Raw genomic sequence first — 72,089 nt, 5'->3', positions numbered from 1 at the left:
TCTAAATTCCTCTTTGTCTTGTTATATTGAGGAAAGCTATTGTTTGGATCTTCCAAACAAACTCTGTCTCTGGGCTTTGTTTACCCCACCGTCACCCTCCTTCGGTTGAGACAATGACACCTCAGCACTCATTCATCTGGAGAGAAACCTGGACCTATTCATAAACAAAGGTGTAAGCCCTCTTCATAGAATCTCAAAGCTTAGTGTAACTAAGGCTATTGTCTTCAGTCTGTGGGAAAGAAGTGACTGAATTCCATTCACCCACCCTGCATTTATGTGTAATTTATTCGGAATGCAATTGATCTTATTTTCTATTTCTGTGCATAACCATGAGCAGGAACTATGCGAGTCCCTCCCAATTATCATAGGCACAACATCCCTTCAATACCCCACAGCTGGACACCATACACTACCCTCCAACCTTTGTCTGAGCCCTCCCAGCATGCAAAGAGGAATCTCTCAGGTCCAAGAGCCGTTTTAAACTTACCATACTTGCTGACATTATGAAGGGGAATATTAACTATAAAACGCATTATATTGGTTAAATATGTAGCGATCGAGTCGCTCGCTAGTCGCACACAAACACCGCCCTAAATACCCATCCCCATGCGCAGGCGACGTCAGAGCATCCCCTACGCAACCTGAGGGGATGCGTACGCACGGGGGAGTCGGTGCGCGAGCAGCGGGCACATGCATTGGGGTTAGTACAAGGCATCATAGGTCGCTATATTTTTCGACTTTGACACACTTGAGATCTCAGTTGAAACTAATTGGGTATCATATAATATTTTCCTGAATAGGGCATTTCAAGTTTCAAATTGTAATGGATGATACTGGTCCCATCAAAGCACTATAAGGATTTTATTATGGGGCTACAGCAATTTCTCATACTCTAGTTATAGTGAGCACCTATGCCACATACTGTAAACTGTTCTGTATATGTTTCCCAAAGGTGTTTGTTTAATTATTTTTATTATACAGATCACAATGTACCCAGAAGTGCACTTTTCAGCACAAGTTCAATTGGTAGATGCAAAAGGCTTCCCATTGCAGTATAACTAAAGGAATAGTACTAGGTGACTTACAATTTCTTGGAAATCAGCAGAAAGTAAGGCACAATTAAAAAAACACTGACACTGCAAAGGGGGTTGGTTGTATTTTGCGGATATTCATTGATAGAATGTTGACATGATTGGAATCTTGACAAACTGTTCCTGGTAGTCCAGTGATGACTTACCTTGTTTGGTGGGCAGGCATGGTGACAGGGGGGGGGGGTCAAAGGAGACAGCTAAACCAGGCCCTGTGGTTCAGAGGGGCCCCTGAGGCAGAGAGGCACAAAAAAGGATGCCAGTGTCCACTCTGCCTGCCAGTTGAGTAAAAAGACATAACAATTAACTGGCCCCACCTTCCATTTGCACTCCCCGGATGTCCAGTCACTTGGTCAGGTCCTGTGCTGCCGACGTCGCAACGCATGATGCTGCGCTAGCCCTAGTGTACGGCAGTACTGGTAGTCATCACTGAGTGACACACTAATAGAAATATATTTTTTCTATTGGTGTGCCACTCAGTGACGACTACTAGTACAGCCATACACTGCTGCTATATATCTGTGTGTGATACAAAGCAAAACATATATTTCTATTGGTGCGTCACTCTGACTACTAGTACTGCGGCTGCTGTACATTACTGCTATATATCCTTTGTGTGTGATACAGAGCAAAAAATATATTTCTATTGCGCCCCTTTTTACTGTGTATCTCCCTTGTTTTCTTCACCTTTTTCTCTTTCTGCCCATTTTTGCCTTTTTATTCTCCTGATCTTTTTTCTATGGCCACTCATACTCTGTCTTGATTGTCATGCCCCATCCCTGCCATTCACTCCCTGCCATCTGGCTGACTTCTCCCAGCCCCTGTCAGCACACCAACCTGTGTAGCTGGATGGTGGTTGTCTGCTCCCTGCCTGGCTATTGCTCCCCCAGCTGCTCTGTGGCAGTCTGCAGGGACTCCATCCTGCCCCTATCCCCTGGCCAGTACTCCAGCTGTATCCTTTGCTCTGGCAGGGCTGCCCACAGCTCTGACAGGCTCCCTCTCATGCCCGGTGCCTGTTCTTCTGGATGACTCATGCGCAGTGGCCTGTTAATCTGGGGTCTTCTGTTGATCCTGGGTTGGGCACACTGGTGGCCATTTTGGGGGTGACAGAAATGTTAGGATTGGACCCTATGACGGTGCCTAGCCCTTTGGTTTAGTCCACAGACACCTCTTTCTCTTATTTCTCCAAACTCTCCTCCCTTCCCTCTACTGTGGGGGTTTTGCTGGGAGTTTACTTTTAGCACTCCCCTTCCTGGAGATTACCTTGCCTGCATTAGTTTTCCTTTGGCCTTTCCACCACACCCTTCCACTGTACATGCTCCCACTTTTGCCGCTTGGCACCAGACATCCTGAAGCTTGGGGTTTATCCCACTGTCTCGGCCACCCCTCCTCCTCCCTGAGTGCATCCTTTGCCACCCCCCTTCAGCCGGCTTACCCATATCTGTATTGGCCCTCTACTTTTTCTGGCCCCAACCGATGGTATTACACCCTCCTTTCCCACCCTTGGGGTTGGTGGGTTCAAGTATGTTGGACTTGTAGATCAAGTTCTTTATCCACTGTACCAGGACCTAAGGGTTGTCAACATCTTGAAATCATATCACTTCCTTTTGGTGACCATACTTAATCCTAGGTTTAAGTCATACAAAAAGTCTTTCTTTACTGCTGACACAGATCTTAAGAGATGCAAAGAGCTCCTTGTGAGCAAGTTAGCAGCTCAAGTGGCACATGACACAATTACGTCACCTCCTTTAGTTTCTCCTCCAACTGCCAGGAAAAAAATAACTTTTTTTAAGAGACCCACTGGTGATAAGGATGTCAGCGCACCATAGGGACACAGCAATTTGACATCTAGTTAGGTCTGAAAGAATTGACCCCCATTAGTGACACCTCTATTCAGCCTGATACGGTAACCATCCATAGAATGGTGGAGGATTATTTTAATGACAGTGTACAAAATAAGTGTACCAGACTGTACCTTTAACTACTGGGAGAAAAAAAGGCAATTTGGAAATTAATGTTATTGAGGTTAATAATACTGTAGGAACAAGTGTCAAAGTCGAAAAATATTGCAGTACACACATCACGTACAAACCACACACACATGTCCGCCATGCGTGCACATATCCGCAAATTGCGTATGGTCGCACCTGCGGTCCTGCGCGGTTTGAGCGTGGTATGAGTAATTACAGTGGAGTTTGTATTCTCATGGAAAAGCCACAAAGACATATCATAAATCTAATATATATATATATTGTATAAATCCCACACTGTCTGCTTTAACCTTTAAATAGCAGGAAAATCAGTCACACATAAATTAAAACTCCCAGAGACTAAAATACAATGGCCTTATTTACACTAAGCTTTGAAATTCTATGAAGAAGGCAAACACCTTTGTTTACTAAAATAGCCAAGTTTCTATTTAAAACAATGAGTACTGAATTGTCATTGTCTCACCTGAAAGCAAAAACAAACGAAGTGACAATACCCAGGAACCGATTCTGTTCAGAAAATCAGAAACAATAGCTAACCACAACACAAGACCAGACAGATAGAAATTTAAGATATTAACATTCCTAGTCTAAAACCCATGGAGATAAAGGTGTTCATATATAGCAATATTTCCACTGGGTGGAAGGTGCACTCTCGCTGAAATGAATGAAGTCCGTTCTTAAAAAAAAGAGACTTTTATTGGGAAAGTCCAAAAGCCTTACATGTCGACGTTTCGGTCCGTATGACGAACCTTTCTCAAGACTAATGACTCTTTAGGTTAACATCGTTCATCAAATCTTAATCATGTGTCTAAGATCAGGTCATAGTCATCAAAAAACTTTCTAGCACAAAAGGAATAGCATATCCGGACACAGCCATAAAAGTCGTAGATGTAAATGATATTGAATATATATCTGATCAAACAGATCCTGCTACCATGATGCAGCTACAGGGTCACGATATACACGACGTGAGAGGTCGGGAAAGGAGCAGAGCGTCCCTTCATGCAGCACAGGGACGCTCTGCTCCTTTCCCGACCTCTCACGTCGTGTATATCGTGACCCTGTAGCTGCATCATGGTAGCAGGATCTGTTTGATCAGATGTATATTCAATATCATTTACATCTACGACTTTTATGGCTGTGTCCGGATATGCTATTCCTTTTGTGCTAGAAAGTTTTTTGATGACTATGACCTGATCTTAGACACATGATTAAGATTTGATGAACGATGTTAACCTAAAGAGTCATTAGTCTTGAGAAAGGTTCGTCATACGGACCGAAACGTCGACATGTAAGGCTTTTGGACTTTCCCAATAAAAGTCTCTTTTTTTAAGAACGGACTTCATTCATTTCAGCGAGAGTGCACCTTCCACCCAGTGGAAATATTGCTGTTCGAGTGGACCTGATTGGGTTCATTGGGAGCACCCGCAACGTTGGAATTTATGGGATGAGAGTGCAGGATCAACGTGGATATATATATATATATATACTAGGTGCTTCATCGCGCCCTACGGGCGCTCTTCACACCGTCGCAAGGGGCTACGCCCCCTTAACCCTTGCATGCCTTTCTGGGGTTTAATATTTGTATTATATGGAGTATTACCTGCATTCCTTTGTTAGTGGTTAAATATTGCACAATGAAAGGGCGTGCGATGGTGAAGGAGGCGCGGCCCCTTGCGACGGCGTGAACAGCACCTGCAGGGCACGATGTACAGAATGTAGCGGGTGCGGGGGGGACTGCGGATGGTGTCTGTAGATGCTGCGGGTGGAGGGGAGGCAGAAGTGGGGGTGGGGCCCAGATGGGGAAGGTTCGGGAGGTGCTGCGCGTGGGGGAGGGGCAGAGGAGTGGGGGATGCAGATGGGGGAGGGGTCCGGAGGCACCGCAGGTGGGGGAGGGGCAGGGGTGCCACGGGTGGGAGAGGCAGGTGTGGGGATGTTGTGGATGGGTGAAGGGTTCCGGAGGTGCTGTGGGATGGGAAGGGACGGGTGTGCCGGGGGTTGGGTAGGGGACCGCAGGCACCATGGGTAGGGTAGGGGCAGGTACGGGTGTTGCGGCGGATGGGAAAGGAGGTCCGGAGGTGCTGCAGGTGGTGGAGGGGCAGGTGCAGGGGTGCCATTGGTGGGGGAGGGGTGGGTGAGGGGGGGACCGCTGATGGAGGAGGGTGTCTGCAGATGCTGCGGGTGGAGGGGGGCAGGTGTGGGGGGAGACGTATAAGGGGGGTGAATGGTGGAAGGGGCCTGGAGGTCCTGTGGGTGGTGAAGGGGTGGAGGAGTGGGAGCCACGGGTGGTGTAGGGGGTCTGGAGGCACAGCATGTGGGGGAGGGGTGGAGTGCCGCATGTGGTGGAGGGGAAGGTGCGGAGGTGTGGTGCATTGGGGAGAGGTCTGGAGGAGCTGCGGGTACTGTACATGCCATAAAAGGTAGTTGGAGGGTATGCAGTAACAGGGCCAGGACAGGGGTGACAGGGTCAGTACAGGGTTGACGGGGCCAGGACAGGGGTGACGGTGCCAGGATAGGGGTGACGGGGCCAGGACAGGGGTGACGGGGCCAGGACCGGGGTGACGGGGCCAGGACAGGGGTGACGGGGCCAGGACAGAAATGATAGGGACAGGATAGGGGTGACAGGGCCAGGGTAGGGGCGGCAGGACCAGGACAGGGGTGACGGGGCCAGTATAGGGTTCACAGGGCAATCACAGGGGTGACAGGGCCAGGATAGGGGTAACAGGGCCAGCATAAGGGTGACAGGGCCAGGATAAGGTGAAAGGGCCAGAATAAGGGTGGCAGGGCAAGGCCAGGGACATGACAGAACACAGGGCACGGGAGAGATTGGTATTAGGGACAAAACAGTGGTGACAGACAGATGTGTCTTACCGGAGTCACTGCTGCTGGCTGCTGCTGTTCCATTCCAACCTGTTGGGATCTGCTGCTGCTGGAGACTTGGCATGGCTGACTCTCTCAGGCTGGAGTCCTGCTTTCTCTGCCAGTCCGCATCCCTCCCCCCCCTCCTCAGTCACACACCGCAGACCTCGCGCAGCTGCCGGGCACTGTGGTAAGGTGAGACTGGAAATGACTGGTTAGCCCCCAGGAGATGCTGCGGCTGGAGGGAGGAGGGGGTCATAGCATGCACGTGGCGCGGACCTCGCGGCTTTCGGGCACTGTGGTAAGGGGAGACTGGGAGTGACTGGTTAGCTCCCAGGAGACGCTGCGGCTGGAGGGAGGAGTGGGTCAGAGCCTGCAAGCAGCTCGGATTTCTGCAGCGCTACCCGCCAGCTAAAGTGTGTGAATGAGCTGGGCGCACTCCACTGCGGGTGGCAGCGCTGCAGCTAGCGGTGGGGTTGCCGGGGCTGGAGATAACAGAGGTAGTATGGAACCTGCACAGCGGCAGGTGCCTCACTAAACTGCAGCTAAGAAGCGTGGAGTGTGTCAGAAAGTGACGCTCCTCCGCACCAGAGAGACCCTGCTGAGTATGCCGATGTGGGGGGTCAAGCACACAGTGAGCCGGTGCCCGTCTGTCTGTATGACATACCCCTCACACACCCCCATACCTCCCAAATGTCCCGATTTTTGTGGGACAGTCCCATTTTTTGGGGTCTGTCCCGCTGTCCCACCCGCGGGTCGCAGTGTCCTGCGGTGGGGGGGGGGGGGGCAGTTGGAAAGCTCCTGTACTCGCTGTTCTGCTTAGCAGAGCAGCGGTGAATAGTGGAGACAGAGGGAGAGGGGGCATCAGGGGGTACGGATTAATGGGGGGGTTCCAGCAGCAGAGCCGGATTAAGGGGGGGGGGGGCGGGGGATACGTACCGTTGGCTCCACAGTTTTAGAGGCCCCCCCGGCTGGAGTAGCTCTGTCCCAGCTCAGAAGCTCCCCCCCCCGTCCTGCCAGCAACAGTGGCAGCATTGTGCTACAGTCAGCACACGCTGCTGCATATTGGCAGGTCTGTGGTGTTGCAGGGAGGCAGCAGTCTCCCTGCTTTCTTCTCCCTGTGCGGGTGTGTAGGGGGGAGCGACCACCTCCTCTGGATTTAGCCCTAGCTGAGGGGCCAAAATCCCATAAAAAAAATAAAAACAAAAATCGGAATTTGCATAAGGGGGCGTGGCCGCGCGGTCCGCGATTAGGCCACGCCCCCAACCCCCAGCAGGCACAGCAATGAGATAGGGCTCCCCTGTCTCAAGTGCCCTGGGCCCCCCGGACTCATAATCAGCCGCTGGGGGCATGCCAGCAGCTCACAGAGCGCTGGGCATGCCCCCTCACTGACGAAAACGGGGACCCTCCCGTGAAGCCATGCCCCCTTTTCGCCGAGTGTGTTTCCCTCCTTCTGCCTGGAGAAAGCTCCTGCAGAAAGCTGGGAGGTATGCAGCCCTGTCTGTGACATGCCCAATGTCCATGCTATCTGCTTCTGCTCCTAGTCTCCTGTAGATTTGGCCAGATCTCTGTGACTCATTTGAATAACTCCGCCCACTGTTGTGACTCCGCCCAGCGTTAGCAAATGAATCACAAGGTCACAGAATAGGGCTATTATATAGGAGATATATAGCAAAAAGACGAGGCGGCACTCAGAGGCTTGTAATTGCAATCATATATTTGTGCAAATGGTGCAAGTCATATCAACGTTTCGGGGACCTAGTCCCCTTCTTCAGGATAACACAATTGCCAAACAGTGAAAGTTTAAATAGACAAGACAAACACTTACCCCCTGACCCCATTCTCTCCACAGCTGCAGCATGTCCATGTGGCCGCCCCTTCATGGCTTCCGCCCGGCTGTGCATCTCAGCGGGACCGGAAGTGACGTCATGAGTGCAAGCCGCGTTACCATGGCTACCACTCCAAGCATACTCACCGCCCGGGTGTCGCTCCCTGGCCGCGTCATTCAAGCTACCTCCAGTGCGTCTCCAGATCCCGCGAGATCACAAGCCTTGGCTGAGAAGACCTTGGCGTTACCATGGTGAGGCTGTAAGCTGTGACAATGCAAAAAAAACCAAAACAGTGGCTGGAGTGATATTTTAAGATGACATATAACAGTCAATATTACATCAATATAAAGTGCTGGTGCTAATAAAATACTCTAAACAATTAAAAACATCAGAATGTGCACACGGAAAAATCTGTAGAAAAAAAGGCCCCCTTTGTTATACCAAGGACCTGCTAAATGTGATAAAAAGTTCTAAAAGGCAACTCATGTATGACAGCTAGCTCTGGACCCGATACCTACTGTTGGAAAGACTTTTTCAGTTAATTACACTAACAAGAAGCTCCCCAAAAGTGCATCTCGCTTTATACGGCATCACTATACTAGGGCTAAACAAAACTCACAAAAAGTTAATCAATCCCAAATTATCATTCAACCCCCCAGGTTTCAGAGTGTTGAGCCTGTGGATCCACATGGACTCCAGCTGTAATAGCTTGCGACCTCGATCGCCCCCCCGTATAGATTCGGGGACGTGGTCGATTATGCGGTGTTTGAACGTGGCCATAGAGTGTCTAAAGGTCACGAAATGCTTGGCCACAGGCTGATCACCACTACCCGATGCCAAAGCATTTCGGATGGCCAATCTATGCTGTGCCATTCTGATTTTGAACTGGCATTCTGTTTTGCCGATGTAATATCGCCCACATTGGCAAATAATGGCGTAAATGACGAACTTCGTGCTACATGTGAGGGGCCACTTTATCTTATACAGCTTTCCTGAAAAGGGATGCGCTATGGTGGTCCCTGGTGACATGTGAGAACAAGTGGTGCAACCGGTGCACTTAAAGCAACCGTTGCGCCTGGTGAGAAAATGTGTGGGATTCACTCTCAATTTTGCCATATCGGTTTTCACCAATATGTCCCTAATGCTTTTTCCTTTTTTGTAGCTAGGCATATATAATTCCTAACAAATTGTAATAGCAGGAGTATGTGTGTACGTGTGTATATATATATATATATATATATATATATATATATATATCAATATGTGGATATATGTATATCTTGAAGATTGAAATAGATAATCATATCATGTGTGGGATCATATTGTTCAGAGTCATGTAAACATTAATCTGGTGGGAATAAGAACATTATTAAATATTACCTAATTAAGTTATTAATAATACCAGATTTATGATTAATGTGATGGGTTTAACTGATCATGGGGCGGGAACTCAGAGGTAAACAACAGAAACCACATCTCAAGTCCTAGCCATCGCCCACTTCTTGAACTGACCAATGGTCCCCGGTGCACAGGATATGTCCCACCCCCGAACCAATGGAAGAAGAGCACACAGTGTCTATTGTATTATGTTTTGATCTACTGAATAAAGAGAGAGTATCTAGAGGTATAGCTTTATGGTTTAAGATAATATCGACATTATCAATTGGGAGCATCGTCCGGTTTTTCCTCATACCCGCAGCCTAGCAGGTTACAACAGACTTTATCTATCAGCAATAGGGCGGACAGGTACCCTGCGTGAACCCTTTCCTGCTCGCAGGATACACTGGAAACCCTATTTGTATGCTGATTAGATGGCGTCTGCTCTGCATGGTTTGTAGGGATGCTGGTGGGACCCGTAAAGTGAATAAGCAAAGCTATTTAAAAAGTCTGTGAATTTCTGTTTGGCCCCAAATGCGCACACAATACAAGCATACACCTGTACTCTGCATATCTGATCATATTGTTGCAAAACAAGGTTCAAATGAGTCATATTGTGTTTGATTCAGATTGGATTGCTTATCTGTTAAGTAGGGTAAAAGTACATTTAAACGTTGCTGCAAAAGCCTTGATATAGTGTTTTTTTTTAACTCAGGCCTAAAATAACTTCAGGGGCTTTCATGGTATGTGATTTCTTTGTGACAAAGGAAGCTGCATGGTCTGTCCTCCATTTTGGACTAACCACATGGCTTGTCCACCATTTTGTGTAACCCTCATGGATGTGGAAGGGGGAGGAGCAGCGGCCATGTTGGGAAGGTCATTTTTCTAAATGGCTGATTTTCACTGCCTGGAATAATCAGCCCTCCTTGGTCAAAAACAAATCACCATTTATGAGTTACCAATGCATTTATTTAACCCATGCCATAGTCAATTACAAATAGTATCAGATGGGGCTTAATGAAAGTTAATAGTAAGATGAATACTTGATGTAAGAAGTACACACAGATATAAAAAAAAAGTTTATTTTTCTCTAAGATTCAGTTAACTCTGCTTGCTATAAGATAGCCATTGAAATGCAAATTAACCTGTGTAACTGCTTTTTCCTAGCAGTGAAAAAAACCACCTTTACAGGCAGCCAATAGCACAAATTGTTCAGTGTCCAAGATTTAGTTTAAATAAAACCTTCCCTACTGTATTACCTCTGGGGAAAGCTATCAGTTAACAGGAAAAGATATTTTTCTGATCAGAAAACTATAGAGTGTTAGTGTGGGCTGAATAAGGTGTGAATGTATTGAACCCCGCTTGGTGAACTTGGTGAACTCGGTGAACTTGGTGAAACTTGGTGAAACTTGGTGAACACGGTCTAGGTGAATACGTGGTGAGCATGGTCTAGGTGAATACGTGCAACGGAGTGTGATAAAGTTTTCGTGGTATTACATTTCGGCTGTTTTGGAGCACAGTGTGAAGACTCCAGTGATCCTACCACTTATAGATAGCAAGTGTCTATGAGCGGTACGATAGGACCGAACGGTTGTGTGGGCAATAAGTGGCGCAACGTGATACAAAGTTTTGCATATTTGTGTGTAAATCTCGTCATCATACGCGTTGTGTAAAGCACATGCAAGTGTGATTTGTGTAAAGTAAAGGTTTAGGGAGTTTTCGCTGGTCCCTCCAGAGGCAGATATTCACTGGGTAACTAAAGGCCCAGGGGATATAGGCCGAAGTTGGGCCTGCAACGGCTACACGTGTCTGCTAAAAAAAAAGGCGGATCCGTGATACTCGGAGCAGAAGAAGTTAGTGGAAGAACTTTAAGGACTTCCACCGGTAGACTACTGTGTTTGGTGCATTTTAGGAAGTTTTCCCGTGTTAAAAAGGTCCACAATGGGAGCCAAGTGCACAACACAGGGATGTTCCTCAGTCAGGGTTCAGACAGCAGAATTGAGACCCAGGGGGTCAGCTCGGTTAGTAATGTGGGGGAAGTATGGTCCCCACACTGAGACCTTTTGTGATGAATGGACACGAATGACTGTGGGGGATAAAGCATCATTTCCTGGGATAGGTAGTTTTGAACCAGAGGTATTGCAGAATTTAAGGGTTAGGATATGTCTGATAAAATCCCAAAAGCAAAGGGTCAGACACACAAACTTTAAATTTATGGCAGCAAGAGGGCGATATGCAAGAGAAATTAACAAATCGGTTCCAAACCTAGCGGGAATGAGAACACAAACGGTATCCGGACTCCAGGTCGACAACAAAAAGGTCGACACACCTTAGGTCGTAGCCAATTGGACAAAAGGTCGACATGGACAAAAGGTCGACAGGAACAAGGTCGACATGGAAAAAGTTCTACATGAGTTTTTCCACAATTTTTGTCTTTTTTGGAACTTTTTCATACTTAACGATCCATGTGGACTACGACTGGAACGGTAATCTGTGCTGAGCGAAGCGGAGTGGAGCGAAGGCACCATGCCCGAAGCATGGCGAGCGAAGCGAGCCATGCGAGGGGACGCGGTGCACTAATTGGGGTTCCCTGTCACTCTACGAAGAGAACGACACCAAAAAAACATAAAAAACTCATGTCGACCTTTTTCCATGTCGACCTTGTTCCTGTCGACCTTTTATCCATGTCGACCTAAGGTGTGTCGACCAATTGGCGTCGACCTAAGGTGTGTCGACCTTTTTGTTGTCTACCTGGAGTCCCAGACCCAACACAAACACACCATTGTCGACACAGGTCGAAGGGGAACAGAAGGCTACAGTCAATGATACATCCGTAAATGATCGTAATATGAAAGAGCAATGTATTAACCCTAACTTTTGCAAAATGTATCCTGTTTTGAAGTCTCTCCAAGGTTTTAGGTCACAGGAAGATGAAGGAGTCAGCCAAATCGCAGCTCTCCTCCAAGCAGTCATGTTGCAGGAAACTCAGGTGGGACCTGTCCAACCAGGTAGTGCAGTAACAGTATTCCCCAATGAAAGAACGGGTGAGGTCACAGCTACCGGTAAGTATGAGACAGTTCATTGCACAGAAACAACATCACACAGTAAACAGATTAGGAACGGAATGGTAGGATTACACCCTGTCTTGGAAATAGTAACTCCCAATGGGGGAACCGATAGTCAGGGAGTAGTCCTCATCGAGAATAATGCAATGTATAGCCCGTGGCCCAGAGATGAGCTGCGATCAATCATTTCAGAATTCCCCAACCCTCGGAAGCATTTAGCCAGATGTCAGAAATTTATCAGAGATCTGGGTAATGTGTATGAACCAACAAACCAACATTGGCGGACATTTTTGAAAGCATGCCTACCCCCAAATATTGACATCCAAAAATTTATCACTGATTGTAGATTAGATTCAGATATTCCTATGACTGACAGAAACAATCAGGAAAATATAGAACGAATTAATAAGCAACTAGAGTTGTGTTTTCCCACTGAGTGGAGAATAATTTTCTCCATAAAACAGAGGGAAAATGAAATGACATCTGAATATTTCCACCGAGCACTGCAGGAAATGGATAGCTACATGGGGGTATTAGATGCAGGGAACGATGAAAATTACAGAGAAGTGGCTGTGTCTGTGCTAATGGACGGACTCGATCAGACAGTGAGGGACAGAGTACAAACCTCTTTGCCTGGTTGGAGAGGGGTCACAGTAGCTTGCCTTAGAGAGTGCGCAATTGAACATCATAGGAATATTGGTAGGCGTAGAAAACTGCGAGAGAAGAGGCTGAGGATTGAAAGTATGCAGGCTCTTACACCAAAGTCTCATCAGCCTAAACCCCAAAACCCTAGTAGTAACAAAAGACCGATAATATGTTACATTTGTAAAAATAAAGGACATTTTGCTAGAAATTGTAGGAGTAGTAGAGCACATAGCCAATATAGACCCCTAGACAGAATAAATAAGCCACGTTAGTAAACACATAGACGGGATCAAGGGACATATAGTAAGGAATCACGAGCAGTATAGAAAAACACAGATTCGGTTAATGGGAAGAACAGAATAAATGCAACTTTACCCTTTTGACAGAAGTTACGGAGATTAGGAGGAGGCTTCTAAACTTCTGCTTCTCTCCCTCTAGCAGAAGTGACCTCTAAGTAATTTAACAGGAGTTTTGTTAGAGATGGTATACATATAGAGTGCTCCCACCCAGGAAGCACAAAATATGTTAAAATACCCACGAAGACTAATATTGCATTTCACTGTTTTATAAGCATGTCCGTCACAGGTAGAGGAAATTATCTCAAAGATACCGGGTTCCCTATGAACTTAGAATGGACAAGACACTGGATTGATGGCTGGGATAGTCCCAGTAGAGATATAATACACATATAATTTTTTTTTAAGGGAACAGCCTGATTAGGGAATCATTCCCCGTAGTGCCCAATCCAGATGTCAAACTTTGTAAAATCTTCTTTGTTACTAAACTCTGTGATTTGTCTTCAAAGTTTCCTCTTCATCTCTGACGTTCACCGACAGATTTACAGCTCAAACATCACATGTCTACTCTGTCTTTTCAGAGGTCTGCCCAAACCCAGTATATCTCACCAGCATCACTGTGCCTGGCCATTCACAAAGGGTGGAGAGTGGAAATACTGGTGAAGGGAGACTGTGCATAGATACCGATAGACATGATGGTGTGACAGCCTGATGGTGAACGCAAATCTGACAAATTTTCTTTTTATTATTTTCTCTCTCTTTTTCACTTTCCACGGATGGTTTACTTCACACAACTGATAATACACAACAGTTAAACACATTGTAATGCAAGATTCATGTTCCCTATAGAAAGGTCGCTGACTCAGAGAGAACATCGTATCACTGGAGTGTCTGTTCCGGGAAGGTTGAGAGGCAGGACTATTGTCACGGCACCTGAGCACGGAGAACAACAAGACCAGAGGCGGTTGTCGCACCAGTTTTTCTTTTTCCTCTTTATTATTTTCTCCATCTCCCATTACCCTCCTTTCCTCCCCCTTCTTGTTCCCTTTCTCTCCCCTTAACAAGATGGACTTACCCCAAGAGACTGCGTTCCGGGTTTTCCTGTTAACCCTGTTGTTGACCAGAGCAGTCTGTTTCGGTGAGAGTACCAGAGAGGTCGAGAAAGGATCTGGAATGGGTTCTGATGGCAAGGACGGATTTGTAGAATTCCAAGAGCAACACATCCATCGAGCAAAGGCGAGTATCAGAAAACGATCTGGTAGTCAGGAAACTAGGAGGCACTGTGAAGGATTATTGGCTGAGGAAAATTGTATTTGTAGGAATTGTGAAAACATAGTCGAGGATGGGTGCATCCAGAGATGTCAGTCCAGCCTTAATATCAACATGGACCGTCATCCATTGAGTGATTACCACTCACTAGTGGGTAAGGTCTTAAACCAGACAGAATGCTGGGTGTGCTCACAAGTACCTCAAGGTCAGAGCAAGTCAGGATTAGTACTGTACCCGTTAACGATAGATGAGGTACTCGAATTACGGGGTGGGAGACCGGTAGACAAGAAATTTAATATTTCTAGGCCCCCTAGTTTGAAGCTCCACCAGTACCATGTGGATAGATCCTTAGTGTGTTTCAACATTTCCAATTCCCGAAAGCCGGGAAATTGGGAGGTGACATAGAATAACCAAACCATGGCATTTTCACACAGAGCTGACAGAATGCCCGTAGACTCTGAACTTATACGCCAAATAGCCAACAGTGGAAGGGATTTTCGGTATAGGTATACTCTAGGAAGTAGGAGAAGTATCACCAGGGTACTGAGTGCATATAATACAGCCTGATACGTGTACTGAACAGATGAGAGAACTAGGGATTGGGTTTTTCACTTGGAAAGTTTGCAATATGGTAATGTCATATTCTGTCCCATATGTTCTCCCCGATGATGCCTATTTCATATGTGGGAGGAAGGCTTATAAGTGGCTTGCCCCAAACTCAGAGGGATTGTGTTACATTGGAAGAGAGACAATGTTGTGATAAGACGTGATTCCACGGCCCGTTTCTCTCACCCGTTTTTTCCTTTGTTTTCCCTCAGCAAAAATACACCCATCCGGAAAAGACTTCGATCAACACCCAAGAATGATTACGCAAATGTTATGTGAATGTATTTTTGATATGTGTCTTATCTTCATCTCAACAACCTTCAGGTAGTGACACACATAGTCGACAGGTGATATCCACATATTAGCATTCACATGTGTTCCCCCTCCATGTATCATCAACTAAATGTGCACCCCATTTGTTGGAACAAGAAGCCGAAAAGAGCTTGGTAGTGTTTGTTGGCCCACTTACAGACCCTTAATACGGGATAAGAAGGATTTAATGTATACTTCGCAATACCTCGAAGCTTATTTAGAACTTATACGGCACAATGATACATGCCCCTCAGACACGGATTCATACATACATGCTTTTTACTATCCCACTAATTCATACATTTCCTACCTACCCCTCTCTCCTGACTACCCAAACTTCTGTAGATATTGTATTGATATTTTTCTGTTTAGTGATTAGATAGTGGCAGTTATTGTTGACTGCGAAAGGGTAGACTGTCAAAGTCGAAAAATATTGCAGTACACACATCACGTACAAACCACACACACATGTCCGCCATGCGTGCACATATCCGCAAATTGCGTATGGTCGCACCCGCGGTCCTGCGCGGTTTGAGCGTGGAATGAGTAATTACAGTGGAGTTTGTACTCTCATGGAAAAAGTCACACAGACATATCATAAATCTAATTTATATATATATTGTATAAATCCCACACTGTCTGCTTTAACCTTTAAATAGCAGGAAAATCAGTCACACATAAATTAAAACTCCCAGAGACTAAAATACAATGGCCTTATTTACACTAAGCTTTGAAATTCTATGAAGAAGGCAAACACCTTTGTTTACTGAAATAGCCAAGTTTCTATTTAAAACAATGAGTACTGAATTGTCATTGTCTCACCTGAAAGCAAAAAACAAACGAAGTGACAATACCCAGGAACCGATTCTGTTTAGAAAATCAGAAACAATAGCTAACCACAACACAAGACCAGAGAGATAGAAATTTAAGATATTAACATTCCTAGTCTAAAATCCATGGAGATAAAGGTGTTCATATATATATATATATATATATATATATATAATATATATAATATATATATATGAATGAATAAATATATAATTCCTAACAAATTGTAATAGCAGAAGTATGTGTGTACGTGTGTGTATATATATATATATATGAATATGTGGATATATGTATATCTTGAAGATTGAAATAGATAATCATATCATGTGTGGGATCATATTGTTCAGAGTCACGTAAACATTAATCTGGTGGGAATAAGAACATTATTAAATATTACCTCATTAAGTTATTAATAATACCAGATTTATGATTAATGTGATGGGTTTAATTGATCATGGGGCGGGAACTCAGATGTAAACAACAGATACCACATCTCAAGTCCTAGCCATCGCCCACTTCTTGAACTGACCAATGGTCCCCGGTGCACAGGATATGTCCCACCCCGAACCAATGGAAGAAGAGCACACAGTGTCTATTGTATTATGTTTTGATCTACTGAATAAAGAGCGAGCTGCAGGCCAGGTCACTATCACAGACTCTTAACGCTTTCAACCTGATTAGCGGAGGACCGGGGCCGGGAAGCGCTTGCGAACATTCTCACGTATGTACATTGACTGTAGCCATTATTCTGTTGTAGATTTATCTTTTTAGCCTGTAGTGTATAATTTGTACTGTTTTACCTTTTGAAATAATCCACTGAGGCCTTAGAACCCTGTGGTTCAACTACATATCGGTGTTGTGTCCTCATTTCCCTGCTAGGGTTTAAAGCGTATTTAACTGTATAAGGTTTATAAGTATTGATAAGGTGTACGCACTGGGGGTACTTTATACCGTCAGCGCTACTTAAGGTTTAAGGTATAACATCATTGCAGTGCTTTGCTGCATAAAGGTTTAAAGTGTAACCATATTATTACATTGTATTACTAATAAGGTTTAAAGGTTATCAATTGTGTGTGCGCGCGCTGTGCGTACTCTGTACACTCAGCGCGGCGTGTGTACGCCAAGTATGTACCACGTATGGGACTCTGTACGCAAATAGCGTACAAAGTGCGTAGCGCGTGTATTCAGGTAAAAGTGTATCTAGAGGTATAGCTTTATGGTTTAAGATAATATCGACATTATCACAAGAACATGCCCAAATTACATGATTTCAGCAGTTTTTAGGGTTTTTTTTTAAATACAGATCTGAAACAAAACACGTTTTGGTGGTTTTTGTTAAAATATGAAATTAGTACGAATCCAACACAGGGGTCGATGTTCATCTCTAATTTAATATCAAACAACTCTCCTTTAACATTGGACTTTAAGTTCTGATGACCAAGTGGTATTCATATTATAAAAATTAGACGATCTGATACTTTTAACTACAAAATGACTTGAAGCTAGTGCCTTGTTGAGTGTAGTAAAAATTATGGAAGGGATATTTGGTACTTCTTGTTTTAATATACTCTCTTGCATTAAAATCAGGACATTTTTTTAAATAATCTTTTTTATTTGTCTCGAGGAGTTATTATTCTCCTACAATTAAGTACTTTTTTGGTCCCCATTTAGGCATCTGCCACCACTATGCAGACCAATGTCATTGCTGGGCACTAACATATATATTTTTTTTAATGTATTAACTGGCGTTATTACTCATTGGGGCAACCAGTCTGTCATGAAAACATCTGAATATTTCCACCGAGCACTGCAGGAAATGGATAGCTACATGGGGGTATTAGATGCAGGGAACGATGAAAATTACAGAGAAGTGGCTGTGTCTGTGCTAATGGACGGACTCGATCAGACAGTGAGGGACAGAGTACAAACCTCTTTGCCTGGTTGGAGAGGGGTCACAGTAGCTTGCCTTAGAGAGTGCGCAATTGAACATCATAGGAATATTGGTAGGCGTAGAAAACTGCGAGAGAAGAGGCTGAGGATTGAAAGTATGCAGGCTCTTACACCAAAGTCTCATCAGCCTAAACCCCAAAACCCTAGTAGTAACAAAAGACCGATAATATGTTACATTTGTAAAAATAAAGGACATTTTGCTAGAAATTGTAGGAGTAGTAGAGCACATAGCCAATATAGACCCCTAGACAGAATAAATAAGCCACGTTAGTAAACACATAGACGGGATCAAGGGACATATAGTAAGGAATCACGAGCAGTATAGAAAAACACAGATTCGGTTAATGGGAAGAACAGAATAAATGCAACTTTACCCTTTTGACAGAAGTTACGGAGATTAGGAGGAGGCTTCTAAACTTCTGCTTCTCTCCCTCTAGCAGAAGTGACCTCTAAGTAATTTAACAGGAGTTTTGTTAGAGATGGTATACATATAGAGTGCTCCCACCCAGGAAGCACAAAATATGTTAAAATACCCACGAAGACTAATATTGCATTTCACTGTTTTATAAGCATGTCCGTCACAGGTAGAGGAAATTATCTCAAAGATACCGGGTTCCCTATGAACTTAGAATGGACAAGACACTGGATTGATGGCTGGGATAGTCCCAGTAGAGATATAATACACATATAATTTTTTTTTAAGGGAACAGCCTGATTAGGGAATCATTCCCCGTAGTGCCCAATCCAGATGTCAAACTTTGTAAAATCTTCTTTGTTACTAAACTCTGTGATTTGTCTTCAAAGTTTCCTCTTCATCTCTGACGTTCACCGACAGATTTACAGCTCAAACATCACATGTCTACTCTGTCTTTTCAGAGGTCTGCCCAAACCCAGTATATCTCACCAGCATCACTGTGCCTGGCCATTCACAAAGGGTGGAGAGTGGAAATACTGGTGAAGGGAGACTGTGCATAGATACCGATAGACATGATGGTGTGACAGCCTGATGGTGAACGCAAATCTGACAAATTTTCTTTTTATTATTTTCTCTCTCTTTTTCACTTTCCACGGATGGTTTACTTCACACAACTGATAATACACAACAGTTAAACACATTGTAATGCAAGATTCATGTTCCCTATAGAAAGGTCGCTGACTCAGAGAGAACATCGTATCACTGGAGTGTCTGTTCCGGGAAGGTTGAGAGGCAGGACTATTGTCACGGCACCTGAGCACGGAGAACAACAAGACCAGAGGCGGTTGTCGCACCAGTTTTTCTTTTTCCTCTTTATTATTTTCTCCATCTCCCATTACCCTCCTTTCCTCCCCCTTCTTGTTCCCTTTCTCTCCCCTTAACAAGATGGACTTACCCCAAGAGACTGCGTTCCGGGTTTTCCTGTTAACCCTGTTGTTGACCAGAGCAGTCTGTTTCGGTGAGAGTACCAGAGAGGTCGAGAAAGGATCTGGAATGGGTTCTGATGGCAAGGACGGATTTGTAGAATTCCAAGAGCAACACATCCATCGAGCAAAGGCGAGTATCAGAAAACGATCTGGTAGTCAGGAAACTAGGAGGCACTGTGAAGGATTATTGGCTGAGGAAAATTGTATTTGTAGGAATTGTGAAAACATAGTCGAGGATGGGTGCATCCAGAGATGTCAGTCCAGCCTTAATATCAACATGGACCGTCATCCATTGAGTGATTACCACTCACTAGTGGGTAAGGTCTTAAACCAGACAGAATGCTGGGTGTGCTCACAAGTACCTCAAGGTCAGAGCAAGTCAGGATTAGTACTGTACCCGTTAACGATAGATGAGGTACTCGAATTACGGGGTGGGAGACCGGTAGACAAGAAATTTAATATTTCTAGGCCCCCTAGTTTGAAGCTCCACCAGTACCATGTGGATAGATCCTTAGTGTGTTTCAACATTTCCAATTCCCGAAAGCCGGGAAATTGGGAGGTGACATAGAATAACCAAACCATGGCATTTTCACACAGAGCTGACAGAATGCCCGTAGACTCTGAACTTATACGCCAAATAGCCAACAGTGGAAGGGATTTTCGGTATAGGTATACTCTAGGAAGTAGGAGAAGTATCACCAGGGTACTGAGCGCATATAATACAGCCTGATACGTGTACTGAACAGATGAGAGAACTAGGGATTGGGTTTTTCACTTGGAAAGTTTGCAATATGGTAATGTCATATTCTGTCCCATATGTTCTCCCCGATGATGCCTATTTCATATGTGGGAGGAAGGCTTATAAGTGGCTTGCCCCAAACTCAGAGGGATTGTGTTACATTGGAAGAGAGACAATGTTGTGATAAGACGTGATTCCACGGCCCGTTTCTCTCACCCGTTTTTTCCTTTGTTTTCCCTCAGCAAAAATACACCCATCCGGAAAAGACTTCGATCAACACCCAAGAATGATTACGCAAATGTTATGTGAATGTATTTTTGATATGTGTCTTATCTTCATCTCAACAACCTTCAGGTAGTGACACACATAGTCGACAGGTGATATCCACATATTAGCATTCACATGTGTTCCCCCTCCATGTATCATCAACTAAATGTGCACCCCATTTGTTGGAACAAGAAGCCGAAAAGAGCTTGGTAGTGTTTGTTGGCCCACTTACAGACCCTTAATACGGGATAAGAAGGATTTAATGTATACTTCGCAATACCTCGAAGCTTATTTAGAACTTATACGGCACAATGATACATGCCCCTCAGACACGGATTCATACATACATGCTTTTTACTATCCCACTAATTCATACATTTCCTACCTACCCCTCTCTCCTGATTACCCAAACTTCTGTAGATATTGTATTGATATTTTTCTGTTTAGTGATTAGATAGTGGCAGTTATTGTTGACTGCGAAAGGGTAGACTGTCAAAGTCGAAAAATATTGCAGTACACACATCACGTACAAACCACACACACATGTCCGCCATGCGTGCACATATCCGCAAATTGCGTATGGTCGCACCCGCGGTCCTGCGCGGTTTGAGCGTGGAATGAGTAATTACAGTGGAGTTTGTACTCTCATGGAAAAAGTCACACAGACATATCATAAATCTAATTTATATATATATTGTATAAATCCCACACTGTCTGCTTTAACCTTTAAATAGCAGGAAAATCAGTCACACATAAATTAAAACTCCCAGAGACTAAAATACAATGGCCTTATTTACACTAAGCTTTGAAATTCTATGAAGAAGGCAAACACCTTTGTTTACTGAAATAGCCAAGTTTCTATTTAAAACAATGAGTACTGAATTGTCATTGTCTCACCTGAAAGCAAAAAACAAACGAAGTGACAATACCCAGGAACCGATTCTGTTTAGAAAATCAGAAACAATAGCTAACCACAACACAAGACCAGAGAGATAGAAATTTAAGATATTAACATTCCTAGTCTAAAATCCATGGAGATAAAGGTGTTCATATATATATATATATATATATATAATATATATAATATATATATATGAATGAATAAATATATAATTCCTAACAAATTGTAATAGCAGAAGTATGTGTGTACGTGTGTGTATATATATATATATATGAATATGTGGATATATGTATATCTTGAAGATTGAAATAGATAATCATATCATGTGTGGGATCATATTGTTCAGAGTCACGTAAACATTAATCTGGTGGGAATAAGAACATTATTAAATATTACCTCATTAAGTTATTAATAATACCAGATTTATGATTAATGTGATGGGTTTAATTGATCATGGGGCGGGAACTCAGATGTAAACAACAGATACCACATCTCAAGTCCTAGCCATCGCCCACTTCTTGAACTGACCAATGGTCCCCGGTGCACAGGATATGTCCCACCCCGAACCAATGGAAGAAGAGCACACAGTGTCTATTGTATTATGTTTTGATCTACTGAATAAAGAGCGAGCTGCAGGCCAGGTCACTATCACAGACTCTTAACGCTTTCAACCTGATTAGCGGAGGACCGGGGCCGGGAAGCGCTTGCGAACATTCTCACGTATGTACATTGACTGTAGCCATTATTCTGTTGTAGATTTATCTTTTTAGCCTGTAGTGTATAATTTGTACTGTTTTACCTTTTGAAATAATCCACTGAGGCCTTAGAACCCTGTGGTTCAACTACATATCGGTGTTGTGTCCTCATTTCCCTGCTAGGGTTTAAAGCGTATTTAACTGTATAAGGTTTATAAGTATTGATAAGGTGTACGCACTGGGGGTACTTTATACCGTCAGCGCTACTTAAGGTTTAAGGTATAACATCATTGCAGTGCTTTGCTGCATAAAGGTTTAAAGTGTAACCATATTATTACATTGTATTACTAATAAGGTTTAAAGGTTATCAATTGTGTGTGCGCGCGCTGTGCGTACTCTGTACACTCAGCGCGGCGTGTGTACGCCAAGTATGTACCACGTATGGGACTCTGTACGCAAATAGCGTACAAAGTGCGTAGCGCGTGTATTCAGGTAAAAGTGTATCTAGAGGTATAGCTTTATGGTTTAAGATAATATCGACATTATCACAAGAACATGCCCAAATTACATGATTTCAGCAGTTTTTAGGGTTTTTTTTTAAATACAGATCTGAAACAAAACACGTTTTGGTGGTTTTTGTTAAAATATGAAATTAGTACGAATCCAACACAGGGGTCGATGTTCATCTCTAATTTAATATCAAACAACTCTCCTTTAACATTGGACTTTAAGTTCTGATGACCAAGTGGTATTCATATTATAAAAATTAGACGATCTGATACTTTTAACTACAAAATGACTTGAAGCTAGTGCCTTGTTGAGTGTAGTAAAAATTATGGAAGGGATATTTGGTACTTCTTGTTTTAATATACTCTCTTGCATTAAAATCAGGACATTTTTTTAAATAATCTTTTTTATTTGTCTCGAGGAGTTATTATTCTCCTACAATTAAGTACTTTTTTGGTCCCCATTTAGGCATCTGCCACCACTATGCAGACCAATGTCATTGCTGGGCACTAACATATATATTTTTTTTAATGTATTAACTGGCGTTATTACTCATTGGGGCAACCAGTCTGTCATGAAAACACCTGATGAGGCCCATGCACAATGTGCTCCTGCTCTCACATCTATTTAATCGACAATATCATTAATATCTTGCAGTGGTGCAAGTAGAAATATTTTCTTAGTGGTACTGAGTGCCGAAAAATGGACGTGGTCATGTGTTGTGATGGGCGTGGCCACATACTGCTAGTTGGAGTGGCTACATGACACGAGCGGCGTGGCCACATGACCCTTTTTTTTTTGGAATCTGGAGGTAAGGCTAAAAATATATAGTAATGTCTCCAGTATACTCGAACTATATAGTGATACTTCCAGTATAATAGAGATATATAGTAATCCCCCAATTTAATAACAATATATAGTAATGCCTCCATTATAACAGGAAAATACAGCCACTGTCGCACTCCCAGTAACCCTGACAAAGTGGGAGGAGCCGTCATACTGCCAAGCACCATGGTCTTGTTGCTTTGTGGCACATTATAATTGTGATGACGGCAAAGTGTGTGGCAGGTGGTACTGCGTACCCGCTGCCAAATTCTTAAGGGTACTCCGTACCCGAGCGTACCCGCATACTTGCACCGCTGATATCTTGTCATATAAAAACCTCATGTGATAGACACAAACATCTTTTCTTACTCCATTCTCAAGAACTACCAAACAATTTACACTGCCCCATTTTAGTCCTACGATCCTGCCAATAGCTTCCATTCTCCTCCACGCGGTAGTACTTTAAATGAGTTCAGCTACAGATAAAAGCTAGGTATTAATTTAATATTAAAAAGCTGGATGTTTCATCTCTAGGTTTTTTATGTAGGTGTAATCTACATTAATCTTGCATTCTCATGATAAAAAATATTAGTAAAGGAAGTATGCCAATTACGCCAGATGTTTTTTTTCCCACACAAGGATTCCATATTCAAAATAGTGACATACAAATTATAGAAGAACGTAAGTTGATCTCATTATAATAATATTATGATTGCTCAATTATATTTGAGAATACCCCAGACTCTCTGTAGGAAGATGAAAATATTATTTTCTCGTGTGAGAAATTTAGAGAATGAAATACCTGAGGACAGTAAATTAAAGGGAACACATAGTCTTTTGAATTGAAAGATAAACAGAGTTAGGACAACTTAAAATCTTGTAAGGTTAGAACACATGAAAGTAATTTACTGATAATTGCTTGAGGCTGTCAAAATGTACTTTATAGAGATAGATAGTAATTTCACCAATCAAACACCACCACAATTATAGGGTTGCAAAAAGAGGCACTTATTTACGTACAGAATAAGAAGTTAGTGGGAACTGTTATTAGTTCAGTGATTATTCCGTCAACCAGAAAGAGTGCAGTGCCTGTTTTGCTGTGTTGTACAGTACTATCAAGCCTTTGTGTAACGAAGTTTAACAGAAAATCAAGTTGAACACAGTTTACTAAATGGCCATTTTGCGAAGGTGTAGCATTCCAACTGTGCAATCTTTAATCTGTGCAATCGTTTGCCCTGCAATTGAATGTCATCCTGTACTTTGGTCTTACTTAAGAGTTGAATGCAAAGATTCCTTGCTTGTATATCAGAAAATATGTGCCTGTATGCTTCTATTTCTATGTCTTAATTTAAATATGCATTCAACTTTATAATGGGGGTAAAGATGAAGCAATTACCATCACATCCAAAATGTGCACTTGGTTTATGCAAGAGCAAAATATAAATCTCGAAGTGCAAAGAGGCCAAAAGTGCCAGATGTGCAATTTTAAACATGAATGCAAGCTGTGCATTAATTTTGCACCAACACATCTTTAGGATGCTCAAATGCAATTGCGTACACCCAGGGGCGTAGAGAGCCACACAGGACCCTCGTAATGGATGCAGAGTCGTGGTGAAAAAGGGTGTATGTTCATTCCCTCTAGAAATAATAGAATTTAAAAATTAAGAATGTGCGCGCTTCACGGGGGGGGGGGGGGGCATTCTAATGCGGGAGGAGGGGGGCAGGTGGAGGCGTGGGGTCGCTCCTCCTCAGCCGATGTCATCTTCCCAGTGATATTTGGGAAGATTTGGAATTGTGTAATGCTGCGCTCAATCTCCTCTGTGTTGTGCAGATTTGGTGTATCCTGGAGTTGTGCTCTTGGTGTGTGCAAAAGCTTGATGAGTGCAAAAACAATGGTGTTATCAGGTTCAAAAGTTTTTACTAATAGCCATAATCAGTGTACACATTTCAACACATTGGGGGAGATTCAAATGCTTGAAAAGTCAGTTGGGAGTCTGTTTTTTCCTATCTAATAGACAGGAAAAAACAGACACCCAACCGACTTTTCAAACATTTGAATCTCCCCCATTAAGTGAATTGGTATCTGGACTCCAGGCCCACACCAATAAGGTCGACAACACTTAGGTCGACACCTGCAATAGGTCGACATGGACAAAAGGTCGACATGGAAAAAGGTTGACATGAATTTTTTTCTTTTTTTTCTTCATTTTTGGAACTTTTTCATACTTTACAATCCACGTGGACTACAATTGGGAACAGTAACCTGTGCTGTGCGTATCGGTAGCAGAGCGAGGCACCTTACCCGCGCGAGCCATGCGAGGGGACATGGTGCACTAATTGGGGTTCCCGGTCACATTACGGAGAAAATGACACCATAAAAAACATAAAAAAACTCATGTCGACCTTTTTCCATGTCGAGCTTGTTCATACCGACCTTTTGTCCACGTCGCCATATTTCATGTGTCGACCAACTGGTGTCGACCTAAGCGGTGTCGACCTTGAGTCCCAGACCCAATTGAATCAACATTTGACATACAATTAGCAGTCTACTATAATAAACACTAAGGAATGAAGCAAAAAAAAAAATGAAAAAGAAAAAATGCATATCATGCAATGCAAAATATGATATGGGCCGTAACAAATAAATTGTGTGCCAGTCCCCAGGTAGGGAGTCAGTTTTGGTCAGTACAGTCTGCTGTGAACCAGCTTATGTTAGGTTCCTGGTGCTCAGAACAAGGGAGATGTTCATGAAGTGAGTCCAGAGCACCAGGACGTAACGCTGGGAAAGGGGAATGGAAAGGGAATAGCCCCTGGCGCCCTAACTCTGTTGTCTCACCCGTGCTATTGGAAATCCCTTGCGAGACTATGGTTTCTTGAGCCCTTGGCAGCCACGTTTGAAGGGCGGATTATGTCTGCCCAACTCCGGTGCCCCCCGGTCTTAATGAGAGACAAAGGGAAATCCGAGGCAGAATGATAACAAGAGGACCTCTAACTAAGCAAACAGGCCAGGGGCTACAAGCTAACTAAAAACCTAAAGTATGTGCGGAGAAACCGCCAAAGGAAAAGAACAACAAAGGAAATGCTGATCACACGCCGACACAATACCTTTGTGTACCGGCGGTGACAGCACAAGCAGAACCCTCTGCAAAACACCAGGGACAGAAACAATAATGGAATACAGCGGCCTAGGCCAACGGACGCGGGAGAGCCGCTACTCACGGAACCGGTACAAATACTGGCAAACGGACAGGAACTTCTAATGCTGCCGACACTGACTCTCAGAACTGGAGGACAGGCAGAATCCCAAACGACAGACCGGTGGACACCAGGAAGCCAGAAGACTTGACCAGGGACAGGCAAAGCCACTGGAACTCAGGGCAGGAACGCCTCACAGCAGGACACGGGATCAGACACAGGAATCGACACAGGGACTGACACAGGAATCGACACAGGGACTGACACAGGAATCGACACAGGGACTGACAAGAACCAGCTCAAACTTCAAGCAGACTGCAAACCAAGGAATATCACCAGCATCTGTGAATTGCAAACAGCCAGCATATAACAGAGAGGCCTAATTAATAATCCCATGCAGCTGCCCTGTGCATGACTCTAAACTGACAAGATGCAATTAGCAGCCAGGTGAGGCTGAACACATGGGAACAAGCTGCAATTACACAGACTCACCAGCGGCAGCAGACAAGAGTATTCTAAAACAGAGCAATGGGAAATCCTGGCATGCAAGACAACTTTATAAACATAAAATAGGAATGAACCACTACCTGTGGTTCATAACAGTATCCCCTCCTTAAGGGTGAGCTCCGAGCACCCCATGACACCCACAGGGAACATAAACAGAAGTATAACATGAAATACAGAACAAAACTGCAAAACAGGAATGAGCCACAGCCGTGGCTCATAACATTACCCCCCCCTTGAGGAGGGGTCAAAAGACCCCAAAATTCAGACTATCCAGAACAAGGGATACAAAAAAAAAAAAACCTGACACACTGGTCTAACAGACAAGAAAACAAAAAACAAGCTGTAGCAACAACTTGTAACAGTGCCCTCCCATTGATGGTGGCCACTGGACACAAGACAAGGAAAAAAAAAATCTCTCTTTTTTTTTATCAAGGCAAGAGTCAAAAATTATTTCTTTTTCTTCTTCTTCTTTTTACAAAGCTCTTTAGGTCTGACCAAGGTAATTCCCCAAACATTGTCTGAACTGATGGTACCACCCAGCAAGGCTGCGTTCAAATCAGAGACAGGTCTCTTACCCTTGGGAGCTGAACTTTCTGGTAAAGTACTATTATTAGAAGAAGAAGTCAAAAAAGCACATCCTGCAGTCAAAACAACGGGCTGGGACTCTTGTGCCGAGTTTACAGTATTTGGTGGACTCTCAGCAGACAAGACGGGTGACTTAGAGGAACCTGAACCAATTTATTTGGAACCGTATCTTTTAACAATTGCATCACAGAATGCTAGGGGATCCTGAAGAATGGGATCTTCAGCTTTCATTAGACTGGTCGCCCACTCAGAAGGCTCTCCTCTAAAAGAATAAATCAGATAGAGCCCAAGGTTTTCTGAAGTGATGCCCAGAAATGGTCTAGACAACATAATAGTGTAATAGTGTTTGAAAATCGCCAGAAATTGGGCGAAGTCCCCATCAAAGGTTATGGATGTTGAGATATCAGAGTCAGGATCTGTTTCCTTCTCATCTGACTGACTGGAGTGCTTTGCTAGGACCTGGTCACTATTGACCTTATTCGAGGCTGAGACTCTCTGAACCCCACCCGGGGCTGAGACTTTCTGAACCCCACCCGGGGCAGTGACTTTCTGAACCCCACCCGGGGCAGTGACTTTCTGAACCCCACCCGGGGCAGTGACTTTCTGAACCCCACCCGGGGCAGTGACTTTCTGAACCCCACCCGGGGCAGTGACTTCCGGGAACCCCGCTGGGGCAGTGGCCTCCGGGAACCCCGCTTGGGCAGTGGCCTCCGGGAACCCCGCTGGGGCAGTGGCCTCCGGGAACCCCGCTGGGGCAGTGGCCTCCAAGAACCCCGCTGGGGCAGTGGCCTCCGGGAACCCCGCTGGGGCCAGCACCTCGGATTCTTTTACTGGGACCGGGCCGTTGGCCTCCCTGACTGGGATCGGGCCATCGGCCTCCCTCTCTGAGTCGATAATTATCGAAAGTTCTCCCAGGACTATGACTTCCGGGACTTTTGCTGAAGCAATAACGTTCAGATCCTCCACTAATGCTATGCTTCTTAAGTTCTTTCCTGGGGAAGCGACTTCTAGACCCTTCTTTGGGGCTGCATCTCTCGAGACCCCACTTGGGGATATTACTTCAAAGATCCCTTCTGGGGTTTTGCTTCTCGAGTTCCCCTCAAGAACTATGGTTTTAGAGACCCTTTCTAGGGTTGCGCTTTTCAAGTCCCTACCTGGGGTAACAGCTTCTGAGACCCCTTCCGGTATGGACACCTGAACTATAATATTTGATGTCCCTCTATAAGCTAGGGCATCGGGTACCGCTCCAGCACTCTGGGCATCGGGCACCACTCCAGGACCCTGGGCATCGGGCACCACTCCAGGACCCTGGGCATCGGGCACCACTCCAGGACCCTGGGCATCGGGCACCACTCCAGGAACCTGGGCATCGGGCACCACTCCAGGAACCTGGGCATCAGGCACCACTCCAGGGACTTGCAACTCCGCTTCCACAGGAACCTCAAGAGAGGAGAGAAACATTCTCTTTTGATTCCTGAATCTATAATGGGGCTCCCTTGCCCAAGGACCCCAATTATAGGACAGAGAGCTTTTTTGTGTGGGTTGTGTGACAAGTACCTCTGCCACAGTAGAGACAGGAGTAGGTCTTGTATCATGACTCAACTTGGCCAGAGGGCAAGACTCGTCACCACACTTTGGCTTGCGCAACTCACAGGTCTGCAGATAATGGCCTAAACCCCCACAATATAGGCATAAGTTTAAGTTTCTGCGACGCAGACGCTCCTCTTCTGAGAGCCTGGGCCGCAGAAAACTTTTAAACCTTTTCTCTTCAATTAAACCAGAGGATTCTCTTGTCACCATACTGTGAACAAGAGTCTCTTTAGAGATAGATGTACTCTCAACGACTTCTGGCAAAATGAGCAAGATTTTAGTCAGAAGGTTTTGCAGTTGCTTTAGGGATTGCTGCAAAACTTCTAGTCGCTCTGGTCTCAAAGCACTGAATACAGAGTTCAGGGCTGCGAGAGATGCCTGCAGGGCTTGCATAGTAGACATAGGAGGATTTAAAACTAGACAAGACAAGACAAGGCAAGACAAGGCAAGACAAGGCAAGACAAGGCAAGACTAAATTTTGCTAAACAAAACAAGACTTTTTTATTTATTTTTTTATTTTATTTTTATTTATTTATTTATTTATTTTTAAACACCGGACTGGGTTCTAAACACCGGACTGGATTCTAAACACCGGACTGGATTCTAAACACCGGACTGGATTCTGCACACTGAATTCTAGACAGGACTGGATTCTAGACTAGACACTGGACTGGGCCAAAAAAGAAAAAAAAGTTTTATTTCTTTTTTGTGGTATGGCTGGTGATAATGTTAGGTTCCTGGTGCTCAGAACAAGGGAGATGTTCATGAAGTGAGTCCAGAGCACCAGGACGTAACGCTGGGAAAGGGGAATGGAAAGGGAATAGCCCCTGGCGCCCTAACTCTGTTGTCTCACCCGTGCTATCGGAAATCCCTTGCGAGACTATGGTTTCTTGAGCCCTTGGCAGCCACGTTTGAAGGGCGGATTCTGTCTGCCCAACTCCGGTGCCCCCCGGTCTTAATGAGAGACAAAGGGAAATCCGAGGCAGAATGATAACAAGAGGACCTCTAACTAAGCAAACAGGCCAGGGGCTACAAGCTAACTAAAAACCTAAAGTATGTGCGGAGAAACCGCCAAAGGAAAAGAACAACAAAGGAAATGCTGATCACACGCTGACACAATACCTTTGTGTACCGGCGGTGACAGCACAAGCAGAACCCTCCGCAAAACACCAGGGACAGAAACAATAATGGAATACAGCGGCCTAGGCCAACGGACGCGGGAGAGCCGCTACTCACGGAACCGGTACAAATACTGGCAAACGGACAGGAACTTCTAATGCTGCCGACACTGACTCTCAGAACTGGAGGACAGGCAGAATCCCAAACGACAGACCGGTGGACACCAGGAAGCCAGAAGACTTGACCAGGGACAGGCAAAGCCACTGGAACTCAGGGCAGGAACGCCTCACAGCAGGACACGGGATCAGACACAGGAATCGACACAGGGACTGACACAGGAATCGACACAGGGACTGACACAGGAATCGACACAGGGACTGACAGGAACCAGCTCAAACTTCAAGCAGACTGCAAACCAAGGAATATCACCAGCATCTGTGAATTGCAAACAGCCAGCATATAACAGAGAGGCCTAATTAATAATCCCATGCAGCTGCCCTGTGCATGACTCTAAACTGACAAGATGCAATTAGCAGCCAGGTGAGGCTGAACACATGGGAACAAGCTGCAATTACACAGACTCACCAGCGGCAGCAGACAAGAGTATTCTAAAACAGAGCAATGGGAAATCCTGGCATGCAAGACAACTTTATAAACATAAAATAGGAATGAACCACTACCTGTGGTTCATAACAGTATCCCCTCCTTAAGGGTGAGCTCCGAGCACCCCATGACACCCACGGGGAACATAAACAGAAGTATAACATGAAATACAGAACAAAACTGCAAAACAGGAATGAGCCACAGCCGTGGCTCATAACAGCTTGTGCTTTGTTAAAGCCTGCTGTGAACCAGCTAATAAATGTTTAAACGGTTAAAGTCTGCTGTAAACCAGCCGGTGAAGTGAGTGAGAAAGACCAATATAGACTGCACCATCCCACTGTGTGGATGAAGTCCTGTGCACTGGGTTGCAGCTGATGGGTGTTAGTCAGTGCTGCAAGTATGGTAGTACGGTGTACCGGTAAGAAATTTCCAGCTGGTACGCCGTACCGCCATGCCGTCCACCATACCTGCATCCCGCTGGCTGCTGTGTGAGGGGAGGAAAGCGCACCGCCTCTCCTGCCCCTCAATTCTCTGTGATGTCCGTGGTCTCTGGTGGTGGCTGCGGTGGTGGTGTGGTGAATATCAATAAGGCACTGGTTTGCTAGCCAATCAGAGCTCGTGGACTGGCACTGCGGGGCCATTTGTGTATCTGGCACTGTGGGGGCATTTGTGTATCTGGCACTGCGGGGGCATTCGTGTACAGTATCTGGCACTGTGGGGACATTTGTGTATCTGGCACTGTGGGGCAATGTATATCTGACACTGGGGCAATGTGTATCTGACACTGGGGCATTTGTGTATCTGGCACTGTGGGGCAATGTATATCTGGCACTGTGGGGCAATGTATATCTGACACTGGGGCAATGTGTATCTGACACTGGGGCATTTGTGTATCTGGCACTGTGGGGCAATGTATATCTGACACTGGGGCAATGTGTATCTGACATTGGGGCATTTGTGTATCTGGCACTGTGGAGGCATTTGTGAATCTGGCACTCTGGTGCAATCTATATCTGGCACTGTGGGGCAACATGTATCTGGCACTATTGGGGTCATATGTGTAACTGGCCCCACATATGTGTATCATGCCACCATTTTCATTGGCCACACCCCATGCAGCCCTTGGCCACACCCATTTTTGATGCGCGCGCCAATGTGCCTATAAGACATTTTTTCTACTTGCACTACTGGTGTTAGTGTACAAGGTGCGTACGCCGGGGATTGAGATCTCTGAGTTTGGGCTCAGTAAGGGGAAGTGAGAACTCTGGACTGACCCTTCCCTTGTCGCTGCCGGTCCCCAGAGGTGTGGCAGTTTACAGGCACTCCCCCGATATCCAGTCACCGCCGAAGGTGGATCTTGCTTGGGGAGGGGAACACCTACGGTTTTGACTCTACAGAGCCATCCAGCGCATTTCCCCTTCACATACAGGGACTCACCTTTGTTCCACCCCCTCGCCATGTACTTAGTCTCCTCACCGCCTTACCTTCTCTTCTTCCATACCTGTTGCTAGGTAGCAGCTTCTTACTTCCGGGTGCTCCCACGTTCCATTCCCTCACACCACCCACGATATCAGCAAAGAGAAAGGGACCATTACTGCACGTCTAACAGCAACATTGCAGTGGTCACGTGACTAGTTGAACCTGGAAGTAAGAAACCGCTACCTACAGTAGCAACAGGGCCGGAAAAAGAGAAGGTAAGCCGGTGAGGGGACCGAGTACACGGCGAGGGGGAGGAAGGAAGTTGAGTCTCTGTATGTGGAAGGGATATGCTTTTGCACACACCAAGAGCAAAACTCCAGGACACACAAAATCTGCACAGCACAGAGGAGGCTGAGCACATCATTACCCAATTCAAATTGTTCTAGTAAGGCTGATCACCTCAGATTGCAGCAGCACACCCAAACATCTCACACTCAATGTACCACGCTTCTTTACCCATCGATATTTGGGAAGATGCCACATGTGCACTAGACAGCAATGACTCTGCTACTGTGCCAGAGTCTTTGCTTTCAATGCATGGTTGCCATCTACCTGAAGATAGCACTGGGAAGATAGCACCGGCCTTATAGATATACTCGTGAGGAGGGGCAGCAGATCCGGGCCCCTGCCAAGCCCCTCCATGAGCCCGGGCCTGAGTAATTAGTAGCTGGCCACCTCTCAGCGCCACTGTGTACCCCACTAGATTAGGCCATGCGTCTGTGAATTTGGATTTTACATAACATTTCCTAAGTAGGGCTGAGAAGATCTGACCCCAATATCCCTAGAAAATGAATTACTGTAGATTCAATTTGGAACTTTTTCGGACCAATTGTCCTCATCGGACACCACCATGGAGTGTGGATTCTAATATCGATAGTCTGCATGCATTATCTTGTTCTCTTTGTGCCTTTCTGCTTTCTTGCTTGCTATTTATAGTGAACCTGATATGTATCTGACGTTACGTTAGGTAAAGAAAATATCGATTTTCAATGTAGTTAAAAAATAATGATGTTATATAAATCTTGAATTTTAGACAAATATTATTGTGAAGTGATATATAGGTATGTTATATGAATGTGTTTTACTATCCTAATGTTTTTATATTGTTTATTTTTCTTGTCACAAGATATTTTCTGTGAGAAATGAACACAGAAAACAATTCAGGGAGAAGTAAATAGCTCACCAAAATTATACACTTTGTCTTATATAATTTACTAAATAAGAAACAATAAAAAAAAATATAGAAAAACTAATGCAAACAGTAGCTAGGGTTTAATTGCAAATATTAACAGATTACTAGTTTCAAAAACAATGTCAGTAATTTACTGTGTTTCTGCTCTTGAACACACCATTGAATTTTCTACAGTAAATGATCATTGCTAGTCTATACAGACAGTGGAAGATCAAGATTACCATGCACCTCCAGCAGTGCTCAGTACATAGATGGTAATTCAGAACTGATCGCTAGGCGCGTTTTCGTACAGAAGGCGATTAGGTCTAAACTGCGCATGCATATGCACCGCAATGTATAGGCGTGTCGCACGGGTACAAAGCGGATCGCCGCTCAGCAATGGGTTTGTGCGAAGGATCCATTCGCACGGGCGTTCGCAAGGAGATTGACAGGGAGAAGGCGTTTGTGGGTGGCAACTGACCGTTTTCTGGGAGTGGTTGGAAAAACGCAGGCGTGTCCAAGCGTTTGCAGTGCGGGTGTCTGACGTAAATTCCGGTCCTGAACAGGCTGAGGCGATCGCAGCGGCTGAGTAAGTGCTGGGCTACTCAAAAACTGCACAAAATCTGTTTGTACAGCTACACATGCGTTCGCACACTTGCACAGCTAAAATACACTCCCCCTGTAGGAGGCGACTATCTGATCGCAGCAGTACAAAAATCGCCTGCTAGCGATCAGGTCTGAATTAGGCCCATGGTTCCATCTTCCTCTAGAAATTCAGGTCCAAAGCAGGAGTAGATGGGACATACAAATATGAACATATTTACCTATAGATTTTTGTAAAACTAATAGCACACATATGAATAGAGGGATGACTGACATTTGGTATGTGAATCACGGCATTCGTCTTTATGGTGTGGGTGGGGCTAGTACAATGCAACCCGCAATGTCCTCCCTTACTTCTGAAAGCATCACATTGTGTTATTTGTCTTATTTTGTTGTTCTCCATTTTTGAAAACATGGGGCCTAATTCAGACCTGATTGCTGTCCAGTGCGCACGCAAGTGTGAATGCAACGCAAGAGTACAAATTCACGCCCACCATGCATGAGTGCACATAAATGTGCAGCAGTGCACAAAAGAGGTGTATATTATTCTGCTTTGCACGGGAGCGATGAGTTCGCAAGGTTGCATTTTGCATTGCCAGCAACATGGAGTTTTTTGTACATGTGCGTTGCATTCGCTAGCTTGCAAATAATCGCACAATATTATTTTTTTTAAATTTAATTATCAATTCCCCAAAGGAATTGTAATGTGATTGAACACTTAAGTGTTCAAACACTGAAAATTGAAGAGTTTGACAACCTAATTGTTCAATAACATTCAGCAATTAAGGCAACAAACACATCGGTTTAATATCTTTGTTGTCCAATTTGCACAATACCCAGAAATTGTAATAATTGAAAATGAAAAAAGGTAAGTTAAATTGTACCATATCTCATTTATTATGAGATTGTTTAAATCGTGAATGTATGACCTACATTATATACACATTAAATACTTAGACATATATGCTTCAACGTTTGTAAAGTGTTTAAATGTGGAGTGATCAAGTACCAAACAATCAGCTACTAACTGTCATATCACAGGCTGTGTAATTAAAATAGCAGTTAGGAGTTGTTTAGCTGGTACTATTTCACTCACCATTTTATCACTTTCCAAGTGATGCTACATCTCTACATATATGATATTGGCCTTTTATAAAACACAACACACAAAATTTTTGTCCAAAACTTTTTAATTCCAAAAATATTTTTTTTTTATAAAATAAGATATTAAAACAAAAATTAATAAAACATTTTTTTTAAAACAATTATGTCTTCCAGGAGGGCATGGGCATGCTGCCAGGACTATCCGGAGTCCCGCATTTTGATCTCCAACCTCAGCATCTGTAAAGAATGATAATTAAAAAAATACAATTAATTTCAGACATTATGCAATAAAGAAACAATAGGAATAATTCAGACCTGATTGCTTGCTAGCTATTTTTTGCAGCGCTGCGATCAGATAGTCGCCGCCTATAGGGGAGTGTATTTTCGCTTTGCAGGTGTGCGAACGCATGTGCAGCCGACCTGTAAAAAAAAATTGGTGCAGTTCCTGAGTTGGCCAGAACTTACTCACTGCGATCACTTCAGCCTGTTCATGTCCGGAATTGACGTCAGTCACCTGCCCTGCAAACGCTTGACACATCTGCGTTTTTCCAAACACAACCAGAAAACGGTCAGTTGCCACCCACAAATGCCCTCTTCCTGTCAATCTCCTTGCGATCGGCTGTGCGAATGGATTCTTTGTTAAATCCATCACTCAGCAACGATCCGCTTTATACCCATACGACGCACCTGCGCATTGCGGTGAATACGCATGCGCAGTTCTGACCTGATTGCAGCACTGCAAAAAACGCTAGCGAGCGATCAGGTCTGAATGACCCCCAATGTATCAAACACACTTCCACAGCTCACTGTCTAGGTCAGGGATGGTGATTGTTTGGCCTTTCAGCTGGTGCGGAACTACACAGCCCAGCATGCCCTGCAACAATTTTAGCATGACAATTGCAAAAACTGTTGCAGGACATGCTGGACTGTGTAGTTCCACATCAGCTGGATAGGGTAAGTTTGAAGACACTGGGGTATATTTACTAAGGTCCCGATTTTGACCGAGATGCCGTTTTTTCTTCAAAGTGTCATCTCGGTAATTTACTAAGCCAAAAACACGGCAGTGATGAGGCCATTCGTATTTTTTTGGAAGTTCATGTGTAAAATTACGAATGAATACACCATCGGTCAAAACACGGCTGTTTAGGTATGAATCACGGTCATTTACTAACCATTCGTATTTGTAATGTCTACCGTGATAATGCATTTGCGGTCGTGAAAAAATACAATTCGTACAAAAGTCCTAAAAAAAAGTAGACCTACTTTTGAGAAGCGTGTTTACATGTGTATTCAATTATTCATTAGTCACACCTGAATGTTTGGCCCTATAAAAGGCTCCCAGGCACATTTTGAAGATCTCTCACTCTGAAATGGCGGCTGTTGTGTGTGTTTCAGATTTTTTGGTTGCTGGGGGATACCTGAGACTGCTCCATGACTCTTCAATAAATCAGGGCCAGGTAAGTGCACATGGTCAGCAGGTTGAACAGGTGCCGCGGAGGCTGCGCCAGCCTCGTTTTTTTAGGGGACGTTTAAACTTGAACGCATTGTCTGATGATAGGGTCATACAGATGTTTAGGCTAAATCGAAACAACATTTTCCGTCTGTATGACCTTGTCAAACTGGGACTAGACCCTGAGACAGCACGCTCTCGCTCTGTCTCAGGCCTGCACAAACTCCTGGCTGTGTTGCACTTTATGGCTACTGGGAGCTTCCAGGCTGTGACAGGCGACGTCATTGGTATCTCCCAGCCCACCTTTTCAAAATATTTGAATCAGGTGAGTTGAAATATACATACACGTCTATGTCTAAGTGTTGCTTCTGTTAGGTCTTAGAACACAGTATTGTATTGAATACAGATCATGACACTCACCTTATATTTATTAATGTCCACTCAGGTTTTGGATGTCTTGGACCCCCATATAAATTCCTCTATCTGCTTCCCTACCCAGGAGTCGCAGTGGCATGCAGTCAGGGTAGCTTTCTATGAGCTTGCTGGCATGCCCAATGTGCTGGGGGCCATAGATTGCACACACATTGAGCTGAGACCACCTAGGGGCCGACAATATATTTATACTAATAGACATATGGACAAATCCACTAATGTCCAGGTGGTTTGTGATGCAAATCTAAAAATTATGAGTGTGGTTGCAGGTAACCCTGGCGGCTGCCATGACTCCTTCATCCTCAGTCAGTCATCTCTCTTCGATAAATTTGAGGACGGACAAATGCCTGATGGCTGGCTGCTGGGTATGTTCCAAGTGTGTTGTGTGTATGTGTGTTAACTTCAAACTCCTTTTTTTTTTAGGGTAATTATTCATCATACACATGTACTAATGTTGCCTATATCTGTTTTTCAGGTGATGGTGGTTATGGCTGCTACTCTTGGCTACTTACTCCATTGTCCCAACCTGATTCTCCTGCTGAACACAGTTACAATCATGCACATAAGTCTACGCGGAACGTGATAGAAAGATGTTTTGGAGTGCTGAAATCTAGGTTTCGGTGTCTGGATAAATCTGCTGGGCTTTTGTTGTATAGTCCCTCTAAGGTGACTAGGATTGTGTTCTGCTGCTGTTTTCTCCATAATCTGTGTTTGCAACAACATCTGCCACATGATGATGAAGAAAACAGTCAGCAAGCAGAGGAGTTAGAAACATCTGGTGACAGTGTGAGTACAGATGTAGGGAGACAGGTAAGGCAAGAAGTTATTCAGCGATATTTTACCCGTAAGTATTATTTTGTTTATAATCAGCTTGCCTAACCACTTTTATTACATGTATTGTAGGGGGGGGAATGTTTGTTTTGTTCGTTAGTGTTTGTTCTTTATACTGGTGTGTATGTTTATTTTTATTTTTATTAAATAAACATTGACAATCATTACCCCATTAAACCATACACACATAGCGTGTTTTAAAATCATTAACACGGACACAGGTTTTTTTTGGGAATACAATAGCCAAACATTTATTGTGTTGCACAAATTTCCTGCCTTAATCATTTTTTTTTTGTGTGTGTGCTTGGTGCAGAAGTTTGTCCTGGTTCGATGGCCCGTGTTCTGCTTGAGCGTCGAACAGGGGAGGTAACTGGGGTCTGGCTAGGGGTCGTTGTTCCGGAGCTGGAGCTGACTTGTTGTGCTGCCAGCACAGTAATGCTTTGGCTCAGGTTGTGAATACTGGCATTCAGCTGATTATTGGTGGCAGTGTGGCTGGCAACAATTCTGGACAAAGTTTCAGTCACTACTTGGTTGTGCTGGATGACTTGTATTAGGGCTTGTTGCTGCCGCTGTTGCTCATCGATTACTCTAGATAAATTTGTCAGCATTTGCATGTTGTCCGCCCTGATTTGCTCCATTAAAGTAGCTATTCTGCCTACCTGAACAATCAGTCTGCCCGAGTTCCTACTAATGTGAGGTAGATGATGCGGCAGACTGGCAAGGTGTTGTGTGTGTGTGTTCAGGTAGGCAGTGTTTTGGACCTGTTGTGTGGCCCAACTGCTCCAAAAGTCTGCGGACATTTGTTGCTGTGGTGGAGTTGGGATCAATTGGGGACTTACGGAGGCTTGGGGCATATCCTGCTGCTGGGTTGGCTGGGTAGGAGCAACGGGCTGCAGGTGCAGTGTAAAGGTAGCCTGTTGGTCAGGTTCCTGCTGGTCGTCCTCGCCCATGATGGTTGGTTCTGTATGGGGGTCACAACAGCCACTGATTATTTTCAAATATATTTCTTTGCTTGTCCTAAACATGGCATACTTAATAATACTCATGAAAATGTTAAAGATTGTGTGTTGTCAAAAAAACTGGGAATATTGCCTTAAGAAACACATATGTGCCTTCACAGGCGTGCGCAGACACTGACTGGCGGGTTCCGCACCAAACTTACCCCCCTACACAACATTATAGTGTTCTCTATCCTCCCCTGTCCTGGATATAGACTGCTCACCTGGTCGACCCAGAGGAGCGGACCAGGTAAGCAGTCTACATCCAGGACAGGGGAGGTGTGAGAACACTATAATGCCGTGGAGGGGGTGGGGGGTGGAAGTCCTGTGCGAAACCCGCAATTCAGTTTCTGTGCACGCCTGTGTGTGCCTTCTAATTTACCCAACACAATTTTATTTAATTTGTTTTGTTCAGAGACTCTAAGACATAATGATATGTGAAACACGAAGATATGTCCCCATTTAACATTAATGCCTGTAAAAATTGAGTATGGCCCTTCCTTTAGATAAACACAAACAAGGCAGTAAATGTTGTTTCTAACAAACTCATTAATTTGTAAAGGCAGTCATTTTTTTAATATTTAAATTTTTAAAAATTTTAATTGTGTATTTTTCACAAAACATGCAAATGTGTTAAGTAGGACTATGTTTATAACTGGTGATGTGGGCCATGTGAAACATTTGTCTTAACCAATGTTTTTTTACAAATTTGGAAAACAAAATGTTATAACAAAAACAAAATGGATGCTAGGCAAAACATTACATCTGAAAATGGGTGCAGTAATTTTTGCAAAAAACACATGTGCTTGGTAATTGACATTATGGCCATGACTAATAATATGCACAAATATAATTGTACAGACAATACACAAACAGTGGTGCAGCTGAATTAACCATGAGAAGACCTAAGGATTAGAACAGACAATGATATGTGCAAGGTGATAAAGGCACAAGGAAGACAGATTATTTTTAACATTTATAAACAAAAATAAAAACATTTTCAGCATAGAACACCTTGAACATATCAGTGCTTAGTAAAATTAATATGACTTAGCCATGTTCATTCATAGTCCACACTGTGAAAAACTTTTATTAATTTTTGCATAACATTTTTTACTCACCAGACAGCTGAGGTGATCGTGGCTCATCACTTTGAGGACTTGCCAAAATGTCCAGAGGTGGCTGGGGCAACACTGCGGAGATGCGCCGCCTGGGTGGTGAAGATGGAGCCGCTGACTCAGACTCCACACGACGTGACTTACTGGGCCTCGTAGGCAAACTCACAGAGCCCTGTAATGTCCGCCTTAGAGGAGGGCGGCTTGCAGAAGAAGAACCTATGTGAAAAGAAAAACATTAATATTTTTTGGCTTCTATGTGTTTGCCGAATATGTGAATACAGTGAATTCTTACCTGCATTCCCACCATCATCAGTTGGCTGTGGCCTGTCTGTGGTTCTTCTCTGGCGTACTGTTGATACATTTGAAAAAACATTATGACCATACTTTAAAGACTCCTTGTTATCTGAACTTCCTTATTATGATGTAAACATCTGGAACCTAATGTTAAGTAAATTATTTTTTGTTTAAGCTATTCTGTATTCATTAATTGGGTGTGTTTTTAAAAAATAAGATGGTGTGGCACTAAATAATCCTTATCCAAAGGTTAATTCTGCAAATTGACACAAACAGCATCAAAAAAACAATTAAAAAATAAAACACATCAATAACCAAAAAACACAAAAAAAGAAAAAAAACTTTTAAAAAAATTAGGGACAAGCAAGATCTCTGATTATGTATTAGAACTACACATACCAGCATGCACTGCAACAGATGTAACATTCACTAATAAAACTCAGGCAATGCATGATGGGACTTGTAGTTTGGAAACACCTTTACAGCTACAGGTTGCACAGGCCTGCACTACATCACCAACACAATGATTCTAATTTAAAAAACACAGTAACAATTAGCAGCATAAATATTTTTCAAAATGCAATATCACAAAATAATTTCAAACAAACTCACCATCCTGCCTTGTACGGTCCGAATCCCTGACATGAGTCGCAGCAACCACTTCGGAAGGAATAGGGGACCGCACAGGCTCCTCCCAATCACGATAAGTAGCACGGAAGGGGTGTCCACCCCCGGTTTGGCGGGCTGATTTGGCCTCCTTGGCCATCTTGGCCTTGACACGGCGCTTGATGTCATAAAAGCGCTTCCGGCACGTGTCCTCAGTCCGCCTCACCACACCCTCACTATTCACTGCCGCTATAACTTTACCCCACAGGACAGCTTTCCTACGTGAGGACACCTTGGCAGCATCCTGCCCAAACAATTGGCGATGATGCCTCATCAGCTCCCGCTCCAAAGCCATGTTTTCAGCATAGCTGAACTTAACATTGCGCCCAGTCTTGGTAGTGGTGCGTGGCTGCGGAGCCACAGCACCATCACTATCACTGGATAACGCAGCAATAGGCACCCCCTCCTCCTCCTCACTAACCTCCTCCTCTCACTAACCTCCTCCACCTCACTCACCTCCTCCCTCTCACTCACCTCCTCCACCTCACTCACCTCCTCCCTCTCACTAACCTCCTCCACCACACTGACCTCTGACTGAGACATAATCCCTACAACTACAAGAAACACAGAGAAAAAAAAACAGAAAACACACTCCTCCACTACCACTACACACCACACAACCAACACACACACACACACACACACACACACACACACACACACACACACACACACACACTCACTCACAAACAATGACAATAGACTTTAAAAAAAAAACAAGGACAAAAAAGTAGACAAACTTTGAAAAAACAACACAACAAGTAAGACAATACTACTTACACACACAGTACAGCACTCAACAATCGATAAACTCCGCAAAAAATCCACCAACAACTCCAACAAACTCACCAACTCCTAATACACCTTCCTCTCTCCTCTCCACTAGCTAAACCCACGAGGTGCGGACGGTTTGGGGCGTTTTTATAGTAATGTGCACAGACACTCCTCCATCACGAATACAACCAATCACGGACGAGTGACAAAATCGAAACTTAGGAAAAAAAACGCGGCCGGGAACGGACAAACACTGCCGGAACAGACATGTGACGCAGTCGTAATAAAAACCAAAAAACACGGCCGAAAAACAACAAAATCGGCCGCATTCTTACCAAAAAAACACGAATGACATCGACATCGGACAACCTGAAAAATACAAATACGACAGCTTAGTAAATTAGGCGTAACCAATTCAAAAAGTTGCACAAACACACTTTCGATGTCATTCGTGATGATTTTCACACCAAATCGGTAGTAATACGAATCTTAGTAAATTTACCCCACTGATTGAAGTATATGTTTAAAGGGCAATGTAAATTAAATAAACAAATAAAAAATGAAAATAATTATGCTAGCCATACATCAGACCAACTTCAGACCAACTTTTCTCCAACACTCCAAACTTCCAACCATCCAACTTGTCTAGTAGGCGGACAGTGCCTGCCTACAGTACTTCAGTTTTTGTTTTGTTTTTCAATTCAAAACATGCAGAAGTGTCTTTATTTCAGTTAAACTGGGCTTTTCTTTCACCACCATACATTTATTGGGGGGAATTCAAATGTTTGAAAAGTCGGTCGGGTGTCTGTTTTTTCCTGTCTATTAGATAGGAAGAAACAGACACCCAACTGACGTTTCAAACAATTGAATATCCCCCATTAAATTGACTTATTTTTATAGTGAACTATGGATACCAGCATGGTTGGGCTGCCAAGGCATATTGGAACTTTAAGGACCACAAGTACAAGCTTGCCCTGGTACATGTACTTCAGTATCTCCTTTTTATTTTTGATCTTTTTAATTTGTAAAAACATACCTTTTGAACTACTCCCGGGCAGCAGTACAAGAATTGAAGTAGTCATTTGCTATCTGTAAATTTTGTAACAAATTTTTTTTAGTTTGATTCATTTTGGTTTTGCTGAGCTACAATTGTTATAGCAGGACCTGGTGTCACGGCAAGCTGCCAGTTGTGGTTCTGCAAGTGTCACTTTGCATATATATACAAAACTGCAATCCTATTTTCAGTGCAACACCCATGTTAATTAACACTGCTGTGGGTCAATGCTGAGAATTGTAGTGTGTAAAATAAAATAACATAAACAAATGTAGCTTTTATTGTATTATTACCCATTGCATATGTATTCATGGCAGTTTGGGTAGTGGGGAGGGGTTCTTGGAAAATTAATTATTTGTTATTTATTTACTTAAGTAGGTTCTATTCATGGAAATAGGAATATTTTCTCACTACACGTTTCACACCAATAATATACACACACACAAACACCTGTGATTCTGGCTTCAGTGCAACACCCATGTTAATTAGATTAGCACTGCTGTGGTTCTGTAAGTGTCAGCATACCCTGCCAGCCACTTTTCACAGCAATAAAGTTTGCATGGAAACATAGAATTTGACGGCAGATAATAACCACTTCGTCCATCTCGTCTCCCCCATTTAATTTGTCCTTTTGGCAACTTCAACCCTATTTGAAGCATCTATATGCAACTGTGATCCTGTCTTCAATGCAACACTCTTGTTAATGAAATTACTACTGCTGAAAATACTGGTCGAACACACCTCACCATGTACCAGCCGGCACCATTTATATTCAGAGAATTAATATCAAGACCTGCATTAAAGTAATGGTCCACCAATGCGAAGTCTGCGCTCTAAAGGATGTCATTGCAAGAATAAACTTTTCAAATCCTTCTTCACAGGTAAAACCATCTTAACCTTTAGTCTGTGGGTTTCATTATTTTGTCAGACTATACTTTTCATACCCCAAGCACAATTGTCTGTCTTCAACAGTTTTTTTCTCTTGCATGGTAATGAAACCCCTTTTCTAATGGTGATTAGGAGAAATGTGTCTGAAGCACTGGTGTTTCTATAATGGGTGCAGTGTGTGCGGTGCACATGGGCCCCTGAGTCCAGAGGGGCCCCCACAGCACACGCTGCACCCATTTTTAAAATACCCCTCTCGAAGTCCAGCGCCGGCATCCGCAGCGCTATTAGAACACAGTGAAAATAGCTCAGCGGCCATTTTCACAGAGTTCTGCGCATATGCAGTAGAGAAATATCAGGAAAAATGGCCGCTGCACCATTTTCCTGGAGATCTGTGCTGGGAAGTAGAGTCTGAGCCCTCTAGTGCTCAGACTGTACAGCGCTCCGGGCAGAGATGAGGGGACCCGAACGGAGGAGGCTGAACACGGGCCTACTCCTCTCTTAAAATGCCCCTGGTCTGAAGGTCAGATACTATAAATCGGGTGTATTTGTCAATGCAGAATCATTGAGGATTTGTTTCCTTGTAAAGTGCTAGACATTTGTTAATTGCTGCAATTTTTCCAATTTCCATTGGGGATTCATCAATCTGGTAAATATATCATATCTTTGAACAGAAAATGCTGTAAACATTTTTGTTACTATTTTATTGTTTACATTTTTTCCCTTCCTTGTAATGCTTCCTTTACTTTGTATAATGCTTCCCTCCTGTACCTTGTTAAAAATCTTGATATTTTCTTAAAGTGTATATCTGTGCTTTCCCTTCTCTTAAACTTTCTCTTCCATGGTTCTTCAACCTGCAGACCTCCAGCTGTTGTGAACTGACACATCCCAGTATGCCCTGTCTCAGTTTTAGCATGCCTTAATAGCAAAACTGTGCCAGGGCATGCTGGGATGTGTAGTTCCACAGCAGCTGGAGGGCAGCAGGTTGAAGACCCATGAACAGGTAGAATTTACTCCATTAATCAGCCCAATTCCTTGTTTTTTTGCCACCCAGATATTTAATGTATTCCTACCCCCATACATCAGCACATAATGCTAGAAAGTGTTCACTGGGGTTACCTGTTATATGCATATTTTCACTATTTTTTTTTTAACATAACTATGTTGTAATTGTTGTGCAATGTAAAGAAAATCTGACATATGACTTTTTAAAAGTTAGAATATCTTCATATTTTTAATATCAATGTTAATTTTGTTTAAATGTTTTTTAGAAAGATATCTGCAGATAAACACTCAGAGTTCATTAACTTATACCGTTCCCATCCCTGTCTGTGGAAGGTCAAATCGTCCGATTATAGTAATAGACAAAAAAGATATGTTGCCATACAGTCTCTAATTGAACTGAGCAGACCTCTTTACCCACATGCTGATGTTGCGTGGGTTAAAAATAAAATTCTGAACTTTAGAACTGTATTCACAAGAGAGACAAACAAAATTGACACATCCAAGAAATCAGGTTGCGGTACTGATGATGTGTATGTGCCTTGTCTCTGGTACTATGATCTGTTAATGTTCACAAGAGACCAAGAAGCGATATGACCTTCCATAAATGAACATAGCAAAGGAACATCTACGGAAACCCTGGCTATAATGGAAGAACCATTAACCGGCTTGGTAAGCATTGTAAAATATTAATTTTATAAAGTACAAAATGTTGTAACATGTCATTAATTATAATTGGGGACTCCTAGAAGTGTCTTTGGAATATCTTTATTGCAAGCTAAGTGTATACACTGCATTGATAAATGATATCCACTAGCATTAAAAACACAGAGCAACAACTGAACTAGTAAAAAATAACTTTTATTTCAATTTAAACATACAGATTTGCATAGTAAAAAAAATAATCACAAAATATAGTGAATGCAATATTCATTTGCAATCAGCAATATACTTAGAGCATAAAATAGGAAACAAATCAGAATGAGGGTGACAAATTATTATAAGGCAATGTTATCTTGCCATTCTATTGCTCCAGGACCATTGAAATAGGTCAGGTAGTTTTCGCAGTTTAACTTTGCGATCTCTTTAGAATTGCGCGTATCTGACCTCTCCACAGGTGTCCAAGTGAAATTGTCACTTTCCATATTGAGACTTTCATCTGACAACTGCAAACTACTTAAGGTTTTTCTTCTTAAATGGTTGTGGAGTTGACAACAGGCCAAAACACCTGCATCTGTTTTATCTGGGTGCAGCATTAAAGATGTATGAAAAATTCTGAATCTATTACTGAGAATGCCAAATGCATTTTCCACAACTCTCCTTGCCCATGACAATCTATAGTTAAAAATCTTCCTTTCTGGTATAAGGTGGCATTGAGAAAAAGGTTTCAATATGTGCAAATGTAATGCAAAGGCATCATCTGCTACCAGTGTCAGACTGGGGCATGTAGGGCCCACCGGGGAGGGGGGGGGGGGAGGGGGGGATGCAGTGGTAGGGACCCATGTTTAGTGGTGTGGCCAGTCTGCAGAGGGGATGTGGCCTGCCACCTCATTGGTTTGACCAACGATTAGAGAGTGCAACGCCTGGGCCCTTTCATAACTATATACAGTAAATTCAGATGCTGCATGCATGATAATGTACCAGATTAATAACAGATTAATAACAGCAATGCATTGTAGAAAATACACCATAGTCCAGTATGAGGTAACATATGTATAATGTATAATTTAAGTGCACAATCTGGAATCTGATCCTTAGAGCAGGAGGTGGGCCCCCAGGCAGTGGGGCCCACCGGTGGTTTCCCCTGTACCCCTGTGGGCCAGTCCAAGCCTGTCTGCTTCAAAAACAAAAGGTATACCATATTTTGTTTCTGAATCAGAAGATAAATTCAGAAAGCCACTGTGCAGATTTTCACAGAATTTTGTTTGTTCAAAAGAGCCACCATCAGCCACTCTCCCATTTCTACCTACATTTACATACAGAAATTCATAATTGGCATTTACTACTGCCATTAGGACAATGCTAAAAAAAAAAACCTATGTTTCCCATTTATAGCTCCTCCACAGTTTGGAAAGTTCCATTTATCTTCAAAATCTTCTGCAATAGCTTGCCATTCTTCTGATGTGGAAGGAACCTATATAGAGGGAAAAACAAGGTTTGATAAAACCAGTTCAAAGTCACATTGTCCCTTATTTCTCTAGGCATCAGCTGCTGCATCTACAAGTACTGAGACACCAAATGATCCCCAACATCGGAAGAAAACTACAACACAAAAGAAGTTCCATAAAAGAGATGTTTGGAGGAAAAGGCAGAGTCACTTCTTGATAAAGCCACAAATATACTAAATCATTCTATGGACGAATATGATGCCACAGTACTCACATGGGGAGCAAAGTTGCGACGTATACCACAGCAACATCAACACTATACAGAAAGACTTGTAAATGAGATACTGCATATGGCCTCCATGGGAGAAATTAATGCATATACCTTTATATTAAATTTGCCTTCTTATATGCCACCGCATGAAGAACATCAAAGGCCACAGGATGGAAGCTTTAATAGTGTGTTCCCTAATAGCTCTCAGCAAACACATCCAGAAACATACTATAGTAAACCACCTGATGTGCCCCAACTCTCCACCATGCATGATAGTTATGCCTGTTCCCCTCTGCACCCTTCTCTTGTACAAAGAGCATCTACCCCCTATACATGGTAACACTGATGCCATGGATGATTTGTCTTTTGACCCTAGAGATGTTCACAATATTTCTCAACCACAGCCTTATAATTATGTCAATCTATAAAAATAAACAAAAAAACTTTAGGACCATTTAATACTGTATCTAAACATTTATTGACAATATTTACCTTTGTTTGTAAAAAAACAAAACATTTTCACATTGTTTTTGCTTTACTTTTGTATTAATAAAACTTTGTTTAGAAACAAATTTCTTGTTCAGATTACTTGCTTTTAGGTATTCTGGTTCCAACACCTTTAATAATGGCTCTACCAGTTTCTGGTATAATCTTACCAAGAGCTTGTGCAGAAATATTCATAGAAAATATCAAGTCTTCAAATGATCAGTCAGTGGCCAAAAGGCACAAAGTGGCCACTAGTCTTTGCTCAGGTGATATAGACTTTCTGAATTTTGTGTCTTGTTTGGCAATTAATGGAGCTACAAGTTTAAGTAACTCTTGAAAGGTGTTGTCGGGCATTCTTAAATCATTTTTATAGTCATCCGGGTTATTTTCTCTTATTTCTTTTTAACAGCTCCATATGAGACTAAGGGGGAGATTCAATTGTTTGAAAAGTCAGTTGGGTGTCTGTTTTTTCCTATCTAATAGACAGGAAAAAACAAACACCCAACGACTTTTCAAACATTTGAATTCCCCCCAAAGTGTCTCTTCTTTTCAACCATGCTTTGGTCCAGCAGCTTCTTTTGTGATTCTTTCTTCTTTCTCCTACTATGTAGAAATAGGTTTACAGCAGCTACAGCAATTGCTGCTCTTGCAGTTTTTGGATTGAGATTCATTTCTCTGTGATTTGTCTGAAAAGGAAGTGTTGTTCCAATCAAATGGATGATTTGGTATCACTGAGTGTTCTATAATAAAAATTATAATAGTGTTAAATGAAAGCAGATATATTGAAATAAACAGTGTTAATGAAAAGACTGCATAATTTCTGCTGCCTATGAAGGCCGCAGATCCATGCTCCAGCAGACACAGGGCTCAAGTAGTAATGCATGTGCCAAGTGGTCGCAGCAGTCATTTATTTATTTCCAGTTATTTATATAGTGCACACATTCCGCAGCCATTCACATCAGTACCTGCCCCAGTGGAGCTTACAATCTATATTCCCTACGACATGTACACACATTCACACTAGGGTTAATTTTGTTGGAAGCCAAATAATCTACCAGAATGTTTTTGGATTGTGTAAGGAAACCCACGCGAGCATGGGGAGAACATACAAACTCCACACAGGGCCATGGTAGGAATCGAACTCATGACCTCAGTGCTGTGAGGCAGTAATGCTAACCATTACACCATCCATACAGTCATTACAGTCATCTTCCCAGGGACTGACAATGTGTTACAATTGTCATACAGCTTTACTGCAGTCACGCCAAACAGCCTCACGCTAAGTCATGTGAGAATCTTCTAGCATCAGACGTCTTTTTTGCCGAAATAAACAGATAATTCTGCACTAGATGCATTTAGCATCCGGGCTGTCGGCAGTCGTGAGACGGCAGAATCCCGACGCCACTCAGGAGACCGACACAGGATCACCAACAGATGGGTCCCGGTTAGCAGGGACAGAGTGAGTAACAGCTCCCAGCAATGGCTATTTGACATTATAAGTGCTTTTGTTTATTTATAAGGACCGCCTGTGAACTTATCAATTAGAGCTATCATTCGGATACATATATCCCAATAATTATAGTGGCTTATATGGACTTCAGCGGTTACATAGCTCTGCTAAATATTAGATAATCATTTCAATTCCTTCAGCTGCTTATCTGGACTGCATTTGAATGAGGAAAAAGGATACATGCACAGACTGAGTTGCAACATATGTAGCAGAATCAGCTACTAAATATTTTATCGCCACTTTTCATATTGTTACATCTAGAATTGGTCTTATTTGCTATAGAGTAATGAGTACTTATTGTGTGTAAAATAAATGTGTATTCATTTGGAACCACTGGCATTTCTGAATATAATTATTGGCTCTCTAGCGCGGCCCTTTATATTTGTTTTTGTTTTAGCTTTCCCTATTAATTGAGACCTGTGCAGATAAGTCTCTGGGGTCCGTTGCAACTGAACCAATTTATTGATTAATTTCATATCCACTTAATCCACATATTTAAAACATCCATTCGTGCTACTAGGTATCTGTATTTTGGTTAAATGTATTTTCATGTCTCCTCTACACACACAATTACAGCCTTACAAATGTGTGTGACAGTATATGTGTGTGTCACAGTGTGTATATATATGTGTGTGAACATGGCCAAAACTAGGGGGGCATGTGACCTGGGCGCCAGACTGTCACTTTAATCCCCCCTAACGCCCGCTTAGAGCCAGCGGAGCTCAAGCTCCAGACTCTGCTAGCTGCCGCCTATGAAGTAGCCAGGCGCACCGCATCGCTGAGATGAAACGAAAAATAAACTACATCTCCCAGCAACCCTTGCTGCTGGGAGCTGTACTTTACTTTCAGTTTCATCTCTGCAGCATGCTGTGATCTGATGCAGCGTGCTGTGATCTGCACAGTAGAACCGGATTAAGAGGGGGCACAGGGGACAAATTACTACCCCCACCCCCCTCACCCTACTACCAGTACCTTTAATCATCGCAGCCACTGCTGCAGTGAACAAGAAATTCTGAGGTCCAAAAAGGGGGCGGGGCTAAACGGCACTGTACACACAGTGCCATGCCAGCAGCAGCATGGAAGAGAGGAGGGGAGAAGAGCAGCAGCACAGCCAAAATAATGAGTAGTAACTGTTGGTCGGCATGCCGACCGTCAGGATTGTGAGGGGGTGGGATATAGGGGGAGGTATTGTTACCAGCGATCACAAAACTCCATCCCATTTGTATGTGTGCTTGGGTGTCACTGTATGTTTATGTCACTATATATGTATTTATACAGGTGTGTGATTATATGTATGTATGTGAGTGAATGTATGTGTGCATGACAGTATGTATTTGTATTGGTGTGTGATTTTATGTATGTATCAATGTATGGGTTATTATTTTATTTTTTTCTTTATCCGTAGCACAAATATTTTTTTTTTTAAATAATAAGCATGAAAATGCCTAACTATCCCCTTTGCCCTTATGGAGTTGAGATATACACACACACACACACACACACACACACACACACACACACACACACACACACTTGAATGCCAGGGAGAAGGAGCGCTAAGTTAATGACTTGCCCCGGGTGACAAAGCTTCTAGTTTCGGCCCTGGTGTGACAGTATATGTGTGTGTGTCACAGTGTATATATGTGTGTGTGTCAGTGTATATACGTGTGTCACAGTGTATATATATGTGTGCGTATCACAGTGTATATAAGTGTGTCAGTGTATATATGTGTGTGACAGTATGTATGTGTATCAGTGTATATGAGTGTATCACAGTGTATATACAGTATGAGTGTAACAGTGTATATATGTGTGTATATCACAGTGTATGTGTGTATATCAGTGTACATATGTGTCTGTAACAGTGTACATACTGTATGTGTGTGTCACAGTGTATGTATGTGCTTCACAGTGTATGTGTGTGCATCAGTGTATATATGTGTGTGTCAGTGCGTATATATGTGTGTGACAGTATGTGTGTGTATCACAGTGTATATGAGTGTGTCAGTGTATGTACAGTACGCGTCTATCACAGTGTATATGTGTGTGTCTATCACAGTGTATGTGTGTGCTATCACAGTGTATATATGTGTGTCTATCACATTGTATATATGTGTGTCTATATCACAGTGTACATGTGTGTATATCACAGTGCACATGCTTGTGTCAGAGCAGAGCCGGCCATAGGTATAGGCAAACTAGGCAATTGCCTAGGGCATTTGATATGCCTAGGGGCATCAGTAGCTTCTGCTGATTAAAATGATATGCGGCATGCCTATATTCTGTGTGTAGCATTTCATATGCAGATACAGCCACAGTCTCTCACAGTATATAGGCATGCTGCATATCATTTTAATCAGAAGAAGCTGATTGTGCATCCTTGCCACATAGCAATGCAAATAAGATGCATTTTCATAAAAAAAGGTGCCTGACATTAGCATTGAGGCAAGATTTATGAGGACACATCTGTATCCAAGCAGAGGCAGAGGTCACAGTGTTAGGGGCAGTGTGAGTGCTGTGTGCATGTGAGTGGGTTGGTTGTGCAGTAGTGTTCAGAATATGTGTAAGGAACATTATGTGTGTCATGTAAAAATGCATTAATAATGAGCAAAATATGTGTAAGGGGCACTATGTGTGTCATTATGTGTATAAGAGCATTAATAATGTGCGGCATATGTGTAACAGGGTACTACTGTATGTGTGCCAATATGTGTATATGGGCACTAATAATGTGCAGCAAATGTGTAGGGGGCACTATGTGTGTCATTATGTGTATAAGGGCATTAATAATGTACGGTATATGTGTAAGTGACATTGTGTGTATAAGGGTATTAATAAAGGTTGTCATAATGTGTAAGGCGCATTATTTTTATAAGGACATTAATAATGTGTCTCATATGTGTAGGGGCATTACTGTGTGGAATTATGTGTATAAAGGCATTACTAATGTGTGGCATTATGTGTATAAGGTGCCCTACTATGTGGCGTTGCATATAGAAAGGGCACTACTGTGTCGTCTAATGTGAATAAAGAGCAATAGGGTGTGGTGTAATGTGAATAAGGAGCAATTCAGTGTGATTTAATGTGAATAAGGGGCTCTACTGTGAGGAGTAACGCTTATAAGGTTAATTGATACTACTGTGGGATGTAATATGAATTATGGACACTATTGCATAATCAAATGTGAATAAAGTTGCAGTACTGTGTGGCGTAATTGGAATTGGGGTTACTATTGTGTGGCCATGCCCCTTGCCAGCAAAAACACACCCCTTTTTGGGCTGTGCGCCAAATGTGCGAACTGTTCCTATTTAAAATATAAGGGGTACAAAAACCAAAATAAGGATTGCTATGGGTAAGAGTGATGGTGCTGGGAAAGAGGTGCAAGGTCAGAGGCAGAACCAGCGGTGGTGCTAGGGGGCACCAGCCAAAATCTTGCCTAGGGCATCATATTGGTTAGGGCCGGCTCTGTGTCAGAGTGTATGTGTGTGTGTCAGTGTGTATATACACTGCTCAAAAAAATAAAGGGAACACTAAAATAACACATCCTAGATCTGAATGAATTAAATATTCTTATTAAATACTTTGTTCTTTACATAGTTGAATGTGCTGACAACAAAACCACACAAAAATGATCAATGGAAATCAAATTTATTAACCCATGGAGGTCTGGATTTGGAGTCACCCTCAAAATTAAAGTGGAAAAACACACTACAGGCTGATTCAACTTTGATGTAATGTCCTTAAAACAAGTCAAAATGAGGCTCAGTAGTGTGTGTGGCCTCCACGTGCCTGTATGACCTCCCTACAACCCACACAAGTGGCTCAGGTAGTGCAGCTCATCCAGGATGGCACATCAATGCGAGCTGTGGCAAGAAGGTTTGCTGTGTCTGTCAGCGTAGTGTCCAGAGCATGGAGGCGCTACCAGGAGACAGGCCAGTACATCAGGAAACGTGGAGGAGGCCGTAGGAGGGCAACAACCCAGCAGCTGGACCGCTACCTTCGCCTTTGTGCAAGGAGGAACAGGAGGAGCACTACCAGAGCCCTGCAAAATGACCTCCAGCAAGCCACAAATGTGCATGTGTCTTCTCAAACGATAAGAAACAGACTCCATGGGGGTGGTATGAGGGCCCGACGTCCACAGATGGGGTTTGTGCTTATGGCCCAACACCGTGCAGGACATTTGGCATTTGCCAGAGAACACCAAGATTGGAAAATTCACCACTGGCGCCCTGTGCTCTTCACAGATGAAAGCAGGTTCTCACTGAGCACATGTGACAGACGTGACAGAGTCTGGAGACGCAAAGGAGAATGTTCTGCTGCCTGCAACATCCTCCAGCATGACTGGTTTGGCTGTGGGTCACATAGGCGGAACTACCGGCAGTGCAAGCAGTGCGTTGCACTGGGGCCCGCCTCTGTCCAGGGGCCCAAGCATGTAATGAGTCAAACTGACTCATTACATGCCGCTGCGTGCTGCGGGCAACCGCTGCCCGCAGCGCACAGCCGCCCGGAGAGGAGAGGAGCAGCGGCACGGACGTGGAAAGGAGGAGGAAGGAGGTGAAGGAGGGAGCCGCAGCAGCGCTTTGTTACTGGTGGAGGCGCTGCTGCTGCTGCCCCTCTGCTTCACTATAGGCTGTCTTCCGAGAACAGCCTATAGTGAAGCAGAGGGGCAGCAGCAGCAGCAGCGCCTCCACCAGTAACAAAGCGCTGCTGCGGCTCCCTCCTTCACCTCCGTCCTCCTCCTCCTTCCCTCCAGCCCGGGAATCATCTGACGCTGCACCGAGGAGCCTGAGCCAGCGGAGAGGGTAAGTATAATTCTTCTTTCTTTCTTTCTTTCTTTCTTTCTTTCTTTCTTTCTTTCTTTCTTTCTTTCTTTCTTTCTTTCTTTCTCTTTCTCTCTCTCTCTTTCTTTGTAGGGACTGTCTGCCGTTATGTGTAAAAAGGGGGACGCTGTCTGCCGTTATGTGTAAAAAGGGGGACGCTGTCTGCCGTAATGTGTAAAAAGGGGGACGCTGTCTGCCGTAATGTGTAAAAAGGGGGACGCTGTCTGCCGTAATGTGTAAAAAGGGGGACGCTGTCTGCCGTAATGTGTAAAAAGGGGGACGCTGTCTGCCGTAATGTTAAAAAGGGGGACGCTGTCTGCCGTAAGGTGTAAAAGGGTCTCTACCTGGTGTAGTGGTGCTACTGTGCGGCGTAATTTGAATAATGGAGACTACTGTGCACCGTTTTATGAATTGGTATTATTTTGTGGCCACACCCCTTCCCCACGAAGCCACGCCACTATGTATTTTTGCGCGCGCCTACGGCGCGCACTGACCCTGTTGCATGCAGGGGTGGGGCTCCGATGACGTTTCTTGCACACAGTGCTAAAATGTCTAGTTACGGCACTGTTGCTAGGTATCCATTTCTCTGGCCCTGAGCAGGTCCCCCTCACCAGATCCTCTCCAGGGGTGAGGGGGTGGACTTGGATGGGATGTGGGGGGGGGATGTGTGGGGATGGGCCCAAAGCATTTTGTCGCACCTGGGCCCACCGCTCGCTAGTTCCGCCACTGGTGGGTCAGTAATGGTGTGGGGTGGCATTTCTTTGGGGGGGCGCACAGCCCTCCATGTGCTCACCAGAGGTAGCCTGACTGCCATTAGGTACCGAGATGAGATCCTCAGACCCCTTGTGAGACCATATGCTGATGCGGTTGGCCCTGGGTTCCTCCTAATGCAAGACAATGCTAGACCTCATGTGGCTGGAGTGTGTCAGCAGTTCCTGCGAGATGAAGGCATTGATGCTATGGACTGGCCCGCCCGTTCCCCAGACCTGAATCCAATTGAGCACATCTGGGACATCATGTCTCGCTCCATCCATTGCACCACAGACTGTCCAGGAGTTGGTGGATGCTTTAGTCCAGGTCTGGGAGGAGATCCCTCAGGAGACCATCCGCCACCTCATCAGGAGCAAGCCCAGGCATTGTAAGGAGGTCATACAGGCACATGGAGGAAACACACACTAAAAAGCCTCATTTTGACTTTTTTTAAGGACATTACATCAAAGTTGGATCAGCCTGTGGTGTGTTTTTCCACTTTAATTTTGAGGGTGACTCCAAATCCAGACCTCCATGGGTTAATAAATTTGATTTCCATTGATAATTTTTGTGTGATTTTGTTGTCAGCACATTCAACTGTGTAAAGAACAAAGTATTTAATAAGAATATTTAATTCAAACAGATCTAGGAATGTGTTATTTTAGTGTTCCCTTTATTTTTTTTTGAGCAGTGTATATCTATCTATCTATGGGTGGATTTTCTATCTATCTATCTATCTATCTATCTATCTATCTATCTATCTATCTATCTATCTATCTACGTGTGTGTGTGTGTGTGTATATATATATATATATATATATATACTGTAGCTAGATAGATATACAGTGCTCAAAGTGGGGCGGTATACAGTGGTATGGCATACCGCCACTTCGAGCACTGGCAGGTCACCTATAGTGGGAAGATTCACTGTGGGGACACTTGTCACAGATGGCCCCATCCCCCCCTTGGGGGGTCATTCCGACCCGTTTGGACGCAGCGGTTTGCACACAGTGGTTTGTCGCTGCAGTGCGAACGGGTCTGGAATGCGCATGCACGGCAGGTGCATTGCGCACGCGCATCGTTGCCCAGTGACAGGGGTCGCCAGGTTACGTCACGTCCTACGAAGAAAGCGGTCGCAGAGCCGACCACAAGAAGATTGACAGAAAGAAGGCGTCCCTGGCGGATCCGGACCGTTGGCTGCCGTTTTCGGGGAGTGGTAAGGAAAATGCAGGAGTCCAGGAGAACGGAGGACGTATGTCTGACGTCAAAGCTGGCTCCAGCATCGCAGAGATCGTCGCACAGGGTAAGTATGTCCAGGGCTAGTCATGTTTTGCTAGAATTTTTTTTAGCTTAGCAGGACAGCACAAGCGATCGCAGCCCTGCTAAGCTAAAATACACTCCCCCATAGGCGTGGACTAGTTGATTGCAGCAGCAGCAAAAAGTTGCTGGCTGCGATCAGCTCGTAAAGACCACCTAAGTGCTTTACCCATCACAGCTTTCTTGCATTACAGAAAGCCTGATGGCACAGCTGTTAGAGCAAGAAGAGGCTCCAAGCCCCCACCCAGCAGAAAGGGAGTTCAACCACACACACCAGTGATGTCGTGCACGTCGGAGGATAGCAGGTCCATTTCCGGCTGTACAGTAAGTTAAGCACTGCACTCCCAGCTGCCAGCTTGCCACATTTGTTGACAAGACATATTTGGTATGATTTACCGATGTTCGGGATTCCAGCAGTCAGAAGACCAATGCGGGAATCCTGACTGTCGGAATAGCGACAGAGGGGCATCGAGTCCCCTCTGTGCACTATGGTGGTCATTCCGAGTTGATCGCACGTAGCAACTTTTTGCAGCTCGTGCAATCAACCTGACGCCGCCCATGTGGGAGTGTATTTTAGCATAGAAGGGCTGCGAACGCTAGTGTAGTCCTGCTATGTTAAAATAGTTTAAAGCAAAACAAGACCAGCCCTGCAGCTACTCACCAGTGCGACGGATCCAGCGATGAAGGTCCTGGCTGTGACGTCAGACTTCCGCCCTCCAAACATCTGGATCCACCTGCGTTGGACTTACCACGCCTAGAAAACGGTGAGTATCCGCCTGGAACGCCTCCCGCCTGTCCGTCTTCTTAGGATCGCCGATGCGATCACATTTCTCGCTGGCGACGGCCATCGGCAGGCAACGACGCGCGTGCGCAATGTGTCCGGCGTGCATGCGCAGTTCCGGTCGGAATGACCCCCAATGTGCGGTGTAATGTGAACAAGATTGTGCTACTTTGTGGAGTAATTTGAATTGGTACTATTGTGTGGCCACACCCCACCCGTTTCTTGCGATGTGCGACTTCGGTGCGCACTGTCCCTTTATGAAGTATGGGAGAGAGGGCGCAAATTTATAGTTTGCAGGGAGGCGCCGAACACCCTTGCACCGGCCCTGGTCACGGTGTACTGTATGTGAGTGTGTGCCACAGTGTATGTGTCGCAGTGTATATGTGTGTGTGATAGTATGTGTGTGTATCACAGTGTATATGAGCGTGTCACAGTGTATATACAGTACGTGTCTATCAGAGTGTATATATGTGTGTCTATCACAGTGTACATATGTGTGTCTATCACAGTGTACATATGTGTGTGTCAGTGTGTATATATGTGTGTGTGTCAGTATATGTGTGTATATCACCGTGTATATATGTGTGTGACAGTATGTGTGTGTCAGTGTATATATGTGTGTGTGTCACAGTGTATATACGTGTGTGAAAGTGTATATGTGTGTATCAGTGTATATATGTGTGTGTGACAGTGTATATGTGTGTGTGTCAGTGCGTATATGTGTGTGTCAGTATATGTGTGTATCACAGTGCATATATGTGTGACAGTACATGTGTGTGAAACAGTGTGTGTATATATATATGTGTGTCACAGTATACGTGTGTGTCACAGTATACTTGTGCGTCACAGTGTATGTACGTGTGCGTCACAGTGTATGTACGTGTGCGTCACAGTGTATGTACGTGTGCGTCACAGTGTATGTACGTGTGCGTCACACTGTATGTATATGTGCGTCACAGTGTATATATGTGTGTGTCAGTGTATAGTGTCACAGTGTATATATGTGTGTGTGTCAGTATGTGTGTGTATTACAGTGTACATGTGTGTCAGTGTATATATGTGTGTTACTGTATAATTATATGTTTGTGTGACAGTATGTGTGTGTACATCAAAGTGTATATATGTGTGTGTGTGTGAGACAGTTGGGTAGCAATACTCCGACCAGGGCCTGCTCCAGGCCCTGATCAGAGTAATGGATGCAGGTGACTAACCGTAAACTGTACAGAAGTTAAAGTGGAGTGTGGTCCGCTCTGCTCTCCCCACCTATTGGCGGTTCTGATTCTCCTCTGTGGAATGGTATTACCACTGACAGCAGCTTTTTGCTTCTGCGGGTGTATGGGGCAGCATAGCCTGTAAGGAGTAGAGAGTGCTATAAATAAATAAAATTCTACATAAATTCTGTAAACATTGGTATGCTACATACCCCTATAACCCTGTCCCATCCCCTGTACACATACCCCTATGCACCTGCCTTATCACCTATACACAGGGCAAAGGGGGTTGTGGCGGGGCTCGCGAGTGCTGGAAGGGAATGGCGCTATGGTATTGGAGTGCCAGAATGCAGGCGCACTGGAGTGGGGGGCTTACTGCCCGCATATTAAGCATGTTAGGGGCAATAACTGACCACCTAACAATTGTATGTGCGTGTGTGTGTGTGTGTGGTAAGGGGGGATGGAAGGGCTCGCAGGTGGTGAGAGAGGGTGTCTTGGTGGAATCCTGGTGCGGGATGCAATAGTACTTGAGGGGGGCTTATAACCCACATGTTACCAGGTGGGGGTGGGTGAGGGTCAATAGCTGACCACTTAACAAGACTGTGGGGGGTGGAGGGGTGCTGCAGGAGGGGGAAAAAAGAATGCAGGAATATATTTGTACCTACAAGTCTCCGCAGATGCCCTGCGACTGGAATTTGCCACGCTGTGAGGTGGTCCCTTGCTTCTGGAGCTGAAGCAGGAAGGAGGTGGCAGGTCCCTGCAACGGTGAAGGCAGTTTGGAGTTTGCCACGCTGTGAGGTGGTCCCTTACTTCTGGAGCTGGAGCAGGAAGGAGGTGGCAGGTCCCTGCAGCCGATGGAGGTGTGGCGGCAGTCCCTGCAGCCTGTGCCCTCTCTGTGGCCGGCACTTGCAGCAGGTGCACGATGGAGGTTGCCAGCCGGTGCGGGGAGGATAGTGGTTCCGGCCGGGGAAGGATGGAGGCTGTGCCCTCTCTGCTGTCGGTGTGAGGATGGAGGCTGGTGGCAGAGAGGGAGGGGTGACTGATCCCTGTGGCCAAAGGGGGATTAATGAACTGTGCGGGAGGCTGGCGGCCTGTGCGTGAAGGAAGGCTGGTGGCTGTGCAGGAAAGATGCTGGGGCGGTGAGGTGGCCGGAGGGGGATGGAACCTGGCGGTGCTAAGGTGCCCGGTCCCTCCTGTAGCTGGAGCCGGTCAATGCAACTGAAGGCCGTGGCAGATTGGACGAGGAGGCGGTGAAGATGCTGGGGTGGTGAGTTGGCCAGAGGGGGATAGAACAGAGAGGGTCGTCTGCTGTCCCAGAGAGATAAAAGTAGGTGGACACTAACAGGCAGTGTCCGCCTAGTAATCGTTCAGTTGGGGGGAAAGTTCCCCCTACACCTGAACCATTAGTTGGGAAAATCAAAAGTTTGATTTTCCCAACTATTTGGACAGACCGTTTCTGCCCGTTTTTCAGGGTGTGGGAGCAAACGCTTGATAATCGTTTGCTCCCACACACTGCCAGATTATCTCTCCAACCAGCCAATTAGTTGGCTGGTTGGAAAGATATTGTCCTGATGTATGGCTACCATTACAGACCTCCATAGTCCCGTACTCCTCCTCCTCTTCCGCCACACTGGTAAGATGGTGACAGTATGTCCGCATTGCGAACTCCAAACTCAGCATCTGAAAAAGATGTTTACTAATTCAGTAAAAAAAAAAACGTATTATGCAATATAGAATCAATGTACAAAGCTCACTTCAACACCTCCATCTCTAGGTCAGGCATAGTGAACCTTTAGCTATCCAGCTGACGTGGAACTACACAGCCCAGCATGTCCTTCAAGAGTTGGCCAATTTGGCCATGCAAAAACTGTAGTAGGGCATACTCTGGGATGTTTTGTTCAACACTAGCTGGAGGACCAAAGGATCTCCATCAGTGGTCAAGGTCCAGGGTCAGCAAACTGCGGCTCTCCGTTTGTTGATTAACTATACATTCCAGCATGCCCTACAAAAGTTTACACTTTCCCAAATTGCACAATTGTTGCAGGGCATGCTGGGCTGTATATTTCCACAGCAGCTGGATAGGAAAAGTTTGTAGTCACATGTAGAAGTATGTATTTAAAGGCCAAAAAAACCCCACACTTACACTCCTTTAGATGCCCATACTCCTCCTCCTCCTCTCCTCCACCGTGGTATTGTTGCTTGATGGGGGAAGGAACTTGAATGGGGGCAGGTGGTTGAGGGGGAGAGGGTGGTTGAATGGGGGCAGGTGGTTGAGGGAGAGAGGGTGGTTGAATGGGGAGGGAGGTTGAGGGGGAGAGGGTGGTTGAATGGGGTGGGTGGTTGAGGGGGGGAGGGTGTTTGAATGGGGGTGGGTGTTTGAATGGGGGTGGGTAGTTGAGGGGGAGAGGGTGGTTGAATGGGGGATGAAGGTTGAGGGGTAGAGGGTGGTTGAATGGGGGCAGGTGGTTTAGGGGGAGAGGGTGGTTGAATGGGGAGGGAGGTTGAGGGGGAGAGGGTGGTTGAATGGGGGTGGGTGGTTGAGGGGGGGGAGGGTGTTTGAATGGGGGTGGGTAGTTGAGGGGGAGATGGTGGTTGAATGGGGGATGAATGTTGAGGGGTAGAGGGTGGTTGAATGGGGGCAGGTGGTTGAGGAGGAGAGGGTGGTTGAGTGGGGAAGGGAGGTTGTGGCTGGCGGACACTTCTTCTGTCAGCTCTTCCTAAGGAGAGAGGAACACAGTTTATGGGTTATTAAAAACATTTTTGGAAAACACACAATGCCTACTCAATAATCATCAAGAAACCAACTGTTTATTAAGCATTTAAAAAACTTAATGAAATATTATTATTATTATTATAATACTAAAAAAAACAACTTAGTACTAGTATTCAATTAAAAAACATGTAATGTTTGTGCTTTACTCAACATACAACCCACACACATACTGTATACATATACACAAACATCTATACCTAACAACATACATTTTCAGCATCTGCATGCTAAACAACATACACATACTTATGTTAGCAAATAATACACAACTTTACACTGCATACACACTCATGCGCACACATATGCTACAGTATGCATTACTTACGTTCCCGATTTTGCTGGGACAACTGCGCAAGCAACTGCGGCTGTCTCCGTCGCAGGTCGGACCATAATCTTTCAAATTGGATGATGGTCCGCCTGCTGCCTAGCTTCACCCTCAGCTTCCTACGGACCTCCATGTAGGCTGCACGCTTATGGGCGTTTGGCACATAAGGGACCGGGCGGCCTACTTGGGGGTCCATAACTTAGGTGAGGAGCCGCAGGTCCCTAATGGTGAATGTGGCAGCTCGCATGGTGCCAATGGCGTATTAATCTAAATTGCTAATATTTATGCTGTCTGCCCGCTGTTGATTGGCCAACAGCTGTGATGCTAATAAATACAAATTAGCTTTTTTGCTGTTAATACACATTGACAGTATGGTCCGTACTCTCGGTTGCGTATGCAATTGCGAGTGTATGCTACTGTAATTAGAAAATTTGCAAAACACGTACCTTTCATTTATGCTCTTCACACAACTAAAAATTGTTGTGTTATTGTGTTTTAAAAAAAGATTAAAAAAGAAAAAAAAATTAATACACATAAAGGCATCACAATCAAACATATATGCTGCAGATTTTTTTTTAAAATAATAAACATTGTAATCTGACAATACATACTGTACATTACATCATTGTTCTTATAAGCAATATATATGATGTCAACACAACACTACTGTTGTTCTTTAACTCATGACATGCTTATTTTGTTTTTGCAAAACCGTACAATATGTTTTCTGTTCATCCACTACATTGCTTGAATTTTTGTATTCAAAACAAAAACGGTAATAATGTTTGTAAGCAACTCCAAATCTGCTTACAATTTGATGTTAATTTTAAAAAAAAATGTTATACATTTCCAAAATATGCATATTAAAACACCAAAAAACACTTGTCTGACGTGCTCATAACTCAAACCTACCTGAAATATTGTTGCACTATTCTTAACCTAGGGGCATGTCCCGGCTGGGACACGGAGCCCCGCCTCCATGTCCTGCCAACCCCTGGCTCCTCATCCTCTGGGGCCAATACCTCATTTTGAGGCAGTTCCACACGCCTTCTTACAGCAATATTGTGCAGGATTGCACACAGTACCATGATTTTACTTACCATTTCCGGTGAATACATGAGGTTGCCACCAGTGTTGTGGAGCACAACGAAGAGCCCTTTTAGGACACCAATTGTGCATTCCACCAACTACTTAGTGGCTGTAAGTGTGGAATTAAATGCCGTTTGTAGCCCTGGTGTTGGTCTGCTGTAAGGACTCATGAGCCATGGGGTGCAAGAATATCCACGATCTCCTGCAAAAACACAATACAATAGTAAGCCAAAAATATGGTCAACAATTACAAAGCAAAGAAACTTAACCTTTAATACATGATGCCGCAAAAACTCACCCAATATCCACGCATCTTGTCCTTGCCATATCCCTGATTGCCGAATCACGTGGGAAGCATGGGCACTTCCTGGGTACTGAGCATTCAGGGAAAGAATCTGGAACATTTTTCGGTTCCTAAAGATTTTCTTCATTATGTTCTGGAACCACAAGTGGAACATGTGTCCCATCCACTACCCCAATAACGTGTGGAAAGCGACTCCCCCCTTAATGGAATTTCCACTTCACCACAGCTAGGAACTCTACATCCAATGGTATTGTTATGAACTGCTTAGTTCTTTTTAGAAATGCAGCTATGACGCGCCTCAGGATCCTTGAGAATGCTGCCTGGGAAACGTCTAGCAGGACACCAACTATATGCTGGTAGGACCCTGAAGAGAAAAAAAATGTAAGACAGCAATGCATTGTGTCAGTGGTGGAATTGATGTAGTATGCCAAATTGTACTCTCTAGATCACACTCTATTATTGAGAGAGTTTCTAGGATGACATGAGGGGGCAGCCTATAGCACCATAGCACCTCATCATCTGGCATCCCAAAAAGGGTGACACGGGTATGAAAGAGACTAGGTCTTGCATGCATCCATTGCCTTCGAGGATGAGGGCCAGGTTGGGGTTGGCTGTATAAATCATACAGGTATGCTGCCACAACCATCTGAAAGACACATTTCACAGAGTGAAATATCATATTCCAAGGATTGATCCCAAACATTCTACAAAAACAAATTAACATTTGAAAAACCACTTACAGATAATCCATATCTAAATGTTGCACAACAGGAGGAAAGGAACGTAATTATAATTTGAATCTAAAAATTATACACCTAGTTAGCAAAATAACACAACACAACACAATGAGCATGCATATACTTACCAGACAAAACTACCATAAATAAACAACTGCAAAAATCTGGATATAAACAACACAAGGCTACTTAGGTCAAAAAAATACTACACAATTAACTCTGCCTTGAGAATAGATAAAGAGACACTTAATAAGCACAGTAAGAAAAACCAACACGCCACCACACAACACACACATATGAACATGCACATACTTACCCACAGATGAAATAGAAGTTGTTATCAAATCACAAACTCCACAAAAATACAAAATAAATGGGCTACTTTGCCTTAATAATTAGAAAAAAAGATGCTTCCTTCAGGAGAAAGAGAAAGAAACATAAGCAGTCACTTTGCATATATGCAGATAATTAGCTTTATCTGTTCCCTTAGCAAGTCACGGACGTTTAGAGACCTCCGTCCGAATCTTATTGGCTCACTGATGTCACGTGTTTTGGATAGCCAATAAGATTCGGTTTTGAGAACCGAGTAAAACCGAGTAAAACCGAATCCGCTCATCACTATTTTGAACGCCTATGTACTTATGATCCAGGTCGTATTGGTACAATATCTATCTTGTATTCTTTGCTTGCAAATTCGTCTGCTGCTGACAAAGAACCCTTTGAAGTAGACTGGGAAAATGACCTAGGAAAAAGTCTAGACGATGAGGAATGGTCAGATATCCATCAGAGAGTAACTAAGACCTCTATTAGTGCTAATATAAAAGAAAACTCTTATAAAATTTACAGTTGATGGTACATGGTTCCTGAAAAATTCCACTCTATTTATCCGGCGACCTCAGATCTATGTTGGCGTCGTTGTGGACATAAAGGCACCTATTTCCACATTTGGTGGGAATGTCCCTTACTTTCTGACTATTGGGATTCTGTCTTATCATTATTGGGAAATTTCATCACTCCCCTACCCCCAAAGGATCCTCTCTATGCATTGCTATGTTTACCAATATTGGAAGTGTCCGTACCTTTGAATAATCTCTGTGGACATGTTTTTAACGCCGCTAAACTGTTAATTGCCTTGAATTGGAAGCAACCTACCACGCCCTCTATTGGAACTCTAATAAATAGGGTTTGGTACGTTGCTTCTATGGAATGTATTACTGCTCTTTTACACGACACTGTAGCCAAATTTCATTTAGTTTGATCCCCATGGTTCTCTCACTTTGGTCGTGCTTTACCTGGCCTGGATTCATTTTTTTCTTTTAGCGACTACACAACTGCCTGATATAACCATCCCTTTCCCCTGCTTTCTTATATATATATATATATATATTTATATTTATTATTTTTTTCCTACTTTCCTTTCTTTCTTCTTTATTTAGTTATTCTTCTTATCATTATTTTTATGATAGGATTCTAGTTATGATTTGTTGGTCCAAAATTGCCCTAAAACTGAAAAAAATGGTAGTCTGTTTGCTGTAATCTGCTTCTGACAATTACCTGTATTGCCTTCTTGTTTTTAGGCTAGATATCTACATATGTTTCCTACTGGTAGATGTTTTCACTTGATGGACTTTATTGCAAATATTTTCTTGCATGTAACTGTGTTCTCATTATCTACTACCTCTTTACATAAAGAGATTACAAAATAGAAAAAGAAAAAGAAAGAAAGAAGAGAAAGAAACATAATAAACACAAACATAGATAAAACAACACCCCACAACACAACACATACCTATGAACATGCATATACTTACCCGCAAATATGTTATATCCTTGATATTTAATGTGAACATACAATAATTAATAACAACAACAACAGTCAAGTCATCTACACTACAAACATCTTTCCATACAAACCAAATATATAGAGAAATTCAAATTTTAAACATGCATTAGTTGTGGTACATGCTGTGCGACCGCAATACAGCAAATAAATGCAACGCACCACAATAAACTACAAAGGGACGTGTTGCAAACACACACTGTGCTGTGCAAACTCACACAATTATCACCATACAACATACTTACCTCAAAAGCTAACAATCCCGGCAAAAGATATAAATGACTCTGCATAACACATTACATTGCCACTACTCCGGGAAAATACATTTAAAAACTGAACAAATTTAGAGAGACAGCACAAAATTCCACAACTTACCTCCGCAATGCACTCTACGCTCTCCAGTCTACACACTCCACTCTCAACTCTGCACACTCCATACACCCACAAACCATGAATGGCTAGAACATGCTTAAATAGTGTTAGCAATCACTGCAAATGTACCAATTGTGTATGCATCACCTGTGTTAATTTTCAGTAAGCATGCCTACTCAGGTATGAAACACTCCCTGAACCAGACGTACATGTCTGAATGCCAAATTGCTTTCTCACAAATATTTAAAATGCCCACTCTAATATATACTGAAGACGCCAGGCGCATCTTATTACCATATATGATAAAAGTGCGCTGTACATCGCAAAACACTGCATCCCATAAGAGAAAACAATACACCCACACATTATCTGAGTTCCAAAGCTCACTGATGTATATATTTGTTATTAAAAGGATATGGATTCAATATATTACAAGGTACAGTATACCTATAGTTACAACTCATACAGTAAGCAGTTAATACATACAGTTACATACAGTTACAGTTACATACAGTTACATACAGTTACAGTTATATACAGTTACAGTTACAGGCCAGCGATACAATTACCATATCTTTCTCATATAAATTTGTCCCTCCATATGACTCTCTCTCTGTAAAATCATGCATGAACTCCATCATCATCTGGGACCGATCAGCAACTGACCTCCTGTGTGATCAGCAATGTGTTATCTAGTTTTGGGGAGGGGACTCTCATTCATGATGAGTCACTGGTTTGTTTGTATATGCTAAACAGGTTCAGCCTTGGGGATGTCCAAAGGGGCTGGCCTGAGATTCCTGTCCACTACCTGTTTGGAATATCTATTGTTCTAATAAAAGTGATTTTAGCTTTTATACATTTAATCATAATTATTTTTTGCAATGTCCTTCATCTTAATAACAAGTATCAAATGAATCTACACATTAATCTGGTTGCTTTAATAGTAAATATGACAGATCTATCTTGCTTCGTTCAAATAATACACATACATGACATTACTTCATTATATAATTTTAAATCATCATGATGTCTGGCACTTGATATTATAATAATTATGTACTGTATGAAATAAGTGTCAAATCCATCTCTGTGGCATGTCCGTGTAAATGTGTGTGTTACCATATATTGCTGTGCTCGCTGCGCATATTTGCAAGTATAGCGACTCATATGCGTGTAGTTTGTATGTTCTTTTTATGTAATATTTTTTTTACTTCGACACATGCTAACTGCATCATAGAGCGTGACCTTGCCCAGAAATTGAGGCAACTTCACGAAGAGTGTGCTGCAATAAGGGACAAACAAGCAAGAATCCAGCAAAGGCTACAGCAGTTGGCACAGGAGCAAGAAGTTGGCTTTGCAGAGGATACAGGAGCTGGAGCCAGTACTGAAGAACCCCCATCTACTGGTCAACAAATGCAACAACAGGCTGGTGTGAGCTCCTTGGCTGAGGAAGATGTGGGCCAAACTGAGGAAGATTCTGGCCCAACTACACAAACACAACAATCCGAACAACAAAGTGAAGAGGAAGCTGGAACTAGTTCTCAGGCTACTGCATCACAGGCAACGACACAAAAGAGAAAACGCCAACCACCATTTACCAAAAGGGAGTTTGCCATTTTCCTACCACAAACCATTGAGAAGATTCATTTTGGAAATAAACACATGGGCGTTGGGACCAAGGACCATATCTGAAGCGAGATCACAGATGCTGTGAATGCGGTGGGACCAATTGTCTGCACAACTCAAGAAGTGAGGAGACGGTAAGTACATACTGAGGCACACTTTAAAACCCTATTGTCTGAATTTACTAAGATGGAAGCTTGATTTCAGTTGTAATGTTACCTATAGCAATCAAGACTATTACATATGTAATCTTCTAGAAGGTGCTAGATAAATGATGTTTCTACCCCTATCTTGAAGTACTATTTACATATTACAATATTTTCTGCTATGTATGTGGACAAGTAGAAGTTGGCCAAAGTAATGTAGGGTGTGATATTTGTGACTGCTTTATATATATATAATTGCAACAAAAGCAAACAATTGTATGTGAATTTACTAATTTTATGTTTTTTCTTCTTACCCCTAACCACTGAAACATCTGTAGTTGGGCAGACTTCAAGTCCCGGCTGAAATTGAAAAAGTCTGCGCAGTGGAAAGCTTCGAGGGCAAGAGGGGGAGGAGCATTCCCTGAGACTTTTGAGTTTACTGACTTGGTGGAGCAAGCGATTGTCTGTGTGTCATATGAGGAGGTGGCAGTTGTGTTCGAAATGGACACAGACACACCTGCCATTGAATGTCCACATGCCTTGGAAGGTATATTGTTTTTATGTTTTCAATTCTTAAACTTTAAAATATGTAAAAATGTGGGTTACTAATGTTTTTTTTCACTTTTGTCTCCTTTTCCAAACACAGCACAGGAGGTGTAGCTCACTGAAGCTGAGGAAGGGGGAGGCAATGACAGCTCCAGTGTGGGGCCACCAAGTCCACCATCCTGCCACCACAGTGGCACACTCCACCAACTCAGTCTCCTGGAACTTCTTGGGGAAATTGTCAGCCATGGAAGAGTTAACATGGACTTCCATTACCAGATGCTCCAAGAGGTCCATGAGCTGGCCTCCATGGTCCGTGAGCTGTCCTCCACTGTGCGACAAGGCATGTGTTACATCTCCTCCACTGTGGCACAAGGAATGCAGACCATATCCACCACTATTGGCCAAGGCATGCAGACCATCGCAGCCCTCCTTGGCCAGAGTCTCAGAGGGGCTTCAACACCTGTCCCAACCCCTAGTCCTGCCCAGGAACAAGATCCCACTGGGCAGGGCCCTTGAAGAGCCATGCACAGACCCAACACAGAATAACAACCCCTTCAGCTGGGCAAAAAAGGGGAAAATGTTGAATTCTCTCCAGATGCGGTCCTGGCCTCCAGCACCCATATTGTGTTTACCAAAATTTGTTTTCTCAATGGCTTGTGGGACAGGAATGTCCAAAGCCTTCATGCCGAATGGTGTTTGGCGCCTACTCTTTTCTTTCCCTGCCTGTGATGCATTAGCCTGTGAGCTTATCCCACTTACCTCTTCAGTACATGGTGGTGATTGTTGTGTTTGTGTATTGGGCCCAGAATCTTCCTCAATTTTCCCCACATCTTCCTCAGCCAGGGTACTCACACCAGCCTCTTGTTGTGTTTGTTGCAGAGATGGGGGTAACTGAGTACTGGGTAGTGTAAGCCTCTTTTCTACACACCCAGGTGCCTTTTGTATTTTTATTTTGCTAAAAATTTTTGTCTGTTATGTATATACATATATTTTGAATTATGAGTAAAAATATTACAAACACTTACACTTTGTCCTAAAATTGTGTTGGTATTATTGTGTTGCATTGTAATTTTTTAAAGAAATATTTAACCCATTTTTTTTTTTTTAGGAAATTTTGTATAAAAAATACTAGGTAATTAATTTACTATGATGGGAGTTCTATTTAAGATGGGATGTTGCCCATAGCAACCAAACACATTCCAGGTATTATGTTATAGAAAGTGCCAGATAAATGAGATTTTGAATGTGATTGGTTGCTATTGGCAACATCCCATGCTAAATAGAAAACAAATCTATGAAAATGGACCCCTAGGAATGAACATTACAGGAAAACTTGCATTATGGAGTGAATGTTGTAATATTCACCACAACAACAAATGTATTCTTCAAGACAGAGTCGGCCATAGGCATAGGCAAACTAGGCAATTGCCTAGGGCATTTGATATGCCTAGGGGCATCCTCAGCTTCTGCTGATTAAAATGATATGCGGCATGCCTATATTCTGTATGTAGCATTTCATATGCAGATACAGCCACAATCTCACACAGTATATTGGCATGCTGCATATCAGTTTAATCAGCAGAAGGTGCTTGTGCATCCTAGCCACATAGCAATGCAAATAAGATACATTTTCATAAAAAAAAAGTGCCCGACGTTAGCATTGATGCAAGATTTGTGAGGACACATCTGTATCCAAGCAGAGGCAGAGGTCACAGTGTTAGTGGAAGTGTGAGTGCTGTGTGCATGTGAGTGGGTTAGTTGTGCAGTAGTGTTCAGAATATGTGTAAGGAGCATTATGTGTGTCATGTAAAAATGCATTAATAATGTGCAACATATGTGTAAAGGGCCACTATGTGTGTCATTATGTGTATAAGGGCATTAATAATGTGCGGCATATGTGTAACAGGGTACTACTGTATGTGTGTCATTATGTGTATAGGGGCACTAATAATGTGCAGCAAATGTGTAGGGGGCACTATGTGAGTCATTATGCGTATAAGGGCATTAATAATGTGCGGCATATGTGTAAGGGACATTATGTGTAAAAGGGCATTAATAAAGGTTGTCATAATGTGTAAGGTGCATTATGTTTATAAGGACATTAATGTGTCTCATTTGTGTAAGGGGCATTACTGTGTGGAATTGTATATAAATTCATTACTAATGTGTGGCATTATGTGTATAAGGTGCTCTACTATGTGGCGTTGCAAATAGAAAGGGCACTACTGTGTCGTCTAATTCAGCAATTCAGTGTGATGTAATATGAATAAGGGACTCTACTGTGAGGAGTAACGTTTATAAGGTAAAGTGATACTACTGTGGGATGTAATATGAATTATGGACACTATCGCAAGATAAAATGTGAATAAAGTTGCAGTACTGTGTGGCGTAATTGGAATTGGGGTTACTATTGTGTGGCCATGCCCCTTCCCAGCAAGAAGATGCCCCTTTTTGGGCTGTGCGTCAAATGTGCGAACTGTTCCTATTTAAAATATAGGGCAGGCCTGGCCAACCTGTAGCTCTCCAGATGTTGTGAAACTACACATCCTAGCATGCCCTGCCACAGTTTTAGCATTCCCTAATAGCAAAACTATGGCAAAGCATGATGGGACTTGTAGTTTTACAACAGCTGGAGAGCCACAGGTTGGCCAGGCCTGATATAGGGGGTACAAGGACTGCTATGGGTGAGGGGTGATGGTGCTGGGAAAGAGGTGCAAGGTCAGAGGCAGAACCAACGGTGGTGCTAGGGGGCACCAGCAAAAATCTTGCCTAGGGCATCATATTGGTAAGGGCCGGCTCTGCCTCAAGAAAACATGTCATGTATGTGGGAGAGATGAATACAGTTTTGTGTATTTAAAAAGTACAATGCAGCCTCATTGTTACCTGAAAGCAATGTGTCAGCTCAAAGCAATGTGAACATAGAAAGTGGGCCTTTAAACAATAATAATGTGTTGTATGTAATGTAAACAATTGTTTAACAAACAACACATGTAATAGTTGTGAAAGAACATGTGTAGATTGAGTGTAGCACATATGCAGGGAGTGTAAAAGTACATACCATTTCAGAGAGAGCTAGAGATGCAATGAGATGTTGAGGGGTTTGCATTGCAAACAGGTGTGTTTGATTGGCAATTATTTGCAGGGAAAGCCCTGACAGACACCTGTTCACAAATGTCATGTGTATACCTGCACATTCATTGCACGGTGAGGCCAGCACATGCGCACGCGCGACCTTGCGTATGCGCATTCAGCTAAAACCCGTCGCATGCGATGCGAATACTAGCAGCAATCAGGTCTGAATTAGCCCCATGGTGTGTAGATGGAATCCATACTGGAATTCAGGATTCACTTAACTTGTACACTGAATTAAAAGATCTTAATTTGTTAGAACAGCTTTTTGGTGGATTTCAGATAGATAAGGAATACTGCGATTATCTGTGGGAGTCCCAGGGGTGATTGTGCAGTTAGAGATGTGCGGTTCTGTTCTCCAGAAATCCAAATCCAGACAAATTTTATGGATCCGAACCAAACCAAAACCAAGTCCAGATCTCCCAAGGAGATCCGTTCCTAACCAAGTCCAGGTTCAGTTCTTCCCGTGGTTGGGAACTTGGATATTAAATACGTACTGTGTTTCGGGTTTTGTGTTGCAAAAATTACTTATTTTAGCATTTTTTTTCGATTTATATAAATTTCTATCAATTTTTTTTAAAATCAAATGTCTTTTGCCAAACCAAAAATTGGATCCGAACTAAACTGTGTGTCTGACATAGCATTTAATGCAGATCCATTCCTATCAGTGGTACCCCTTGTATTCATTGGTGACTTCAGTGTGAATGTAAATTAGTCATGGCTGGCTTTCTTGATGACCCAGAGTTTTAATGCATAAAATCTTTAAAAGGCAGAATTCTTTCTCCATTTATGTTACAAATATTAGAATTCCTTTAAACATTAGCTCAGATTATTGTCTATGAATCAAATCAAAACATACAGTATACGTGCCAGAATATAATATTTTACCATATCTTGTACATTATAACAAGCATATGTGCAGTGATGCAAGTTTACTGATGTGGAATTGGTGTGTGTGTGTGTGTGTGTGTGTGTATATGTGTGTGTGTGTGTGTGTTTTTGTGGGGGTGAGAAGTGAGTAGTGTGTCACTGAGTTAT

The 72,089-nt window shown here is 43.5% G+C and overlaps 1 long non-coding RNA gene across 1 annotated transcript; it reads left to right on the top strand.

Annotated features, from left to right (window-relative positions):
* The first annotated feature begins 43,499 nt into the window (after window positions 1–43,499).
* Window positions 43,500–47,779, top strand: LOC134911591 (uncharacterized). The gene is made up of 3 exons (XR_010176703.1): window positions 43,500–43,907; window positions 45,183–45,585; window positions 47,115–47,779. It is a non-coding gene; the product is annotated as an uncharacterized LOC134911591 (long non-coding RNA).
* The last annotated feature ends 24,310 nt before the right edge of the window (window positions 47,780–72,089 follow it).

Source organism: Pseudophryne corroboree, chromosome 4 (assembly GCF_028390025.1).
Source record: "Pseudophryne corroboree isolate aPseCor3 chromosome 4, aPseCor3.hap2, whole genome shotgun sequence".
In the NCBI taxonomy this organism is placed as follows: domain Eukaryota; kingdom Metazoa; phylum Chordata; class Amphibia; order Anura; family Myobatrachidae; genus Pseudophryne; species Pseudophryne corroboree.
The sequence above is the reverse complement of the archived record's forward strand: the minus strand, read 5'-3'. Positions and strand labels throughout refer to the sequence as shown.